The sequence below is a fragment of the Taudactylus pleione genome, unplaced genomic scaffold (assembly GCF_031769625.1).
Source record: "Taudactylus pleione unplaced genomic scaffold, aTauple2 ptg000064l, whole genome shotgun sequence".
In the NCBI taxonomy this organism is placed as follows: Eukaryota; Metazoa; Chordata; class Amphibia; order Anura; family Myobatrachidae; genus Taudactylus; species Taudactylus pleione.
In genome coordinates this window covers 18,516,019-18,588,107 of record NW_028284466.1, presented here as the reverse complement: position 1 = coordinate 18,588,107, position 72,089 = coordinate 18,516,019, and positions in this window count along the sequence as shown.

Here is a 72,089-nt window from a genome sequence, read left to right as displayed (position 1 = left end):
TACTCACCTTTTGTCCCACGATGTTCTCCGCAGTTCTCCGCACACAGTTCTCCGCATCTGATCAGCATAAACACAGTAATGTCACCAATGACTACTGTAAATTGTTGGCCAAATTATTTTTCTGGTGTCTAGATCTTTGCAGACAAAAGTGCCAAGAATATCTCAAAATGCTTTGTGTCAGGATAATTCTGCAATAATTCAGACGCATTAAAACCACTTCAATTATCTGCTATAAAGCAACAGTTCCAACAAGTCATATACTGTATGCATCAGATGATTTATCCAACTTTATCAGTCTGTATGGTTTGTCATAACATTGGTATTCAGTGTCTGATTCTGAGTCTGATGGATTTCTGTGCAAGAATGCCAACAATGAGTTTTGCATACAGCGAATGCACAGGTGCGAATGTATGCATTTGTGTGTATGTCTGTCCTATTCTAAGTCATATGGATCTTGGCCAGATCTGTCTTTGTGCGAAATAGGGCATTTTGAGAGGCAACAATGCAATCGCATGGAACTGCCTTGCCATGGGAGTTACATGGAAGTGTTGTGGACATGCACCAAAAGTTCAGTGCAATTCAGAGTCATGCATACAGGGGACAGAAGCCTGATTTGATTGGATGGATCTGGCTGATACTAATGATGATGGTTGCAGCAGTTGCATAAAATCATTTGGCGGCAAGGCTTTTCGCTTGCAGATGCATGAACCCCCCACTTTAGCTGTACAGATTCGCACATTACCATAATGTACTACAGTACATCAGGCTTCTGCAGCTACCAGCAACTACAACAATTTTGTGTGCAACTCAGAATCAGAACCTAAGAGTGTTCTACTGTGGAGGAGGAGTTTGGAGGAGGTTTCTGTCTAGGAAGCAGACATGTGTAATGGCAAAAAATACATCGAGATAGTACAGCAATGAAGTGTACTGGAACATTCTTGTCAAACTCATAACACTGTAGGTACTGTATAAAATCCATAGGAACCTGAAAGAATACTATAGTGAATGTCTGAGTTTTCACACTATACTGAACGGAGGATCCTAGGGAATAAATGCAATAATATTGAACATATGTTAGCTTTATTAATGACTGAACTTTTGGTAACCTAAGTTCTGATTCTGTATAGCAAAGCAATACACTTTACAAGTAACTGTACACCTTGGCAAAACCATGTTGCACGTCTCCAAACTCAAATCTAAATTGCGGTGTAAACATAAATCTGTCCAGTATTTATGGGCTGCATATACATGTAGCCAGTATTTACTCTGCATGCAAAAAATTGTATTTGCATGCACCCTTTACATCACAACATGGTTTGTTCCATAAACAAGATTACTAGCTCTTTTTGCTTTGCTCTCAAACTCACAATCAACCCCCTATTTTGTGTTTTAAATGTCCTAGAGGATTCTTCTCTCATACATCAATGAAGTTTTGAAAGATAACCTCTGTAAATTTCAAAAGGTTATTTATTTCCAAAAGTCCTCTAAGACTATGTAAGAAATGTATACCCTTGGACAATATAATATTGTCAGGGAAGGGAATTTATGATTGACTGTACAGGTGACCCTAGAATGAAAGAGCTCACTGATAAGATTTCAGCATTACTCCTAATTTAAGGAATTGTTGTATATAGTTTTGGTCCATGCACTCACCATTATAACATATTTATGTACACAGAGTTGGGAGTATGCCATCACAACAATTACAAACCTCAGCCAAACCTAGAGCTACAATATTGATATTTCATAAGTTAATATGAAGAAAATGATGGCCACTTATGTAAAGGTAAAATGCATTCCAGAGGGGTTTGCCTGAAAAGTTATGTAGTTGACAGGGGTTTGGTATGAAATACTGATGGCATTAAAAGCCGCCGGTTCTAATCTCGACACTCTAAGCCCAACAGCATAAAATCTCAATGTCGGCTGGTAAGTATAGTTAGCCCTCCCCTCTCCCCCCCTAACCCATCTCTTTGGGGTGCCTAAACCTAAGACTCCAGGGGGTGGTACCTAACTCTAAGTCCCCCCCATGGTGCCTAACCCTAACACCCCCTCCCCTGCATCCTAAACCCAACCCTCCCGGGGGGGTACATAACCCTAACCCCCCTTCCCCTAGCCTAACTCTAACCCTCCCGGGCGGGTGCCTAACCCTAAGTCCACCTGGGGATGCCTGAACCTAACCCTCCCCCCCATGACTAACAGCTCTCGACGCCTGGCTTACCTACGTTTGGAATGCTGGGTGTCAGGATTTTGGTGTGGGGATAATGATAGGTGTCGGTATTTAGATGCCTATCTTTAGTCCCATGCCAGGCTTTCAGTGTCAGGATTCTGGCCGCCAGCGTCCTGACTACATCCCGGGTTGACAGTATAGTATCTAAAGAAGCAGCTGTTCCATCGAGGGTAAACAGCTTGTTACCCTCTCTAGTGATGTCAGAAGAAGGTAACAGAGGCTCTCAGTGGAAATAGAGTTTAAAAATAATTTATTCTAGAAGATGTCAGTTTTGGGAACTATCAGTATACTGGCTGTCCATCACCTTTCAATGCAGTTCCCAGGGACACTCTATGTAACTGGAGTGTAAGTTAATATTCTGTTTTTATACTCTTTTATTTTATTCAAAACATTGCCATCTGTTACTGAGTCTATTTTTGTTATATGTTTTTATCTGAAGCTTTTTGTCTTAGGGGCCTATGTTTAAAGCTGTTTGATACATAAAATTATGCAAAAACTGTAGTTTCTGCATAATTTTATGTATTGGTCCTATGTACTAAAAGAAATCTCTGGCAAAGTGCTAATTAGCGCTGCAGAGTGCAGTCCCCATTATTATCAATGGGGACTATGATCTGACCCCTATGTACTAAACTTCAAAAAGCAAAGCTTTACGGAGTTTAACTCCAGTAGTTTACACCATCTGCAGATGGTGTAAACTGCTTTGAGCCTATGGGTGCTCCAGGGGCAGGAGAGAGATCTTTCGATTCTTCTCTTGCAGCCCATGGCCAGATCAGAAAGCTGACACTGTGCGCATTGTGCTTCCACAATTTCTGGGGATATAACTCATGGGGACAGCAGTTACTGCAACCTCTTTCCCTGCAAGTTCCCCTTTGTACATAGCGGGGATATTTTCATAATAAATTAAAATATCCCCTGCAAGTTGGACCGATAATAATCTTGGAAGTACAGTGATTATTGATACATAGAACCCTTATTTATAGTAAGTCCTATTAAACACAACACCATTTATTAAATTATGTTGTGTTTTAAACATATTAATTCACTAGGTAATGCTTGGTTATTTTGGTAGTGCTACATGTTAAGGTAGATATTGTTAGGATAATCCTAGATCTGATTAAAGTAAATTGAGACAAGTGTGGGTGAAATGAAGATTGTCTAGCCAGACTTCAGCTTTGGGAAATCATGTCTTAGTGGTGGCAGCATATTGTCTGTAAAAATGAGTATGAGGTATCAAAAGGGCCATTATAGACAGGCCAGGTATTTTGGTTTTGCATAACACATTCACACTGACATGTCATGCAGACTCATGTGAGTTCTGGTTGTGACACTGTCCATGTTCAAATCTATTATTAGAGATACTAAGGGTGAACAATGTTACCATTGGGCATTGTCATTTTATTGGGGGCACAAACTCAGTGAATTAAAATTGAACTGAGAAGTCAGACTGACTCCCATTTAAGAGTGGTCTACTCATGTTATTATATATTATAGGACAAAGGGAATTATTGAGCAATTAATATATGGAACCATAGTTGTCTCTAGCACTCCTCTTAGATCTGTCTCTCCTATCCACTTAATTTGCTGCCCAGAAGTATAAATACGAGATTAAGAACATGTTAATCATAGGGCTCGATTCAGTTGAACGTGAATCAAATAGCACCAGGAGGGAGCTCCCGGAGCTATTCAATTCAGTGCGCTGTTAAAGATTTCTTCTTGCATCCCTTCAGGGGTGTGAGCAGAAATCTATGAAAAGTACAGGCACAATGCTTTTTCTGCTCTTAGCGCGGTGGAAACAGTATCGCGCCAAGCAATTTAGTCGGAGAATGCCCATTCTCCCACCCCTGCTTAAGGCGCGAGGGGTGGGAGAATGGGCATTCTCCGACCTAACAGCGTTTTGAATTGAATTGCTCTGGGAGCTCCCTCCCAGCGTTATTTAATTTGCATTCAATTGATTTGAGCCTATAGTGTCTCTTCAGAACGGATATGCTGTCCCCTTCTCTCTACTTTATATGATATTATGGGGAGGTACTGTAGGTGTAAATTACTAATTACTAATCTTCTACCTACATATGATTGCTGATAACCTACATCTAGTAGGGAGTCTTCCTACTGATAGAAATGTATTTACCGCATTGACCTGTGGTATTCTGTCGTACCAAAATGTATGGTGGAAGTGAGCTCATCATAAAGTTAGAAGGAAACTGTATTTCTTTAGATGATAGTAATAGATCACCACACTCTCTAATGATGTTATTTCTACCAGATGAAAATAATGGGCTCCTCATCCACAATGTTCAATTGGCCCTCTTCAATGTTATTTCATAAGCATTTCTCATCTATATGTATAGATAGAAAATAGCATATTTAGTGCAACTCCATATGATGAAAGATGATTACAAATACACTCACAATATAAAAACTTGCAGTGCAGCATCTAACACAGTCTAATGACTCGATATTGTGCCTACCAGATATAAATAAAAAGAGGACATTTCAAGGTATGGAAAGAACGTTGTTCATTAAAAGGACTTCATTCATCGAGGAGATTGCCATATAAGGATTATACCTTAAATTTATTTTACTATTGTCAGAGAAGTATGGTGAAAATGTCCTTACTTTCCTTTGGCTTGCCTTTTTACCCTGATTTATTTTGCATATGTACATTATTATCTATTTAATTTAGAAATGTATTTACAAAATACACACAGCTAATATAATACATGAATATATATTTATTATAAATAAGCTTTTTCCGATTTCTGCAGTATGCTGTTGTGTATGGGTTCTGTCATATTGTATATGATTAACATAATATAAATCAATTATTTAAATCACTAAGCTGTACATAAGAGTGCTTTAAAGCTTTATTATTTCCACTTTATTCACACATCACAACCCCACTCACTCTATTTTTAATGTGTGTTCATTTGAGAGATTTGGAATTTAGAATGATAAAGTTCCCTGAAAAAGTCGTACAAATTTTTGTTTCTGATATTGGATTGGTGTTATTCCCTGCACAGTATTGGGAAGAAAGTAAATTGTTCTCAAACCTTCAGATTGGTACAAGTATGTCCTGGATGACAAAAATGTATAGTTAAAAATATGTCATAATTAGCTTAATACAGTATAGATGTGTACACGACTGGTATCCTGTAACAGTTGTGCTGTGAATTATCCATGGCAGAGTGAACATTGTGACTTAAAAATCTAATTCTGTAATAAATATTATTATAAATCAGATAACAAATACAGTGTTTTAGTAAATTACTGAATTTACGTAGTAAGCCAAGTTATTATCAGTTTAGAAGCACCTGCATTCCATACAGTTTTGTCTTTCTATGTCAATATCTGCTCGCTGTCTCTTGTGATTGTTGTGATGTATGTCATGCCAACAGATGTTGCAATGTTGGCCTGAATATCTGCAAAAGAAGAACAAGTAATACATTTAGGAAAAGACATACCCTTTAAACTCACCTATTACATTTTAATGCTCTTATGACTACTTCTAGATGCCTTCAGGCTTACAAAAGGGAATGTATTGCAAAAAATTTAATAACTAACCATATAATCTATACAGACCCATATATTGATGCAAAATGTGGGCCTGATTCAGACCCGGTCGCAAGCTCTGATCGCTCGCAACTGGGTCAATGTTTGCCCACTGGGCATTCGCATTACGGAGCCGGCTCTGTCGTGCGCATGCATGAGACCCGGTTAGCGATGGGTGCTTCGTCGCTCCGGGTCTCGCACCAAATGGGGCGAGCTGTCGATGGTGAGTGACAGCTCACCACGTTTGGTAGGCATGGCTGGTGGGGTGGCTTCACAAATGGAGGCGTTCCCAAGCAAACGCCTGCCATTTGTGGGCGGCCCCACTGACATCACCAGCTTCCGGCTCACAAGGGTCTCATCACAAGACCATCGCGACCATCAACCTGGCCGCTCACTATAGCTGTGGGTGGTCACCCATAGCTATGCGAGTGGCCAGGAGGCCTCTCCAAAAAAAAATGCCCTGATTCCGAGCGAGCGCTCTTTCAGAGCGTCTGTCTCTGAATCAGGCCCTGTGTAAGCCCCTTTCCCGTATCAATGGTTTTCATAAATTCCCTAACAGACATATCCTTTTCTAATACTTTGTATTTATTTGATGATCTTTTATGCCAATTATTTTTAAGGTGTATACAAATAATTCAAAAGAACAGATTGCTGGAAAATGCCATTTAGGGTCCTCATAGTATTATATAGGCTTGTGGTCACATAAAATTTACATCCAGTATTTGCCTATTGTTTGTAGGGAGTAGTTTAGAGAGCATCTTTCTGCAATCTATGGGGTAAATTTACTAAGAGTCGATTTGTGCTCGATTTTAAAACTGTCCAAAACCATCTATTATCAACATTGGTTTTATGGATTCCTTGTTAACCTCTATACCCTAAAGTCGCTGTTTAGCATTGTGTACGCATATGAAATAAATGCTTTCCAGACTTTGAGTGTGGTTCCAAAGCACAAAAGTAATTATTCATATAAAAAGCATATAGTTACATGCCTTGATCTATAATACAATTAGCGCAAAGGTTATACAAAGTACAAGGTACAGTCAATACATACGCATGCGTTCTGGATCCAGATTTCCCGGCATCAACTATGGAACCTCAGCCAGCAGAAAGAAAGATGACTGACTAGCAGATCTAGAGTGCTTGCATATAAACCCTTGCAGAGATAGGCAATACAATAGAACAAGTTGGCATAATCCCATTGGTTCTTCCTCCTGGTTCTTCTGTTATGATGCAGTTCATAGGTCAGTTTATATTGTAATAGTTCAACCTCCAACAGCTCTTTGTTACCATTTTCCCACCAAAGAACAAGTCTAAACTGGCTAATAAACATTACATTACAGAGTACATTTCAATACCTATCTCTCTATGATCCATAATTTGCAGACGCATGTTGCAATCTCCTTGCCAATGGAATGGAGATCTGTAAATAAATAGTGGTTTAGAATGGCACCAAACATGGTCTGCTTATCATGTACTAAACCCTAGATATCAAATATATGTATTTCATAATAGACTTGATAACATATAAAACCTTTAATATTAACTGTAATGCTTAGGGAACCTTTTTGTGTAAGTATGCAATGTGTCAGTGTGGGGATATTGTGTATAGTCGCTAATATGCATGGTGCATTTTATGTGCAGAGTGTTTTAATAAACAGCGCAACTATGCGCTGTGCGTCTTGTATATTATATGTATGATTTAATGTGCATATGATATATGGTAGGACTTTCAACAATATGCAGTAGCAATGTAATTGCACGATGCTAATAATCGCATATTAGCATCGCACACAATGGTTTCAGGCTGACGACGCAAGATGGCGTTATCAGAGGCAACATAAACTGTTGATCGACAGCTCACCCCATTTTGTAGGCGTGGTGGGGGGGTGGCTTCACAAATGGAGGTGTTCCCTTGTGAACACCTGCCATTTGTGAAGCCACCCCCCCACCACGCCTACAAAATGGGGTGAGCTGTCGATCAACAGTTTATGTTGCCTCTGATGACGCCATCTTGCGTCGTCAGCCTGAAACCATTGTGTGCGATGCTAATATGCGATTATTAGAGCCAGAAGCTCTCTGGGGCTTGCGGCCACGAGACCCTATCACAAGGGTCTCGTCGAATGCCTGATAGTCTCAATGGTCTTGACGACCATCATCCTGGCCGCTCGCAATAGCTATGGGTGGTAACCCATAGCTATGCGAACGGCCAGGAGGCCGCTCCAAAAAAAAAATCGCCCGGAATCAGAGCGAGCGCTCTTTCAGAGCATCCATCTCTGAATCAGGCCCTCTGGTCTTAAATTTATTTTTAGTCTTACACTATGACTTATTATTTAATGTTATATTATGGGATGGCACAAGATGGTTCTTAAACCATCAATAATGTATCTCTGGGAGGGACATAAAACTACCCTTATACGCAACCGCAGATCTTGGAAGATCATGGGAAAGATGTGGGGATGCACCTAACCTATAAAGGAAGTCTTGGAGGGGATAGGGACTTACATTATTTAAGATGTTTAAACTAACATTTCATAATATATTTCATGCATGGCTAAATCTATACATCATCTGATGGTACATTCTAGTTCAGGGTTGTGATGCAGTTCTACATCTACCATGGTATTCATACTATCATTGCTTACCACCATCATGATTTCATTCTCACGGTTTACTTTAGCATTACATTTTCCACATTTCAACACAGCAGGAACACACCTGACACATAAGCCAATTACTAAGATGACAACCAATATAAGGACCAGGAATTTACCTATACTAGCAACCATTTCCTGGACCCACTCTCCTAGACCAGAGAACCATTTCACTGTGTTTAACCAAGAAACCCATTCTTCTACCTTCTCTCCTACTTCAGCCACTGAAACATTATGGTTCTTTTCCGAAATTCCCATTTCATCTGCAGAATTTCGTCCATCTTCTGGTCTATCACCTCCTTGGGGTCACTAGTATTATTTGTAATATACGTGCAGCACTTGACACCAAATTTGGTGGCCAAAGTTACACAATACCCTCCAGTGACAGCTGTTAAATAATTTAACACTAGCCTATGTTGCACAAGTTATTTCTTATAAGCTTGTAACTCCTTACCTGTATACCTAAACGTGTCATCATACATCTCGGTGATATTATCTATTAATTTAGCAAGATCTTGAATTTATCTAAAATTTAGAGTACACCGAGTGATCCTGGTGGGATCCAATGCTACTAAAACTTGAAAGCCAGTTGTTTCACTAATCAATTGTGTGGCTTTATGTACATCACCAGGTATCATGTTTCTCTTGTCACGGTGTTCATAATGCATATGAAGTTATGGGGATGGTGTGTTTTTATGTATACCAAGCATTTCACCATGTGTAAGGGTCATAACTTCTGGAACTACTCTTCCTAGATAGCATAAACCTTCTTAACTCAGAGAGAGCCAGTTATACACTTTCCTTCCACATATAAAATACACATCATCAGGGAGTACATAAGGGATAGTGAACATCATTATTGTCACACACATTTCCCTAGCAAGTGATCCTATTTCAGGTTCTCCCATTTGACTCATACAAGTTTCTGGTTGTAATACCTTGGCACAATACCCTTCTGGTACCCTACCAACCATTTCTGTGGTGGAACTCAGTGTATCTTTATACCGGAAGTGTCTTCCACCTAGTCTAACTGTGCATAAAAGTTCAAGATTTATAGGTTCATTATCAGCTCTTAGGCCCTGATTCAGAGCCGGACGCTCTGACCAGAGCGCTCGCTCTGAATCAGGGCCCTACTCCATTAAAATGGAGCGTCTTCCTGGACGCTCGCATAGCTGTGGGTCACCACAGACAGCATATACGAGCGTGCAAAAAGATGGTCGCGATGGTCTTGACCATCGCGACTATCGGACTTGCGAGGAAAACCCTGCGGTCGGGTTTCCCAGCCGCAAGCCCAGGAGTGATTTTGGCTCTATCAGAGCCAAAATCACTCCCACTGACATCACTACTGATGTCAGTGGGGCCGGCTTCAGACGGTAGGCGTTCCCATGGGAACGCCTCTGTCTGGCAGGCACGCCCCGGCACGCCCACCAAAGGGGGCGTGCTGTCAATCAACATCGACAGCACGCCCCCTTTGGTGTGAGACCCCGAGCGATGGAAAGCCCATCGCTCGCCGGGTCTCGCGCATGCACACGACGGAGCTCCCTCCGTCGTGCGCATGCGCAGTGGGGAACATCGACCCACTTGCGAGCGTACTGCTGCTCGCAAGTGGGTCTGAATGACCCCCTTAGTGAGAAGGTCATCACCTGGTTATTCCTCGTCACCTCCCAACTTTCTGGTTTATTGAAGTTGGTGATCTTCAAACATAAAAGTGATCTATCTACTTGGTACTGGTGGAGTTTAAAATGAGGTGGTTTGGACTTTTCCATCCAGTGCATCCCCTCTTTGCAATTCTAAAACCTCAGAGACATTCAATGGGAATGGCACTAACCCTACATTATGTTGTCCTTGAGGCACGTGAGAGCATACCCAACAGTCAGTTTGGTTTAAAACTTTGCCCACCATGGTATGATAATCCTCTAAAGGATACCCACCCCAATACATGTTATACTTAGGCTGGCACCGTTGGATGCATCTCTCATCGACTAGGGACCCACAAAACTCACACAAACAATAATCCTCAGATGATAGACCTTCACACTGTCTCCGAGTTTCCAAAATAACAGATCTCTTAACAATTACTGTACTGGGTTTGGTCAGATACTAACCCAATTGGTTTAGCACTCCTTCTCCCAACTCCACTCCATCAATATCACCATCAGCTCTCCTCTCCGTCATCTGTCCTCCATCAAAGAAACCAGAAATCCTGAAACAAACTAGAATGATGAAAACTCTGGAAGAAGGCACAAACGTAACCCCAGCATACCACTCTATTGCTGGATCAGTGATCTACAAATTTCTTTAGCTCAAGTGTCTCACTGCAACTTTTAACCCTCCTGGAACAGACTCACAATTGACAGGTCTACGTTATCTGTCTTGACTCTGCCTTGTCTCTCCACTGGTTGGTTGACCTTATTACAGTGAGTGGAATAGACCCAGGTATCTCTCTCTGCCACTTTCAAGGAAGTTGTACTCGTCAGCAACACTTGATACAGATCTTCCCACCGATCTGTCAAACAACCTGAATGCAACAAATTTCTGATCATAACAAATTCTCCAAGTTCAACATCATGACAGTTTGTTTCTGGCATTTCATGTGACAACAGTTTAAGTTTCAGCTGTTGCTGCTGCAACTGTTTACTCATTGTTATAAGATACCTTGCAGTTACCTCGTTGTTACTTTTCAAATCTTCCTGTGGACTTATAATTAAATGAGGTTGTCTACCAAACAGTATTTCAAAGAGGGACAGATTAAGAGGAGTCTGGGAGTTGTCCTGATGCTATGGCGGACTAGTGGTAAGGCTTCTGGCCATCCCAGTCCAGTTTCTGCCATGATCTATTTTTAATAGTACCATTCATCCTCTTCACCTTGGCACTGGCTTGCGGTCGGTAAGGGGTGTGAAGTCTTCTATTAATACCCATCAACTTACACATGTTCTGGAAGACATCACCTGTGAAATGAGTACCCCTATCACTTTCAATAATTCTAGGGACACCGTATCTGCATACAAGCTCCTGAACAATATTTTTTGCAGTGAATGCAGCAGTATTAGTTGCAGCTGGGTATGCCTCTACACAGTTAGAAAATACATCTGTACAAACTAATACATACTTGAGATTCTGGCAGGGTGGTAATTGGATGAAATCAATTTGTATTACCTGAAAAGGTCCGTCTGTCAGAGGAACGTGGGATGGCTTGGTTGGTATTGTTTTTCCAATGTTCTTCCTCAAGCATGTCAAACAGGATATTGCCCTCTTTTCAGCTTGGGAAGAGAAACCAGGTGCACACCAATACGCCCTGACCAACTTGCATATACCCTGCTTACCTAGGTGAATCAGACCGTGCGCTGCCTCAGCCAAGCTTGGGTAATATGCCTTGGGTGCCACCAGCTTACCTTGTCCATCTCTCCAGAGTCCAAAGGACTCTTGTCCACATCCCTTGGATCTCCAGACTGCCTTTTCCTGAATGGAACACAAATTTTGCATCTCAATTAGTTTCTGCATATCAATCATTTGGAAAACCATCATCATTTGATTAATTGACATGTTTACTCTTAAAGCTGCTGCCCATTTGGCAGCTTCGTCTGCCCTATTATTGCCCAGTGACACCAGATTGTCTTCAAATGTATGGGCTTTACACTTAATGATGGCTACTGCCTTAGGCATTTGGATAGCTGTCAATAATACTTTTATATGTTTTGAGTGTGCGACTGGTGTGCCTGCTGCTGTCATAAAATTTCTTAGATGCCATAGAGCACCAAATTCATGTTCTACCCCGAAGGCGTACCTAGAGTCAGTGTAGATATTAGCAGATTTGCCTTTTGCTAATTCACATGCTCTCCTTAGTGCCACCAGCTCCGTCACTTGGGCCGAGTGAGGTGGACCAAGTGGTTCGGCTTCTATGATGTCTTCATCAGTTACAACAGCATAATCTGTATACTCTCCAGTGTCAGTTTGTCTATGACAACTCCCATCCATGTAAAATGTCACATCTACATTTTCTAAAGGTGTATCACGTATGTGGTCTTGCAGTAAAGGTCTGATTTAAATATTCCATACAATCATGTGCATCAGTATACCTGCAGAACTCACCTTTTGCCAGCGACTCACCTCTCTCCACCCTTTGTGCATCCTGAGGCACATATGGTAAATACGTTGCTGGGTTTAACATACTGCACCGTTTAATGGTGATGTTTGCAGATTCTATTAGAGCTAGTTCCCATTTTGTGAACCTAGCTGAGGAAACATGTCTGGTTTGGGCAGAATTCAGCAAAGCAGATACAGCATGGGGTGTATAAACAATCATATCATGGCCTAATACTACATCCTCACTCTTACTGACCAATAGAGCAGTTGCTACTACACTTCTTAAACACATTGGGAGTGATCTTGCCACAGTGTCCAATTGTGCACTGTAGTATGCTACGGGTCTATTGTTATCACCATGTTTTTGTGTGAGCACACCTGAGCACATGTCAGCTTCCATACAATACAAATTAAAAGGTTTTTCATAATCTGGTATTCCCAATGCAGGTGCTCTTGTCAGACTATCCTTAAGATTAAGGAAAGCCTGCTCTGTTTCTTCTGTGTGTATGACACGATCGGGCTTTGAGGAAGAGACTAAGGGGGTCATTCAGACCTGGTCGATAGCGCCGATGCGCTCAGACCGGGTCGATGGCCCCCCGCAGAGCATGCGCACGACGGTGCTGGCGCCGTCGTGCGCATGCGTGAGACCCGCTATGACCGACAGCACCGGTCATAGCGGGTCTCGATCGAAAGGGGGCGAGCTGTCGATGTTGATTGACAGCTCGCCCCATTTGGAAGGCGGGCCGGGGGGGTGGCAGCCCAAATGGGGGCATTCCCGTGGGAATGCCTACCATTTGGGGGCTGCCCCACTGACATCATTAATGATGTCAGTGGAGAGCTTCCGGCTCAGACAGAGCCGAAAGCTCTCCGGGGCTTACGACAAGGGAGACCCTACCCTAGGGTCTCGTCATAAGCCACGATGGTCACGATGGTCTTGACCATCGCGACCATCACCTTAGGCGGTCATAAGGCTGTGGGTGTTAACCCACAGCCTTACCACTGCAAAGGAGGACGTCTTGAAAATTCAAGACGTCCTCCCCTCATTCAGACCGACTGCACACTCTGTGCGACCGGCTCTGAATGAGGTCCTAAATCCTCTAATGGTAAAACCAAAATAGAAAAACCTGGGACCCACATTCTGCAGTATCCACACATTCCCAAGAAGGTACGGATTTGCTGTTGGTTCTGCGGCATTGTCATGGTCTGTATGGCCTGGATTATGTCAGTAGTCAGATGTCGTAATCCCTGCATTAGACAGTGTCCTAAGTATTTAACCCTTGACTGGCATTGCTGTACTTTGTCCTTAGCAACCTTGTGTCCTGTTTGCGAGAGATGAAGCAATAAAAGTTTAGTATCATTTAAACATGACATAAACAAATCAGAACACAACAACAAATTGTCCACATATTGTATTAGAACAGATCTATTGGCAAGTTGAAAAGATTGTAAACAAACATGTAAGGCCTGGGAGAAAATACTGGGGCCATCTATGAAGCCCTGGGGCAATCGTGTCCATGTGTATTGTACCCCCCTTTATGTAAATGCAAATAGGTACTGACAGTCAGGATGAAGAGGGACAGAGAAGAAGGCAGAGCAGAGGTCAATTACAGTAAAATGGGTTGCATTTGGTGGGATCTTCATTAGAATGACAGCTGGATTTGGCACTATGGGGAATTGGCTCTCTACTACCTTATTAACCCCTCTAAGGTCCTGTACCAGCCTATAACCCCTCCCACTACTCTTCGTCACAGGAAATATGGGATTGTCTCCATCCAATACACAGGCCGTGATAATCTTTTTCATGTCGTATTGTGTGGAAGACATGCCCGTAATACTACTCACCAATCTTTATTGGTTGGCTTCATGAGCATTACCCAAATCCTTTACAAATCTCTGTCACTTTGCTAGTTCTTTCCTAGGGTCAGGGAAATCTGTCATTATGGAAAATAGTGAATGATTTTCAGTGAGCTACGTTCACTCCCTCCCTCCCATTGTACACAGCAGACCCGCCTGGCATTAGTCAGCTTGTATAACGAGGAGCAGAATAACCACCTATTGCAAATTATTATACTTGCGACGATATTAACTCAAGCTTCCGTCGCTCACTTCCTACTTTGAGTTTACTCTCACTTGTAGCATCTAGAAGTTCCAATAACTCCTAACCTTGCCAGCAATTTCACTCCCACAACAACCCACTTCACAATCACGGTTTATATAACCATGCAGTTTGTTCGCATTGCCCAAATAACCTAACTGATCAATGGACTTTGTGATTAATGGTGCTGGACCAAGAAACTTAGTTTTTCCATAACCACAATGTACCTGCTTTGCACACTGGCCCAGTAGTTTGTACTGCCCTGTCAGGCACATACCGAGTTTATACTGAGGTTTAACAGACAGTAACCTCCACTATTTAGGCTTAACAAACAGTAACCTTTAAAATCACACGTTTCAATTTACATACACCTTTTCTGCCCAGAAAATAGAACCTTTTCCCTTATTATGGCAGTACAATACAGAGGTTTAACAAGCAATCACACTATGCATACAATGACCGTTTGAACACGTGGCAACAATACAGGAAATATGCGTACACTATTGTGCGACTTCCCCTTTTAACACAAAACTTTATCAACGAAGGAAAACAAACTTTTTCCTTCCTTGTCCCTGGATTCTAATCAGCGCTCCTTGAATTCACACAATAACGGAAAGTGGTCCCTCAGCATAAAGTGGTAGCAGGTTTTGGAAGGCAATGCATTATTTCCTACGTATGGCGCCTCCACCGTTTGATGAGAGATTGTTAACCATGTGTTACCATGTAAATTGGCAGCGTGATCTCACTCTACGAGCCCCCCAACTATGGATTCCTTGTTAACCTCTATACCCTAATGCGTTGCGTATGTATTTGAAATAATCGCTTTCCAGAATTTGAGTGTGGTTCCAAAGCACAAAAATAATTATTCACATAAAAAGCATATAGTTACATGCCTTGATCTATAATACAATTAGCGCAAAGGTTATACAAAGTACAAGGTACACTCGATACATACGTATGCGCTCTGGATCCAGATTTCCCAGCATCAACTATGAAACCTCCACCAACAGAAAGAAAGATGACTGACTACCAGATCTAGAGTGCTTGCATATAAACCCTTGCAGAGATAGGCAATACAATAGAACAAGTTGGCATAATCCCACTGGTTCTTCCTCCTGGTTCTTCTGTTACGATGCAGCTCATAGGTCAGTTTGTATTGTAATAGTTCAGCCTCCAACAGCTCTTTGTTTCTGTTTTCCCACCGAAGAACAAGTCTAAACTGGCTACTAAGCGTTACATTACAGAGTACATTTCAATCCCTATCTCTCTATGATCCATAATTTGGAGATGCATGTTGCGATCTCCTTGCCGATGGAACCGGAGATCTGTAAATAAACAGTGGTTTAGAATGGCACCAAACATGGTCTGCTTATCATGTACTAAACCCTAGATATCAAATATATGTATTTCATAATAGACTTGATAACATATAAAACCTTTAATATTAACCTTAATGCTTAGGGAACCTTTTGTGTAAGTATGCAATGTGTCAGTGTGGGGATATTGCGTATAGTTGCTAATATGCGTGGTGCATTTTATGTGCAGAGTGTTTTAATAAACAGTGCAACTGTGCGCTGTGCATCTTGTATATTATATGTATGATTTAATGTGCATATGGGATATGGGCCCTCATTCAGAGCCGTACACTCTGAGCAGAGTGCACGCTCTGAATGAGGGCCGGGCTCCATGAAAATGGAGCGTCCTCCTGGATGCTCGTATAGCTGTGGGTCACCACCCACAGGCTATACGAGCATGCATTTTGATGGCCGCGATGGTCGTGACCATCGCGACCATCGAAATTGCGAGCCGGAGCCTGCGGTTGAGGTTTTCAACCGCAAGCTCCGGAGTGATTTTGGCTCTATCAGAGCCAAAATCACTCCCACTGACATCACTAGTGATGTCAGTGGGCCGGCTTTTGACGGGAGGCGTTCCCGTGGGAACCCCCCCGTCAGGGAGGCACGCCCCCGGAACGCCTACCAAAGGGGGCGTGCTGTCAATCAACATTGACAGCACGCCCCCTTTGATCGGACACAACGAGCGAAGGACTTTCCTTCGCTCGTCGCATCTGGCGCATGCGCACGACGGAGCTCCCTCCGTCGTGCGCATGCTCAGTCCATAACATTGACCCACTTGCGAGCGGACAGCCGCTCGCGAGTGGGTCTGAATCAGGCCCATGGTCAGGACTTTGCAATTTATTTATTTGCAGGACATTTTGCAATTTAAATACCAACCTGTCTGCACTTTCATTCAATTCCAATTTAGAATCACCTATCTACACATTAATATTTCCCCAGAGCGCACCACTAATTTTCTATTATCTATTACTTAAAGAGGGTGGGATACCTCTACTAGTGGAGCAGCTAGGGACAATTCACAGAAAAGACTAAGGCCCTGATTCAGAGCCGGACACTCTGACAGAGCGCTCGCTCTGAATCAGGGCCGTCCTTCTTAATTTTTAGAGCAGCCTCCTGGCCGCTCGTATAGCTGTGGGTGACCACCCACAGCTATAGCGACTGGCCAGGAAGATGGTCGCGATGGTCAAGACCATTGCGACCATCGGGCTTGCGACGAGAGACCCTTGTGGTAGGGTCTCATTGGCGCAAGCCCTGGAGTGCTTTCGGCTCTATCAGAGCCAAAGGCACTCCCACTGACATCACTTGTGATGTCAGTGGGGCCGGCCCCAGATGGTAGGCGTTCCCATGGGAACGCCTCCATCTGGGCAGCAACGCCACTGGCACGCCCACCAAATGGGTCGTGCTGTCACTCACCATCGACAGCACGCCCCCTTTGGTACAAGACCCATAGCGACGGCTTGCCCGTCGCTATCCGGGTCTCGCGCATGTGCACTGGGCCAACATCGACCTGCTTGCGAGCGCTCAGCACTCGCAAGCGGGTCTGAATCAGGCCCTAAGAGTGCTGTAAATCCCTTCTTGAATATACATCAGTTTACAGTTGGACAAATGTGTCCTTATTGTAGCTGGGCTATATTAGGCCTTGTCCATGTCCCGAATAAAGTCTTATTCTGCCTATCTAGGCACAAGTCAGTGTAATCATGCAACTATCAAGGTGCATAATGATGTTTACAAAAGACGTACAATGTCCCAAAAGAAAGTAATGGAAAAATATTAAATCCGACATATAACACAGATATATGTTAGTAACAAGCATTGCCAGCCACAAAAAGGAATGTTTGTGTAGTTAATTAGAAAATGAAAGGAGAAGGATACAGATCAAAGGAAGATTTTTGGCAAGTTTATTCATGAACAATATAATGTTCCTCCAGAGCTTCTTTTAGCAGTCATTGTAGCCCAGTAAATAGCAGCTGATAGTGTGAAATTGTGTTGCAGCAATTAGCTAGAAGCAATACACAATGAAAAAGTTGATACAATTAGTGGACCAGCAGTTAATGGCTCAAATGAGGAAAAGATGAAAATCTGAATCAATCAATGGTAGTATAATAGTCATCAAAGCTGTTGCTGACATTAAAGGGCTCATGCTGAGTTGGATCTTCCCTCTATGGTCTTTACAATGATGATATGTTTGTTATTTGGATGGGGAAGAAGAATCAAAGTATGTGGTTTTGTTTCTTTTTAAAAAAATAAAAACTAATGAATGCAATCTTAAATTCACACACAGCGATAAAACATTCTCCACTGACTTCCAAAATTTTTCCTTATCAATACAGGGCTCCACCATTGGCAATTAAATTTTTCAAAGACAATTTAACTACTAATTCCTCCTCACAATTCCACATTATAATATCTGAAAAATAAACTTCCTCAAGGGACAAGTGATACATATGAAACAAAACTGCTATTTTGTGCAATACTTTGAATTGCAAGCTAGAAGTACTGTAAGTACTGTATGATAGAAAGATATTAAAATGGGTATACCTAGTAGAAATATCGGTAGAATCTTATGCGATTCTTTTGAATAAACAATCAATTATAAGAATAGATAAGGAAACAGCAGGACATTGTTTTGTAAATGTAACATATAGGGCCAGATGTAATGGGATGCGATTTAAAAAAAAAATTTAGTTTAGCGCTAAACTCAAGTTTTTTACACACTCGCAAAAATAATAACATGCAAATGTATAAAAACTTGCATATTTCTGGCTTTACTATAACTCGCAAAAAACAATCTCGCATTCAGATGTTTTCCCATTCACAAGATACAACTGGGGCAATGTAATGGGTTGCGAGTTTGAAACTCACAATCGCAACCTTACCAAATATCGTAAAAACAATAGACCAGGCTCAGGTAGTCGAGTCTAGCCTGAGCAGGTGGGAAAAACACAGAAACATGCACATATCCATGAGATACTTGCACGTTTCTGTGTGTTAAAAAAATTGTTTATTAAAAAAAAAAATTATGTGCACCCCACCCCCAGAAGCATAACATCCCCAGGCTCTGTAGAGCCTGTCCTGGTTCTTATAATACAGGGGAAAAATGCATAGGGTACACCCTGTATTTTAAGAACCAGCACAAGGCTCTACTGAGCCAGACCTGGTTGTGGAAATCCAGGGAACAAAATGAGTAGGGGTCTCCTGTATTTTCCATAACCAGCACCAGACTCCTTCTAGAGGCGGTGTAATGCCACATCCAGGGGAACCTCTTCACTGTGTCCCCCGGCTAAAGTATTGCACCTGATCGCTAGTCAGCCCAGGCTGGGGTTCACTGGGGATGCAGGGACCTGGGCTGATAGCCCGGGACTATGCCAGGCACTCCTGGCCGGTGGGTGCTGGTTTGATTGTGTAAAAGTGTAGTGTAAAAAATAGATTAACTAATATTGTCATTTGCTGGAGAACTACAGGTCCCAGCAAGCCTCCCCTGCATGGTGGTACTTGGAGAACCACAAGTACCAGCATACTGGGCATTATGGGCCCACTAGTACCTGCAGTTCACCTGTGAAAGAAAAGGTAAAATAAAGACAAGACTATGAGGAAAAGTGTGACAGGCTGACTACGCACAGCAAAATCAGCGGGCAGCTCCTACGGAGGGGATTGCTGATTGGCTGGTGGCTCCTGTAATGACAGAAGTCATGCGGGTCCCTGTCATTCGCATGAAGGAAGAGTTTGTTTAAACACGTACACTTCCTCCTGTCAATGCTGGATTTGGGTATTCGTTTCTTGGTTTTTAACCCTGTGGATACCTACATGGACTGAAGAGGAAATGATCTATGCTAGAAATAGGTGAGTATGAATTATTTTTTACAGGTGTCATGGATTTCTACTGGACAAGGGGACATGTTTGGCTACAGGGAATCTAGGTGAGGATGTGTAAGTGTGAGTGTGAATATGAGTGTGCATATATGCTCTAATAACATTCTACTGTCATAGTGTGTGAGTCTTGTCTTTATTTTAATATTTCTTTTGCAGGTGAACTACAAGTACCAGCAGGCCCTTAATGCCCCGCATGCTGGTGCTTGTGGTTCTCCAAGTACCAGCTTGCAGAGGAGGCTTGCTGGGACCTGTAGTTATCCAGAAAAAGACAATAATATTAAATCTATCTTTTACACTACACTTTTACACAATAAACCCGGCACCTACTAACCAGGGCAGCTGGTGTGCCCTTATTTGGAGGGTCCCCACCTCCCCAGGGATCTGTGGCCTGGGCTGACTAGCGGTCAGGTGTAATGATTTGGCTGGGGGACCCGGTGAAAGGGTCCCCTGGCTGTGGCATTACACCCCCACTAGCAAGAGTCCAGTGCTGGTTTTGGAAAATACAGTGGACCCTTACTCATCTTTTCCCCTGAATTTCCACAACCAGGACTGGCTTAGAAGAGCCCTGTGCTGGTTCTTAAAATACAGGGGACCCCTACGCATTTTTTCCCTGTATTTTAAGAACCAGAACTGGCTCTATAGAGCCCAGTGCTGGTTCTTAAAATACAGGGAACCCCTACATATTTTGTCCCTTGTATTTTAAGAACCAGGACAGGCTCTACAGAGCCCAGGGATGGTTATACTTCTGGGGGAATGAGCACATAATTTTTTTTTTACACATAGAAGCCTTCACAGATTTCACTGATCTATGAAGGCTTCTGTATAACTCAGACCTTTTAATGCTAGTCGCATTAATAGGTCTGAGTTTACATAGAGAAATACTCTACACAGAAATCTCCAGCAAAATGCTAATTAGCACTGCAGATTGCAGTCCCCATTATTATCAATGGGGATATTGATCTCAGCCCTATGTACTAAACTATAAAAGCTTTTAGGAGTTTAGCACCAGTAGTTTACACCATCTTCAGATGCATGTGCAGTGTCAGCTTCCCCCGGGGACGTCTTTCACTTCTATTTTAATATATTCTTAATATATCACCAGAAAGATGGTGCAGCTGAAGAAGTATAGGGAGGGGGGTGCCATCTGGGCAGCCAAAGTGGTTGTTCTTGGGTGTACCCATAATAGATACACCACTGATCAAAGTATTGTCCCATTTGTACTATATCTCATTAGTAATATAATTATACCCCAGTGGTCATCTAGTTCTACTATTAACCAGTTGTCATGTACCCCTACTACTGCAATAAACCCCAGCTGTCATCAGTTCCTGCTATTACTACCATCCTCAGCTTTTATGTGTCCTTACCACTAATACTTAGCTCCCATCTGACATCATGTCCCCACCCAGCTGTCATGTGTCCCAACTACTACCCCCACCCATCTGTCTTTTGTGTCCCTACATTTACTTCTACCATCCCCAGTTGTCATGTGGCTCTGCAGCTAATACTATTCCTTATTTATAATACTGTATCCTTATTACTACTACTAGCCCCAGATGATCCCTACTAATAATACTTCCTACTGTGAATTATCCTATTTCCCTATTACTGCTACCTCACACACCTGTTATGTGTCCCTACTACTACTAGCCCCAAACACCTGTCATATGTCATTGCTACTATTTCTGTTACATCCCACACTGGTGATAACAGATGACAATCATTCAATAAATGTATTGTTTGAAAAAAGTATATTTGTACTCTTTTTAAATATTTATTACATTTTTTATGGACCTAAAAACCAAATGTTTATTTGATTAATTGTGGTGGAAAGGGATTTTTTATTGCTGCGATAAGTGGCAATACAAATATTTTTTTGATATATTGTGGTGGAAAGGGACCTCTTATTACTGTGATAAGTGGCAATAAAGAGAAATGACTAGGGAAAGCTCTGTTACTTTAAACTACCTTTTAAAGATGTCCTAGTGTTATTGGTTTGTCCACAAGCTAAAATATAGCAGCCATACCCTGGTGTGTGTAATAGGGTATCTATTTATAGTGGAGCGGGCAGATAATACTTCACTTTTTAGCAGAGTTGTAATGTTGAGTTAACTGTGAACAAAGTATTTTGATGGTTAATATGTGAATATAGTATTTTGGTGTTTAAAATGAATATCAAGCAAACAATAGAATATGAACCCAGTCATGTGACATTTTCTTCAATACTGTATATGAACCTATTAATACAATTATTAAGGCAACCACTTGAGGTTAAATCAGTATAATGATTTATTGAAAATACTGAGGTACAGTATCTGCAAACATACAAAAGGTGGAATTTTTTAGCAGGGTTTGGTTGTTGGAATAAAAAACTTCTAAAGGAAAACGTGGTGTGAGTGTCAGGTGTATGATAATTATTATATAGACTATGATATAGACTAAAAAACTGAGAAGATAGAAAACCTAGAGAATGCAACAAATTTGCTGAAAGATGACCAGAGAAGCCAAATGTCCACATCCAAAAGGTGCCCTACATTTTCCATATGGCCATTGCCACAGACCTAAGAAAGTAAATACTATTCAAATGTATTTTGTTTTTAAAATACACCAACTATTAGGCACACATATTAGTTATCTGCTTCTGTTGAAAGGTTCTTATGGTTTCTACTAGTTATTTGTCATACTGAGACACTGCACAACAAATTCTATACTTTATGGGCAAACATTATATTGACAATAGTCATTGTCATGGTTAATCTCTTGAAACACTTATAGATATTAATGACAAATACTCTTAGGCAATATTTATATAACATTCAACAAGCTTTAGTACACTTAGGCGCCTATTTATCAGGCCTTTTTCTACAAAAATACATGTTTTTACACCCTTTTAATAATTATTTTAGTTTTCACTGAAATGTATTACAAAATCTCCTCCATGCCCTTAAAATTTATAGATAGATAGATAGATGTAACATTTACTGCCACAATGCTTCTGTGCTGTCCTGACCGGCACACTGATTACGTTACAGAGGCTGGCTTTGGACTGCCCAGTGTTAAGAGACTCCAGACACTGACCTAATGTAACTTTATTTGCAATGGATGAATGCAGAAAGGAATGGGTGAGTAAACCATATCCACTGGGACGGACAAAGCTTTCTCAAAAGCTTTGTCCCGGCACCAAAATATTAATACATTACTGCAATATTTTGCAATATCGCAATTCATGTGTCGGCTAATTTTTCTCATCGCAACCACATCTGAACTGTGAATTTTGATCAATAAGCACCTTATGGAGAAAAGAACAGTGTGTTGTTTGCTAATGTGAAAATTTTCAAGATTTATGTTTTGTTCTTTTTGTGGAATTTTAGAAGGAGAATTTTTGGTGATATGCATACCGCAATATATTACACTGACAAATGGAAACATTATGGGCTACTTGTTTTGTAGCAGCTTCCACATGAATGATGGATAACAAAGTGTAATGCTTTGTCAGCCACCTCCAAAATTATGACCAGATATGTGATGTGTAATACTGCATGGTCAATAACTTTGGCTGTACCATACCTTCATGAGTTAAAAGAAGCTTACTTAAAGAAAAGTAGATTACTAAAAATATTGAGCTGGCTTTTGCAGATTTTTTTAGAACAACATTTTGCATTGAATTAACAAAGCCAACCTTACCCTGTAATACACTTATGTGAATTTGAAACTGTTGTACTTTGGCTCCAATCACTCTTGAACTTTTCCCAGACCCAGCTAATAAGTTGGAGTACTATAAAAATTCATAAAGCTTTACATTTCCTATGTTTGAACAGTGTTTGATACCCCAACCGTCTTGCACCATGACTGGAGCTTCACACCACTATTTTATGTTGTTCTGATATTTAACTATAGCTGTTTCTGCCACAATTGCAGTTGTCCAGACCCAGATTATCAATAAGGTGGTACAGGTGGGCATCTAGGACCAGATGGCACAAGTGCACCACTCCACAGTGGGTGCAGTGTGGTGGCCACTACTGGGACCCACACCCTCTGCGCTGCATTCCTGTAGACTGGTCTGACCAGTGATAAGGTTTTTTAGGTGGCCCAGGCATGACCGTACAAATGATAACATGGCAGATCATGTATTCACGTACTGTCTATGCCCACACACAGTGATACAGTAACTCAGTGAGTGAGTCACTGATGCAGGACAGGCTCTGGATTCAGACTGCATTTCTGGACTTGTGATGTGTTGGACTCAGGTTGCAATGATGTCTGTGATGCTGATCAGATACTGAGGAATTGTGGTGCACTGCTGAGTGGCTAAACACGTACTGAGGGGTTGTAGTTGCCTGTTGAGTGGATGAGTGGGTGAGGGAGTAAATGGGACCAGGTTCAAATGACTGGTCTGTTCTGGACCCTCTGGAGGGATACACTCACTGATAATGAAAATTAATCAATGTGTATGTTTTTTATTTTTTGCTGTGGGGAAAATATTTTTTTTTCAAATAAACATGTATGAAACATACATACAAATAGATGTTGTATGTTTTTTATACATGTTTGTCTTCACTTGTGTTCACTTCTATTTCACACAGTTTTATGGTTGAAATTATTTTGTATACATATTTTATATATGTGTCATAGGGCAGGATGTTTTAATGTTCGGGGGGGGTTTGCATTATTTTTGCCACGTGAATGTAACAATTACTGTTTTTTCTTGCTCCCTCATCTCTAGGATGTATTAAACTTTTCTATGTTGTGGTCACAGCATGTGAACGGGATGTAAAATGGCTCGCCCTGCTGTTGTTTTTGAGCATGTGCTGTCTAATTTTCTTGCCTGACATTGCACTTGGAGAACAGACATAACTTTGTAGGGCACTTTCACATTGTTCTAAATCGCTCCTTGAATACAGTCCATTTTTTGGATCCACTTATCAACTGGATTTCAACTCCCATTTTTGTGTGATCGTGCAATCAACCAAAAATTCCATTGTTATCAATGATCTATGAATGATTTTCAGTACATTAATCACAACATTGCATTATAGTTCTTGATTTCTTATCCCTGAAGAAGTCCATTTAGGGATGAAACGCATAGAATTTCTGGTGCCGTGTCCATACACTAAACAGGATGATCCTGCCAATCGAGTTCACAGGATTATATCATCACCTCAACTGTGTTGTGATTGTGGATATTTTGTCACCTTCTTTATACTGTAAGCCATATTTTATAAATTAAGAATTGTTTTTATCAAAAATAAAAAAAAATTGGCAATTATTTACTGATCGGCCACTGTGCCTTTTTCTTGTCAGGTGATCTTTGGTGAGAGGATATTTTTAGGAACATCCCGGATATATCAGCCTCCACAATTCTACACCTTGGGGTATCCTAGTGGAAAGGACTTGTAGGCACAGTAAAGATGACCTACTGATCTTATCATATGATTTCATCACTCTTATAGATAAATATTTCTTCTATATAGCACCCTCTGGTTTTTGCATCTGTGTATAATTGTCTGATCCTTACTAACGGGATTTATGGAGAGGTGCAGCTTTTTTACAACTGTCTGTTTTAGTGCAAGATAAAGACATTGTTTCTTCATATATATATACACACAATACTATATATATATATATATATATATATACACACAATACTGTGCAAAAGTTGTAGGCAGGTGTGGAAAAAATGCTGCAAAGTAAGAATGCTTTAAAAAGAGAAGTATTAATAGTTTATTTTTATCAATTAACAAAATGTGAAGTGAATGAACAGGAAATAGATCTAAATCAATACATATATCGTGTGACCACCCATTGTCTTCAAAACAGCATCAGTTCTTCTAGGTACACTTGCACAAAGTTAGAGATTTTGTAGGATTATAGATGGGTGTATGATTAACCAATCATACCAACCAGGTGGTAATGATCATCAGGCTCCCCCTGGATTGCGTTGGTTAATCTGTCTCAGGGCACCGCATTATAACACATTTTCCTTTATAACACATTTTAACCCTTCACTGTGTGTTTTTAATATATATGTACTTCACTTTTTTATTTTCATTCTTTATATGCAGCTGCAGCTGCTCCTAACTATCTCTTTACACTGCACTTTTCTTACTATGGTGGTGCCCTGGGGTGGCTTGGCTGGGCCAGTTTTGGGTGGTCCTGCACTCTGGATTTGAACCCTAGGGACCTACCCGAAAGAGGTTACCTGGATATGGTGGGTAGGCCCATTACCTTGGCCATGATTATGCTAAAAACCTCTATTGATTGCAAAATTATATTGCATTTATATACGTTATGACACTACCCCTACATATTGTTTTGTTCTCACAACATAGAATTAAACAGGCCAGTGACTCCCACAAGTTCAATACACTCACTAAAATTCTTTGTGGTGTTGTGAACATTCAAATAATCTGATTGACTATTGTTGAACATTCTTATTATTTTAGTGTTATTTTTGTAAGCATTAAAGTTTTATTGTATTAAAATACTGTATCCACTTCTTTCAGAATAAATAATGTACAATATGTTTGCAATAGTCAAAAATACCCTTAAGAAACCTAAAAATTTATGCTGGCACTATATAAATAACTTAACACATAAATATAAAATAACAATAAAGACAAAGGCCCTCATTCAGAGCCACTCGCTAGCGGCAGTACGCTCGTTCCGAGCGATGTTCGCACATCTGCGCATGCGTACGGTTTTTAGTGCGCATGCGCGAACCAGTCAGTGCGGCCGAAAATCGTTGGTACGCAATATAGCGAGGGCCTGCTATTTTGAGTGACAGAATGAGGCATATGTGGGTGGTAACAGGGGAAGGTGCTTGAAAACGGGGAGTGGAGATCCGAACGCAGGCGTGCTTAAAGGTCAAAACGGGTGTTTTAAGGGAGTGCATAATTAATACAGCAGCGTCATTGACCACGTCACTTGGTTTTTTTTAACTCAGAACTGCTCGCAAAATAGCGGTTGAAAACACCAACCACAAGAATAGCGAGCAGTTCATACGCTGTACGATGTACTCGATTAATCTAATAAATAGCGGACATGACGTATGGTGCGTGCGGCCAGGGGGCGTTTTTATCAAAAAAACGAGCGTATGTTTTGCTCGCTCGTTCAGACTTAGAGGTGGGAACAGACTGCAATTTGCGAACGGATCATTTGAATAGCCACCCCTTGTTTTTGAACGAACGACCACAAATAGCGAACGGCTCTGAATCAGGCCCAAAGTTAGCAAAACAAGTTGATAATAAGTATAGATGACTTAATTTATTGAATTGATTTGGACTTTAGAAAAATTTATTCTCTGAAGAAAAAGAAAACTACTGTGGGTCCTTAATGCACATTCTGTGCTAGAGGCAGTAATCTGAGGTTTAGCTCTACACTAATCAATAGGCACTCCCAAATGATCTCCCAGCTTCTGAAAACTATCTAGAAAACCAACTGACAACCTTTTGCACTCATAGTATAGTGGATACAAGTGGTATTCTAATTGTAATGGCTGTAGGTGCACCGTTACTTATTACCACCCTCTCAGAATAACAAAACAAAATACTGGTTGTTAATATCAGCTTAGTGGTTTTTCACAGATGCTTGTAAAGGGAGTGGTTTACTCTGGACTATAGACAACAAGTTTTAAAGTTTCCCTCCAGCACACTGCAAAAAAAACAACAAAAAAAGGCTTGAATACTAGATGATAATAGAAATCCAGAGGTCTTTGTTGCATATATTTGCAAATTTGCAGTTTGTTTAAGTGCCAGGCCATGTCAAGGCTCTTCTACACTGTTGTCCCTAATGCTACATAATAATAGCACCCACTCTGTGTCATAATTTCATACTGTTGTTCCACATGATAACAGCACATACAAAAATATATTTAAGTTGAGAGCCAACTCACCTAGGAGGTACCCAGGAAACCTCCAAATAGCACTACAAGAACACACTCTCAATGCTGGTCTCATCCATGTTTCTCAGAAAGGCAATACAAAATAGTGGTTGCTCATATCAGCATAATGGTGTCACGCCCCAGCCCTTAAAAACCACTGTCTTACCTCTCTGGTGTCTGTCTAGGCTAGGGCTGAGGTCCACTCACACTGCGCATCACTCCTGGACAGCACAGAGGTCCACTCACACTGCACATCACTCCCAGCTGGTGTTGAGGTCTGTCTGTGCTGCTCCTGCCCTCCTGAAACTTCTTCTTATAGCCACCATAGGTTCCAGCCAATATCTCCAACCATTGGTCTCATCCGATGCTTCCAACATCGGACTCTTATAATTTAAGTTTTTCAATTTATCGGCATCAGTCCTAACCAATCAAGTTTATTAATTCATCAACATCAGATTCAAATCCATAAATTTTTTCAATTCATCAACATCGGTTTCAAACTGATCCAGCTCTCAATACAGCATCTTTGGTTCTTCATTCAATTCTTCTAATTTATTCAGTATCCAACCTGCTGTTCAATAAATACATTAAGTTCCTGACCTTGTCTTCGGGCCCATCATCCACTGCCGTATCTTTACCTCCTCACATCAATACATGAGGAAGTCCTGGCTCAAGCCAACTAAATTTGTTCACTCCTCTTAAATATCCACTTTAGTCTTCCATGCCTGTTCCAACCCAAACCAACTCTCAGGCGTGACAAATGGTTTTTCATGGGCGCTTGTAAAAGGAGGGGTTTTCTCTGGACTACAAAAAAAAAAGAAAAAAGATTTCCCTCCAGCACACTGCAAAAAAATCAGCAAAAAGGCTTGCACCCTTTTACATTTACCCCCATGTATCTGTCAACAAATTTTGGGTGTTGTATTTTAATGATCCTACGCCTCCATTTCCCTCCACTGCACACTGCAACAAAATCAGCAAAGAGGCTCCACACCCTGTTACATTTACCCCCATATATCTCACAACAAATTTTGTGTGTTGTATTTTAATAATCCTACACCTCGTAGTAAACTCAATTTTATAAAAGAATTTACAATGATAAATACATTATGCAATGTATAGGGTTGGTCACTGGGGTCATACAAGTCTATGTCTGGACTTGTGTATATATATATATATATATATATATACACATATACACAGTCCAAATTGCCTGGCTCTCCAGTAAACAAGTGATACTTGCCCTGGTGCCCGCACAATACAAATGTATAAAGTAGTCCAGCGATCATGGATATAAATATTTATTGCAGACAAAAGAGTAAAGCAACATTTCAGTTCCTGATGATGGTGTCTGTTGAGCACTGAAATGTTGCTTTACTATTTTGTCTGCATAAAATTATTTATATTCATGACCCGAGTGCCGCATCACTGGACTAATTTATATATATATATATATATATATATATATAAAGGTAATAAACGAAGTGCCTACTAGTGTCTAGAAAAAATAAATCACAAGTGAGATCAAAGAGGGTGATTTATAAACAACTTATCTGGTGAGGGTTCTTCGGTCGTATGACCATGGAAAATGATATGTGGAAAAAAACAAAAAGAAAACCAACATAGTGTGTACTGTACCACACTGTATATTATTCTATAGAGCAAGCTCTAATGGAACTTTTTTTCCTATAGGGAACATTCCTTTCCCCAAATATTGACAGAGGTCATAATAGATTTTTTCAAAACATACTTTTTTAATGATAACACAGTGACATCAAATGGTAATATTATCAGCTTATCTGTCCATTCAAGGGGGGTCCTGTTACAACAAGTCCAAGGTACAACAAATCCGACGCGTTTCGTCTCTAGGACTTCATCAAGGGGATGTAAACCATATGATAAAGTGCTGTATTTATACCTTAGTGAGATTTACAAGTGAAAATCACATGTGTTCAACAATTGTGACATCACTTCCTGTGACTGAGTCTCAATAGGACTGATTAGAGTTAGATATCAGATTGTTATATGTATTTATATATTTTTATAAACCCATCTATGATGGCTACTGTATCCAGAAATTTTATATAAATACATATAAAAATCTGATATCTAATTCTAATCAGTCCTATTGAAACAATTGTTGTACACATGTGATTTTCACTTGTAAATCTCACTAAGGTATAAATACAGCACTTTATCATAGGTTTACATCCCCTTGATGAAGTCCTAGAGACCAAACGCATCAGGTTTGCTGTACCTTGGGCTTGTTGTACCTGGACCCCCCCTTGAATGGACAGATAAGCTGATAATATTTATGTTTTTTGTATGTGTGTCTTTTTACCATTTGATGTCACTGTGTTATCATTAAAAAAGTCTGTTTTGAAAAAATCTATTATGACCTCTGCCAATATTTGGGGAAAGGAATGTTCCCTATAGGAAAAAAAGGTCTATTAGAGCTTGCTCTATAGAATAATATACAGTGCGGTACAGTACACACTATGTTGGTTTTCTTTTTGTTTTTTTCCACATATCGTTTTCCATGGTCATACGACCGAAGAACCCCTCACCAGATAAGTTGTTTTTAAATCATCCTCTTTGGTCTCACTTGTGATTTAATTTTTTTAGACACTAGTAGGCACTTTGTTTATTACCTTTCTATATTCAATATTGGGCACCAATCCCTATCACTTTTTTGGAGCAGCCATTATAATTATTATTTAAGGAGTGTCACATTTTAAATCGGAAGAAATATTCCCTCATCACATATTGTTTTTCATGATTAGTATTGTTATATCACAATCAGTGTGCCACTACATCTCTTACACAATATATATATATATATATATATATATATAACAGTCCAAAGATCCGGCACTCAAGTCATAAAGATGTATACTTGCCGGGTGCCCTCCTCAGTCTTACCGCAAATAAATGAAGGAAGCTGTATATATCGTTCGAATGGCGGCACTCCGTAAAAAACAGCACACAAGTCAGTGCATAGTATAAACAACGTTTCAGCGCTTTATTTCGCGCTTTTGTCAAGCCAACATAACATACAGAGACACATTACACTTACCACTATAAATACAAGACAAACCCATCAGCGACGACGACTCGCGGTCCCGAAACCGGAAGTGACGGAGACCGGAAGTGACGTCACATACCCCCGTTGTTATAGAAACCCACAATAGAGACAAAACAACATTACAAATAACACGTGACAACGATAACACAATAACATAGTCGCAATGTGACTGCATGGAATTATCAGGAACTGTATCACTGTTTAACAAACAATCGATAGTTAAATAGATACCATCGATACCTTTAAAGGGGCACAAATAAATTAACATGATCAAACTACATGGTAAAGACTGCCGATAACAATCAAAACCAAATGTAGATATATGTGAAATATAAACATTGTCAATCAGTGCAACAAACTGTGCCTTGCATGATAACCGATCTAATGAATAAGAGGTATACTGCTAACATACTAGTATAATGGATATAACATAACCCAATTGTCAGTTAAATGCATAGAAAATCACTAAATAAAACAATGTAAACCCAGAGTCTCATTCAAACCACGTGGGGAAAGAGAGTCCAATCGCATAATCCACTGAGATTCACATTGCAGTAATCTACGTGCTCTGTCACCCCCCCTCACTAGGGGAGGTACGTGATCAATGATACGATAGCGCAAAGTTGAAAGATTATGATGTTCTGCAGCAAAATGCCTGGCCACAGGCTGCTCGCTAGTGCCCGTAACAAGTGCTGCACGAATGGCAGAACGATGCTGCGCCATCCTTTCTCTGAGGGTACATTCTGTCTTACCTACATAAACTTTGGAGCACGGGCATGTGATAACATAAACTATAAACTTAGTTGTGCATGTCACACATTTCTGTGTGTTAAAAAAATTGTTTATTAAAAAAAAAAATTATGTGCACCCCACCCCCAGAAGCATAACATCCCCAGGCTCTGTAGAGCCTGTCCTGGTTCTTATAATACAGGGGGAAAATGCATAGGGTACACCCTGTATTTTAAGAACCAGCACAAGGCTCTACTGAGCCAGACCTGGTTGTGGAAATCCAGGGAACAAAATGAGTAGGGGTCTCCTGTATTTTCCATAACCAGCACCAGACTCCTTCTAGAGGCGGTGTAATGCCACATCCAGGGGAACCTCTTCACTGTGTCCCCCGGCTAAAGTATTGCACCTGATCGCTAGTCAGCCCAGGCTGGGGTTCACTGGGGATGCAGGGAACTGGCTGGCGGCTCCTGTAATGACAGAAGTCATGCGGGTCCCTGTCATTCGCATGAAGGAAGAGTTTGTTTAAACACGTACACTTCCTCCTGTCAATGCTGGATTTGGGTATTCGTTTCTTGGTTTTTAACCCTGTGGATACCTACATGGACTGAAGAGGAAATGATCTATGCTAGAAATAGGTGAGTATGAATTATTTTTTACAGGTGTCATGGATTTCTACTGGACAAGGGGACATGTTTGGCTACAGGGAATCTAGGTGAGGATGTGTAAGTGTGAGTGTGAATATGAGTGTGCATATATGCTCTAATAACATTCTACTGTCATAGTGTGTGAGTCTTGTCTTTATTTTAATATTTCTTTTGCAGGTGAACTACAAGTACCAGCAGGCCCTTAATGCCCCGCATGCTGGTGCTTGTGGTTCTCCAAGTACCAGCTTGCAGAGGAGGCTTGCTGGGACCTGTAGTTATCCAGAAAAAGACAATAATATTAAATCTATCTTTTACACTACACTTTTACACAATAAACCCGGCACCTACTAGCCAGGGCAGCTGGTGTGCCCTTATTTGGAGGGTCCCCACCTCCCCAGGGATCTGTGGCCTGGGCTGACTAGCGGTCAGGTGTAATGATTTGGCTGGGGGACCCGGTGAAAGGGTCCCCTGGCTGTGGCATTACACCCCCACTAGCAAGAGTCCAGTGCTGGTTTTGGAAAATACAGTGGACCCTTACTCATCTTTTCCCCTGAATTTCCACAACCAGGACTGGCTTAGAAGAGCCCTGTGCTGGTTCTTAAAATACAGGGGACCCCTACGCATTTTTTCCCTGTATTTTAAGAACCAGAACTGGCTCTATAGAGCCCAGTGCTGGTTCTTAAAATACAGGGAACCCCTACATATTTTGTCCCTTGTATTTTAAGAACCAGGACAGGCTCTACAGAGCCCAGGGATGGTTATACTTCTGGGGGAATGAGCACATAATTTTTTTTTTACACATAGAAGCCTTCACAGATTTCACTGATCTATGAAGGCTTCTGTATAACTCAGACCTTTTAATGCTAGTCGCATTAATAGGTCTGAGTTTACATAGAGAAATACTCTACACAGAAATCTCCAGCAAAATGCTAATTAGCACTGCAGATTGCAGTCCCCATTATTATCAATGGGGATATTGATCTCAGCCCTATGTACTAAACTATAAAAGCTTTTAGGAGTTTAGCACCAGTAGTTTACACCATCTTCAGATGCATGTGCAGTGTCAGCTTCCCCCGGGGACGTCTTTCACTTCTATTTTAATATATTCTTAATATATCACCAGAAAGATGGTGCAGCTGAAGAAGTATAGGGAGGGGGGTGCCATCTGGGCAGCCAAAGTGGTTGTTCTTGGGTGTACCCATAATAGATACACCACTGATCAAAGTATTGTCCCATTTGTACTATATCTCATTAGTAATATAATTATACCCCAGTGGTCATCTAGTTCTACTATTAACCAGTTGTCATGTACCCCTACTACTGCAATAAACCCCAGCTGTCATCAGTTCCTGCTATTACTACCATCCTCAGCTTTCATGTGTCCTTACCACTAATACTTAGCTCCCATCTGACATCATGTCCCCACCCAGCTGTCATGTGTCCCAACTACTACCCCCACCCATCTGTCTTTTGTGTCCCTACATTTACTTCTACCATCCCCAGTTGTCATGTGGCTCTGCAGCTAATACTATTCCTTATTTATAATACTGTATCCTTATTACTACTACTAGCCCCAGATGATCCCTACTAATAATACTTCCTACTGTGAATTATCCTATTTCCCTATTACTGCTACCTCACACACCTGTTATGTGTCCCTACTACTACTAGCCCCAAACACCTGTCATATGTCATTGCTACTATTTCTGTTACATCCCACACTGGTGATAACAGATGACAATCATTCAATAAATGTATTATTTAAAAAAAGTATATTTGTACTCTTTTTAAATATTTATTACATTTTTTATGGACCTAAAAACCAAATGTTTATTTGATTAATTGTGGTGGAAAGGGATTTTTTATTGCTGCGATAAGTGGCAATACAAATATTTTTTTGATATATTGTGGTGGAAAGGGACCTCTTATTACTGTGATAAGTGGCAATAAAGAGAAATGACTAGGGAAAGCTCTGTTACTTTAAACTACCTTTTAAAGATGTCCTAGTGTTATTGGTTTGTCCACAAGCTAAAATATAGCAGCCATACCCTGGTGTGTGTAATAGGGTATCTATTTATAGTGGAGCGGGCAGATAATACTTCACTTTTTAGCAGAGTTGTAATGTTGAGTTAACTGTGAACAAAGTATTTTGATGGTTAATATGTGAATATAGTATTTTGGTGTTTAAAATGAATATCAAGCAAACAATAGAATATGAACCCAGTCATGTGACATTTTCTTCAATACTGTATATGAACCTATTAATACAATTATTAAGGCAACCACTTGAGGTTAAATCAGTATAATGATTTATTGAAAATACTGAGGTACAGTATCTGCAAACATACAAAAGGTGGAATTTTTTAGCAGGGTTTGGTTGTTGGAATAAAAAACTTCTAAAGGAAAACGTGGTGTGAGTGTCAGGTGTATGATAATTATTATATAGACTATGATATAGACTAAAAAACTGAGAAGATAGAAAACCTAGAGAATGCAACAAATTTGCTGAAAGATGACCAGAGAAGCCAAATGTCCACATCCAAAAGGTGCCCTACATTTTCCATATGGCCATTGCCACAGACCTAAGAAAGTAAATACTATTCAAATGTATTTTGTTTTTAAAATACACCAACTATTAGGCACACATATTAGTTATCTGCTTCTGTTGAAAGGTTCTTATGGTTTCTACTAGTTATTTGTCATACTGAGACACTGCACAACAAATTCTATACTTTATGGGCAAACATTATATTGACAATAGTCATTGTCATGGTTAATCTCTTGAAACACTTATAGATATTAATGACAAATACTCTTAGGCAATATTTATATAACATTCAACAAGCTTTAGTACACTTAGGCGCCTATTTATCAGGCCTTTTTCTACAAAAATACATGTTTTTACACCCTTTTAATAATTATTTTAGTTTTCACTGAAATGTATTACAAAATCTCCTCCATGCCCTTAAAATTTATAGATAGATAGATAGATAGATAGATAGATAGATAGATAGATAGATGTAACATTTACTGCCACAATGCTTCTGTGCTGTCCTGACCGGCACACTGATTACGTTACAGAGGCTGGCTTTGGACTGCCCAGTGTTAAGAGACTCCAGACACTGACCTAATGTAACTTTATTTGCAATGGATGAATGCAGAAAGGAATGGGTGAGTAAACCATATCCACTGGGACGGACAAAGCTTTCTCAAAAGCTTTGTCCCGGCACCAAAATATTAATACATTACTGCAATATTTTGCAATATCGCAATTCATGTGTCGGCTAATTTTTCTCATCGCAACCACATCTGAACTGTGAATTTTGATCAATAAGCACCTTATGGAGAAAAGAACAGTGTGTTGTTTGCTAATGTGAAAATTTTCAAGATTTATGTTTTGTTCTTTTTGTGGAATTTTAGAAGGAGAATTTTTGGTGATATGCATACCGCAATATATTACACTGACAAATGGAAACATTATGGGCTACTTGTTTTGTAGCAGCTTCCACATGAATGATGGATAACAAAGTGTAATGCTTTGTCAGCCACCTCCAAAATTATGACCAGATATGTGATGTGTAATACTGCATGGTCAATAACTTTGGCTGTACCATACCTTCATGAGTTAAAAGAAGCTTACTTAAAGAAAAGTAGATTACTAAAAATATTGAGCTGGCTTTTGCAGATTTTTTTAGAACAACATTTTGCATTGAATTAACAAAGCCAACCTTACCCTGTAATACACTTATGTGAATTTGAAACTGTTGTACTTTGGCTCCAATCACTCTTGAACTTTTCCCAGACCCAGCTAATAAGTTGGAGTACTATAAAAATTCATAAAGCTTTACATTTCCTATGTTTGAACAGTGTTTGATACCCCAACCGTCTTGCACCATGACTGGAGCTTCACACCACTATTTTATGTTGTTCTGATATTTAACTATAGCTGTTTCTGCCACAATTGCAGTTGTCCAGACCCAGATTATCAATAAGGTGGTACAGGTGGGCATCTAGGACCAGATGGCACAAGTGCACCACTCCACAGTGGGTGCAGTGTGGTGGCCACTACTGGGACCCACACCCTCTGCGCTGCATTCCTGTAGACTGGTCTGACCAGTGATAAGGTTTTTGAGGTGGCCCAGGCATGACCGTACAAATGATAACATGGCAGATCATGTATTCACATACTGTCTATGCCCACACACAGTGATACAGTAACTCAGTGAGTGAGTCACTGATGCAGGACAGGCTCTGGATTCAGACTGCATTTCTGGACTTGTGATGTGTTGGACTCAGGTTGCAATGATGTCTGTGATGCTGATCAGATACTGAGGAATTGTGGTGCACTGCTGAGTGGCTAAACACGTACTGAGGGGTTGTAGTTGCCTGTTGAGTGGATGAGTGGGTGAGGGAGTAAATGGGACCAGGTTCAAATGACTGGTCTGTTCTGGACCCTCTGGAGGGATACACTCACTGATAATGAAAATTAATCAATGTGTATGTTTTTTATTTTTTGCTGTGGGGAAAATATTTTTTTTTCAAATAAACATGTATGAAACATACATACAAATAGATGTTGTATGTTTTTTATACATATTTGTCTTCACTTGTGTTCACTTCTATTTCACACAGTTTTATGGTTGAAATTATTTTGTATACATATTTTATATATGTGTCATAGGGCAGGATGTTTTAATGTTCGGGGGGGTTTGCATTATTTTTGCCACGTGAATGTAACAATTACTGTTTTTTCTTGCTCCCTCATCTCTAGGATGTATTAAACTTTTCTATGTTGTGGTCACAGCATGTGAACGGGATGTAAAATGGCTCGCCCTGCTGTTGTTTTTGAGCATGTGCTGTCTAATTTTCTTGCCTGACATTGCACTTGGAGAACAGACATAACTTTGTAGGGCACTTTCACATTGTTCTAAATCGCTCCTTGAATACAGTCCATTTTTTGGATCCACTTATCAACTGGATTTCAACTCCCATTTTTGTGTGATCGTGCAATCAACCAAAAATTCCATTGTTATCAATGATCTATGAATGATTTTCAGTACATTAATCACAACATTGCATTATAGTTCTTGATTTCTTATCCCTGAAGAAGTCCATTTAGGGATGAAACGCATAGAATTTCTGGTGCCGTGTCCATACACTAAACAGGATGATCCTGCCAATCGAGTTCACAGGATTATATCATCACCTCAACTGTGTTGTGATTGTGGATATTTTGTCACCTTCTTTATACTGTAAGCCATATTTTATAAATTAAGCATTGTTTTTATCAAAAATAAAAAAAAATTGGCAATTATTTACTGATCGGCCACTGTGCCTTTTTCTTGTCAGGTGATCTTTGGTGAGAGGATATTTTTAGGAACATCCCGGATATATCAGCCTCCACAATTCTACACCTTGGGGTATCCTAGTGGAAAGGACTTGTAGGCACAGTAAAGATGACCTACTGATCTTATCATATGATTTCATCACTCTTATAGATAAATATTTCTTCTATATAGCACCCTCTGGTTTTTGCATCTGTGTATAATTGTCTGATCCTTACTAACGGGATTTATGGAGAGGTGCAGCTTTTTTACAACTGTCTGTTTTAGTGCAAGATAAAGACATTGTTTCTTCATATATATATACACACAATACTATATATATATATATATATACACACAATACTGTGCAAAAGTTGTAGGCAGGTGTGGAAAAAATGCTGCAAAGTAAGAATGCTTTAAAAAGAGAAGTATTAATAGTTTATTTTTATCAATTAACAAAATGTGAAATGAATGAACAGGAAATAGATCTAAATCAATACATATATCGTGTGACCACCCATTGTCTTCAAAACAGCATCAGTTCTTCTAGGTACACTTGCACAAAGTTAGAGATTTTGTAGGATTATAGATGGGTGTATGATTAACCAATCATACCAACCAGGTGGTAATGATCATCAGACTCCCCCTGGATTGCGTTGGTTAATCTGTCTCAGGGCACCGCATTATAACACATTTTCCTTTATAACACATTTTAACCCTTCACTGTGTGTTTTTAATATATATGTACTTCACTTTTTTATTTTCATTCTTTATATGCAGCTGCAGCTGCTCCTAACTATCTCTTTACACTGCACTTTTCTTACTATGGTGGTGCCCTGGGGTGGCTTGGCTGGGCCAGTTTTGGGTGGTCCTGCACTCTGGATTTGAACCCTAGGGACCTACCCGAAAGAGGTTACCTGGATATGGTGGGTAGGCCCATTACCTTGGCCATGATTATGCTAAAAACCTCTATTGATTGCAAAATTATATTGCATTTATATACGTTATGACACTACCCCTACATATTGTTTTGTTCTCACAACATAGAATTAAACAGGCCAGTGACTCCCACAAGTTCAATACACTCACTAAAATTCTTTGTGGTGTTGTGAACATTCAAATAATCTGATTGACTATTGTTGAACATTCTTATTATTTTAGTGTTATTTTTGTAAGCATTAAAGTTTTATTGTATTAAAATACTGTATCCACTTCTTTCAGAATAAATAATGTACAATATGTTTGCAGTAGTCAAAAATACCCTTAAGAAACCTAAAAATTTATGCTGGCACTATATAAATAACTTAACACATAAATATAAAATAACAATAAAGACAAAGGCCCTCATTCAGAGCCACTCGCTAGCGGCAGTACGCTCGTTCCGAGCGATGTTCGCACATCTGCGCATGCGTACGTTTTTTAGTGCGCATGCGCGAACCAGTCAGTGAGGCCGAAAATCGTTGGTACGCAATATAGCGAGGGCCTGCTATTTTGAGTGACAGAATGAGGCATATGTGGGTGGTAACAGGGGAAGGTGCTTGAAAACGGGGAGTGGAGATCCGAACGCAGGCGTGCTTAAAGGTCAAAACGGGTGTTTTAAGGGAGTGCATAATTAATACAGCAGCGTCATTGACCACGTCACTTGGTTTTTTTTAACTCAGAACTGCTCGCAAAATAGCGGTTGAAAACACCAACCACAAGAATAGCGAGCAGTTCATACGCTGTACGATGTACTCGATTAATCTAATAAATAGCGGACATGACGTATGGTGCGTGCGGCCAGGGGGTGTTTTTATCAAAAAAACGAGCGTATGTTTTGCTCGCTCGTTCAGACTTAGAGGTGGGAACAGACTGCAATTTGCGAACGGATCATTTGAATAGCCACCCCTTGTTTTTGAACGAACGACCACAAATAGCGAACGGCTCTGAATCAGGCCCAAAGTTAGCAAAACAAGTTGATAATAAGTATAGATGACTTAATTTATTGAATTGATTTGGACTTTAGAAAAATTTATTCTCTGAAGAAAAAGAAAACTACTGTGGGTCCTTTATGCACATTCTGTGCTAGAGGCAGTAATCTGAGGTTTAGCTCTACACTAATCAATAGGCACTCCCAAATGATCTCCCAGCTTCTGAAAACTATCTAGAAAACCAACTGACAACCTTTTGCACTCATAGTATAGTGGATACAAGTGGTATTCTAATTGTAATGGCTGTAGGTGCACCGTTACTTATTACCACCCTCTCAGAATAACAAAACAAAATACTGGTTGTTAATATCAGCTTAGTGGTTTTTCACAGATGCTTGTAAAGGGAGTGGTTTACTCTGGACTATAGACAACAAGTTTTAAAGTTTCCCTCCAGCACACTGCAAAAAAAACAACAAAAAAAGGCTTGAATACTAGATGATAATAGAAATCCAGAGGTCTTTGTTGCATATATTTGCAAATTTGCAGTTTGTTTAAGTGCCAGGCCATGTCAAGGCTCTTCTACACTGTTGTCCCTAATGCTACATAATAATAGCACCCACTCTGTGTCATAATTTCATACTGTTGTTCCACATGATAACAGCACATACAAAAATATATTTAAGTTGAGAGCCAACTCACCTAGGAGGTACCCAGGAAACCTCCAAATAGCACTACAAGAACACACTCTCAATGCTGGTCTCATCCATGTTTCTCAGAAAGGCAATACAAAATAGTGGTTGCTCATATCAGCATAATGGTGTCACGCCCCAGCCCTTAAAAACCACTGTCTTACCTCTCTGGTGTCTGTCTAGGCTAGGGCTGAGGTCCACTCACACTGCGCATCACTCCTGGACAGCACAGAGGTCCACTCACACTGCACATCACTCCCAGCTGGTGTTGAGGTCTGTCTGTGCTGCTCCTGCCCTCCTGAAACTTCTTCTTATAGCCACCATAGGTTCCAGCCAATATCTCCAACCATTGGTCTCATCCGATGCTTCCAACATCGGACTCTTATAATTTAAGTTTTTCAATTTATCGGCATCAGTCCTAACCAATCAAGTTTATTAATTCATCAACATCAGATTCAAATCCATAAATTTTTTCAATTCATCAACATCGGTTTCAAACTGATCCAGCTCTCAATACAGCATCTTTGGTTCTTCATTCAATTCTTCTAATTTATTCAGTATCCAACCTGCTGTTCAATAAATACATTAAGTTCCTGACCTTGTCTTCGGGCCCATCATCCACTGCCGTATCTTTACCTCCTCACATCAATACATGAGGAAGTCCTGGCTCAAGCCAACTAAATTTGTTCACTCCTCTTAAATATCCACTTTAGTCTTCCATGCCTGTTCCAACCCAAACCAACTCTCAGGCGTGACAAATGGTTTTTCATGGGCGCTTGTAAAAGGAGGGGTTTTCTCTGGACTACAAAAAAAAAAGAAAAAAGATTTCCCTCCAGCACACTGCAAAAAAATCAGCAAAAAGGCTTGCACCCTTTTACATTTACCCCCATGTATCTGTCAACAAATTTTGGGTGTTGTATTTTAATGATCCTACGCCTCCATTTCCCTCCACTGCACACTGCAACAAAATCAGCAAAGAGGCTCCACACCCTGTTACATTTACCCCCATATATCTCACAACAAATTTTGTGTGTTGTATTTTAATAATCCTACACCTCGTAGTAAACTCAATTTTATAAAAGAATTTACAATGATAAATACATTATGCAATGTATAGGGTTGGTCACTGGGGTCATACAAGTCTATGTCTGGACTTGTGTATATATATATATATATATATATATATATATATACACATATACACAGTCCAAATTGCCTGGCTCTCCAGTAAACAAGTGATACTTGCCCTGGTGCCCGCACAATACAAATGTATAAAGTAGTCCAGCGATCATGGATATAAATATTTATTGCAGACAAAAGAGTAAAGCAACATTTCAGTTCCTGATGATGGTGTCTGTTGAGCACTGAAATGTTGCTTTACTATTTTGTCTGCATAAAATTATTTATATTCATGACCCGAGTGCCGCATCACTGGACTAATTTATATATATATATATATATATATATATAAAGGTAATAAACGAAGTGCCTACTAGTGTCTAGAAAAAATAAATCACAAGTGAGATCAAAGAGGGTGATTTATAAACAACTTATCTGGTGAGGGTTCTTCGGTCGTATGACCATGGAAAATGATATGTGGAAAAAAACAAAAAGAAAACCAACATAGTGTGTACTGTACCACACTGTATATTATTCTATAGAGCAAGCTCTAATGGAACTTTTTTTCCTATAGGGAACATTCCTTTCCCCAAATATTGACAGAGGTCATAATAGATTTTTTCAAAACATACTTAACGTAAAACGTAAACGTAAAAACTGAGAAAAAGGAAGAGCATTCTTAAGAGGGATGGGATGCGCACTCTGAGCCAACAGTATGTTATTTCTATCTGTGGATTTTACAAACAGTGAAGGATCAAAATTGCCTCCACTATTCGTGATGGTGACATCCAAAAAATTCACAGACTTTGTGTCAGTCGTGTATGTAAACTTGACAGGGTTATTTAACCTATTATGGTTCTCAATTAAATTTACAAAAGTTATTATTTCAACTGACAACGATTTAAAACCATTGCATAATACTAAGATTATGACCTGTTACCGTAGAGGTAAGAATCTGAGGGACTTTCTGGTACATAACGATGTAACATCTTTGGGTAAAACTAACATCAAAGGCAGTACATTTTTGGGCACTCCAAAATTGGGGTGTTTTAAGTGTCTTAATTGTACCACCTGTCGTTCTTTACAGACAGGCTCATTATTTTTTCATCCTTATACTGGTAAGAAGTACAATATTCGCTATTTTTTGACATGCACAACTAAGTTTATAGTTTATGTTATCACATGCCCGTGCTCCAAAGTTTATGTAGGTAAGACAGAATGTACCCTCAGAGAAAGGATGGCGCAGCATCGTTCTGCCATTCGTGCAGCACTGGTTACGGGCACTAGCGAGCAGCCTGTGGCCAGGCATTTTGCTGCAGAACATCATAATCTTTCAACTTTGCGCTATCGTATCATTGATCACGTACCTCCCCTAGTGAGGGGGGGTGACAGAGCACGTAGATTACTGCAATGTGAATCTCAGTGGATTATGCGATTGGACTCTCTTTCCCCACGTGGTTTGAATGAGACTCTGGGTTTACATTGTTTTATTTAGTGATTTTCTATGCATTTAACTGACAATTGGGTTATGTTATATCCATTATACTAGTATGTTAGCAGTATACCTCTTATTCATTAGATCGGTTATCATGCAAGGCACAGTTTGTTGCACTGATTGACAATGTTTATATTTCACATATATCTACATTTGGTTTTGATTGTTATCGGCAGTCTTTACCATGTAGTTTGATCATGTTAATTTATTTGTGCCCCTTTAAAGGTATCGATGGTATCTATTTAACTATCGATTGTTTGTTAAACAGTGATACAGTTCCTGATAATTCCATGCAGTCACATTGCGACTATGTTATTGTGTTATCGTTGTCACGTGTTATTTGTAATGTTGTTTTGTCTCTATTGTGGGTTTCTATAACAACGGGGGTATGTGACGTCACTTCCGGTCTCCGTCACTTCCGGTTTCGGGACCGCGAGTCGTCGTCGCTGATGGGTTTGTCTTGTATTTATAGTGGTAAGTGTAATGTGTCTCTGTATGTTATGTTGGCTTGACAAAAGCGCGAAATAAAGCGCTGAAACGTTGTTTATACTATGCACTGACTTGTGTGCTGTTTTTTACAGAGTGCCGCCATTCGAACGATATATATATATATATATATCCACCAAAAATTAGACGGCACTCAGAGGTTTGTAAAACCAAGAATATTGTATTCCATATAAGCCTTCAGGCCAGGCAACATTTCGAGGTATAACCCTCTTTCTCAAGCCTATAGCATAATGACAAAGACAGGCAAACACTAACATCACTTACCCCCTTAAATGCCTGCTGCTGTGTCTCTTACACTGCGTGCAATTCCTGTGAGTTCTGGTACCCGGAAGTGCTGTCTGACATCCTTCCGGCTCCTGCATTCCACCATTGCATGGCAACCAGAGATCACCACCCAGGAACACTTCCTGGTTAAGTACACCTCTGTCACAACAGGGACGGGGATATCACTCGCCATCGGTCATGTCAGTGCACAATACCAGAGACCACCCTCTTCAGGGAATGCATCTGCGGATTAGAGACAGAGTAACAATCAATGAAATTAACCCACCAAAAACCAATGAAAAAATAAAAATACATATATAAAACATTAAGACAAAAAACCTTTGTCATTAAATAATGATCAATCTCTGTCTCTAAGGGACCAGGCAATAAGACAAACGACAACCTGACCATAACCAACTACAACTCCACATTTAGAATGACATACTTATTATCTATAAAGTTTGCTATATTAATTGACAGAAACAATTACAGAATGTTCCAATTAATCTTGTCATTCAGACCATTGGGTCGTATAGTATCCAGTCTAAGGATCCATTGGGCTTCTCTATTTAATAAGACCCTTGAGCGATCACCACCTCTAGGTGATTCCTTCACATTCCTCCACATGGTCAATAATCAGGTATTGGAGAGCTGACAGAGGATGACCAAAATCTTTAAAGTGGTACGCCACAGGTTGGTCGGAATCCCTGCCCGCCAGAGCTAATTTGATAGAAGAACGGTGCAATGCCATGCTTGCAATGTTCTTCTATCAAATTTGCGCTGGCGGTGTGAGAGACTCAGTGACAGGCATTTAAGGGGGTAAGTGAAGTTTGTGTTTGTCTGTCTTTGTCATTGTGTAATAGGCTTGAGAAAGAGGGTTATACCTCGAAATGTTGCCTGGCTTGAAGGCTTATATGGAATACAATATTGTTGATTTTGCAAACCTCTGAGTGCCGTCTATTTTTTGGTGGACTTTGATTATAGGACTGGCACCTGAGTTGATTGTACAATACTAATGAGTGCTGGCATAACGTGGAATATATATATATATATATATATATATATATAATATCACCTTACTAGATGCACCCACATTTCCCTATCCCTTCCCTAATGTGCTGACTTTAGACTTCTATTAAATATTTTCCATGACAGTGATAAATGAAAGCTTATGCAGCTGCGATATAGTCAGGACCTGAACTAATGTATAACTGAATTCATTCATTTTGTAAGTATTGTTTCATCATGTTATAGAGCTCTACATATTCTTACCTCTCTATGGTACTAGCATCTATATTTATTTGAGCATTGTAATCATTATGAGAATGTACTGGGCTTTCCACAGAGATGTAACCTTATTCCAAATTAAATCAAATCGATGGTAAACTCAAAGACCAGAAGTGACGAGAGAGAAAATCCACCATTCTGTAATGAGCATTGAAGACCTTAAGAAGTCGTGACCTTTTTGAAATAAATGATGACTAGTACAAAAAAGCTCTGTAAGCACTTTGTGAACAAACAGGGGAGATTCGGTTCACATTAAAATTGTCGACTGCTGTTAGAAGTACAACAGCCTTCTATTATATGTCTATTTACATAATATGCACTGCAGGCGAGCCTGCTCAAACTTCTATATTGTACACATTTTTATTTATATTTGTAATATCTGTTTGCATTGTTTGTGTCTGCACGATTTGTAGCACACTTCCAGCTTCAATGCTGGTATCTTTTCCATAAACGATGTACGTTTTAGTTGTTCGAGTATTTATAGATTATTTGTTGCACCATTAATCTAATTAATATATATATATATATTTATATATATATATATATGTGTGTGTGTGTGTGTGTGTGTGTAACAAATAAAATGAGCTGGCATTCAATGCAATGTAAATGCCATCCAGAGTGGATGCCTCCAAAAAATCACAAACAGTCAACTCCAATGTGGTGGCATTCTCAGGACTTGTAATCCATCATAATGGTGGTGTAACTAGGTATCAGTCTTGTGTTAGGTGTTATCGCACAACCATTTTGATGATTACAAGTCCTGAGAGTGCCACTACATTGGAGTTGATATATATATATATATATATATATATATATACACTTCATCTTTATTATATTTAAAATTTATATATTGGTAAACAAACATTTTTGGTGTAAAATACACAATTCTTTGCTACACATGCACACCAAATATGGATATGAAAATGTCCATATTTAGATTTTTGTGTATAAATGACTTATGTTTCCCCTTATGCTCAGAATGTCAGACATTGGGCAGGCAGGAAGAGATTTCCTTATGGTGAGTAAAATAAGGGAATGTTTACAAAATTGTAAGTTGCATCACAATTAGACATGCCACCCCCCCACCCCAAAAGATATTCCTTTTAGGAGGTGATTTTTGTCTAAATTATTGAGTAATCCTATGTGCAACAATATGCAATGGTGGTGCTTAGTATCAGCAATACTATTTAGTCACTTATGATGAACTGATTGTATAGGGAATGCTCCACATACTTAGGGCCTCATTCAGAGATGTACATTTGTCTGATGATGAACGTACATCTTTGATGTCTTCAGGTCATGCAAATTATGATTACCCTCGCAGATCCCCCAAGCCGCAGCATGACTGACATTCTGCGGCATCTGGGGGGTGGAGCGGGAGCGTGGATGGTCACCATTAAGTTAATACCTAACTACTTTACTGACATTTTCATACTACTGGAATTAATGTTTCCATTTGATGTTTATAATTAATTGATAATTATGTATTAGCCCCAATAATTTTGTTTTTAAAAATATTTACATGTACTCCAAAAATAGTTTCAGAACAATATTCTAATTGTGACTATCCAAATGAAATTAATATTTATTGTTTCCATATTTGCATGTATAGCAAACAAAATTATGTTTTATATACAATAATGAAAATCCTCATTTTTATTTGGGAGTTTATTATTAAAGCATCTTAGGAACAATTTATTATTGTACACTTTACTGCCCACTTTTATCATATTAAGACAACATGTGGGCAATATATTGGCTGTGCTATGCTATTGTGTTTTAATGTATTCTATTCAATTTAACAATTAGTAATTTTAGATTGTTATTGGTAATATTTTAGAAATTCCTGGGGGAGCCACTTGTTAGGAAAGCATCTGGGGTAATCCAAAGTCCAGATCAGTGCCAAGACCTGAATCATCACATTACAGAACTGTTTTCCATGTTATATCCATTGTTACACCACCAGATGGCACATTTAGGCAGAATCTGTAAATTTAATTTTTCAGATTGACTGGTTTTATCGAACAATATACATTATAACATTTATTGTCAATGTGTGCATTTGTTAACATAATTTTTAGTAGTTAGTCAAGTAAAATGTCTGCAATGCAGAAATATTAGCAAAACAATATTATGGCCGTAAGCATCAGAAATGGCAATAATATATGAATGTCAATCTGAATAAATTCATACTATATTGTGTAATGGGCCAACTGATTTATAAAGATTAGCTCCTTATTTGCTAGAATAATCTATCACGACAGTGTGATTTACTGTATTGGAAGATATGTAAAGGCACCTGACCAATTTGAATGCATCTTTTGAATAGGAATATTTTACACGCATGAAAAATGCCGGCATTGAACAGTTTGTATCTTATTTATTTTATTTATTATTTTTACCAGCTATTTATATAGCGCACACATATTCTGCAGCGCTTTACAGAATATCTGGCCATTCACATCAGTCCCTGTGTCAATGGAGCATACAATCCATATTCCCTACCACATGCTCACACACAGGCACACTAGAGTTAATTTTTGTTAGGGGCCAATTGACCTACCAGTATATTTTTGGAGTGTGGGAAACCCATGCAAGCACAGGGAAAATATACAAACACCACAGTTGGGGCCGTAGTGGGAATTTAACCCATGACCTCAGTGCTGTGAGGTGGTAATGCTAACCATTACACCGTCTGTGCTGCCCTATCTTAACCCTTTCATGCTTAAATTATGATAACTAATGCAAAATTGTTTAAAATGTTTTTTTAAATTATTCTCCAGGACTCAAAAAACAAAAAAGTTATTGCTTTTTTTAAACTGTAAAATGACAGTAAAGAATGGTATACATTTGCCCTTTTATGCCTGTTTATGCATATATTAGTCCAGTAACAAAAATGTCCTCAGTAATAATAACACAAATAATGTAATTTACTTCTGAGTTTGCCAAGTTCATACATTGAAAGTTACCCTTTTACATGAACTGAATTTTACTTATTTTAAAGCTTGGTGTGAAATTTGTAGAAGCTTTCTAGACACAAAAGCTCAAGATACTGCATGCAGATGTACTTAGTTTTATGTATACAAGCTGCATTGTGGCACCTGTTAGTACAGTATGTTTTGCATCGGTAAACTTTGGCCAGTGAATTCCCACACTCAGCCTTGGATACTGCCCTGTGCTTTAACAGAAGTGGTGTCTCACTTGGTCTTCCTCTTCAATGTTGCTCCATAGAGCCAGGGTTGATCAATGCTTGAGCAATGGATGCTTTGAAATCCATCTGATTCTTGTCATTCAATGCAGATATTCGATACAGCAGCTATGCATTTACACAAGTCACACACAAAAAAAGGAAAAAATACCCAAATGTGCCATCTCCTCATGTTGCCTCTGTGTAGTTACATCGCCACACACTGATCCATGAAATCCACTCCCCCTATAAATTTAAGTTGTCTGATGCCCCTTTAAAATAGTTTCTAATGTTATATTATTATATAGAGGATAAGGTTCAAGGACCTGGAGGCCAAAAACAAAAATGTCCTCAGTAATAATAACACAAATAATGTAATTTACTTCTGAGTTTGCCAAGTTCATACATTGAAAGTTACCCTTTTACATGAACTGAATTTTACTTATTTTAAAGCTTGGTGTGAAATTTGTAGAAGCTTTCTAGACACAAAAGCTCAAGATACTGCATGCAGATGTACTTAGTTTTATGTATACAAGCTGCATTGTGGCACCTGTTAGTACAGTATGTTTTGCATCGGTAAACTTTGGCCAGTGAATTCCCACACTCAGCCTTGGATACTGCCCTGTGCTTTAACAGAAGTGGTGTCTCACTTGGTCTTCCTCTTCAATGTTGCTCCATAGAGCCAGGGTTGATCAATGCTTGAGCAATGGATGCTTTGAAATCCATCTGATTCTTGTCATTCAATGCAGATATTCGATACAGCAGCTATGCATTTACACAAGTCACACACAAAAAAAGGAAAAAATACCCAAATGTGCCATCTCCTCATGTTGCCTCTGTGTAGTTACATCGCCACACACTGATCCATGAAATCCTCTCCCCCTATAAATTTAAGTTGTCTGATGCCCCTTTAAAATAGTTTCTAATGTTATATTATTATATAGAGGATAAGGTTCAAGGACCTGGAGGCCAACTGTAGTGACAATTCTGTGTAAAATGTAGAGATGTGTGATTACATTTTCCTGAAAATTGAACACACCCACATTTTGGGGTTCCGAGTCGAATCAAGTCCCAGCTTAGATTATTTTATGGGTTCCGTGTAGGACCGAGTCCTGGCTCAGATCTGCTTTAAATTCAGAACTCAGATTTAAAAAATGAATCTCAGGTTTTAGATTGCATGTAATCAGGTCCAAATTTCATGATTTTAACTGTTGTTATCAATTTTAAAGAAATCCAAATCCAAAACTTAATCTGAACCAAAACACTTGGAGGTGGTTTTGCCAAAACCAAGATCAAAACCATAACATTTAAGGGTGGTTTTGCCAAAACCAAATCCAAAACACAGGTGTCTGCGCTTATCTTATCATTCTATGTAGAATTTTATGAAAATCAATTTCAGGCTTTAATATACTGAACCAATGCCTGTAGAATTTTTTTTCCATGTCATGAATTTAAAGATAAATCTAAACAAACAAATCTGAGATATCTGTTTGTTTAGAGTGGCATATTAGTGCAAATCTGTTGATATTGCTTATGGAGATTTCAATAAAACATTTGACAGTATTCTTCATAGGGAGTTAATCTTTGAATTACAAGGATGAATACCAGATTTCAAAGTAGTTCTATGGATATGCCATGAGCTGAAAGATAGGTGTCAGACTGTGGCAGTTAATGGAGTACATTCAGAGAAACAGCAGGTTACTAGAGAAGAGCCTCAGGGTGCTGTACTGAGAATACATTTTTTATTAAATGCTTTATGAGTGATATCACTGATGGCTTGGAAGAAAAAAATGTGACGTTAATAAACTAGACAATTTATAGAATGACTTAAAATAATGCATGGCCTTAAGAGGAAAGGCAAGACCTCACTCTGTATAGAAGTTATGCAGAATTCATTGGTAATGTGACTGAACATTTTAAATACATTAATGCAGGGGTCTTCAACCTTGGTCCTCCAGCAGCTGTGGAACTACACATCCCAGCATGCACTGCCATAGTTTTAGCATGCTGTTATATAAAAAAGGTGGCAGTGCATGCTGGGATGTATGGTTCCACAGAAGCTGGAGGGCCAAGGTTGAAGACCCCTGCATTAAGGCATTAAAGATAGTACATGAAAGAAATGCAAGTCAGACTTGTACATGCAGCAATGCAGTGTAGTGTACAAAGTTGCTGGTGAGACCAGCTATAATTTAAGATAGCTCCAGCTGATACTTCTTGCTATTTCTTAGAGTAGTGGAGAATTGTGGTACAGTACAAAGGACTGGTATAGTTCCAAAAGTACACTGTTGTGTATGTCAGTATGCTATGAGGGTTTTGCTGATGTCATGCAGTTTTTAAAAATACTTATTGCTCCACTTCTACATAAGCATATTGTTTAATGCCACCTGATACCACTGTTAGACTTGAACTGATAATGTTGGGATCCAGAAGCTTAGCCTCTGTACAACCAGATGTATCCTTTAAATTGTGCAAAAATGCATGAGGGAACTACCTAGTGATATCCTGCTAATAGTTAGTTGCTGGAACCTGAATCAAGTTCCATGTCTATATAAACAGCTTCTCAAGAACCAACTATCTTCTTTGAATCAAAGCTCAACAAATCACTCTGCAAATCATTAATAGTGAGAAATAAAATTGAGAATGAGAGTGTTTGGGGGATTCTTGTTTTTAATAACGAATTTGTTTTATTGTTTTTGTTTATTTTAAACATTTTTATTGCATCTGCACAGGTCCCAGCCAGGGGTATATCTATAATGGGCCCCTGAATAAAAGGGTGCCCACACTATTCACCCTGCACCCATTGATTACACTTGCCTTGTAGCCGAATCAGAAGAAGTCCGCTGAAAAAAGGAAAGCATCCTATTTATCTGCTGAAAGACATGGGAGTGGAATGAGAGTGAATTTTTTCCATCACTTACCTGCTGACACTAAGGGGTATATTTACTAAAGTGAGAGTTTTTAGATGTGGAGATGTTGCCCATAGCAACCATTCAGATTCTACTTAACATTTAACTAGCACCTTCTAGAAGATAATAGCTAGAATCTGATTGGTTGCTATGGGCAACATCTCCATTTCTAATAACGCTCATGTAAGTAAATTTATCAATAACAGTGAAGTTGCATATGCCAAGCAGGTTAGGATCGTGCACAGGTCACATTCACACAACCAGCTGGGCGGGGCTATTGCTTCACTAAGGCAGCTTTTTCTACTGCACTGAAGGATGCAGTTTCAGGGGTATATTTACTAAGGTGAGAGTTTTTAGAAATGGAGATGTCGCCCATAGCAACCAATCAGATTCTACTTAATATTTAACTAGCACCTTCTAGAACAGGGGTGGGGAACCTTTTTTCTGCCGTGGGCCGTTTTGATATATATAACATTATTTGTGGGCCGGTGCAGGCCACACCCCTCCGTGTGACGTCATACAGGAGCGGGGCCACAAACTCCGGTGATTACAGAATTGCCCAGAGTGTCCTGAGGATGCTCCAGGGAGCTTAAACGGCAGTGGTGTGACCATCTTAAGTGTCCTAAGGATGCTTTAGGTGGCATTGCTGCATAGATACTGGCTGCAGGGTGCCATTCTAGGCACCCTGCTAGCCATGAGGCTAGCAGAAAAAAGCTCAGAGGGTCAGACCAAATGATTCCACGGGCCTTATATGGCCCCCGGGTCTGAGGTTCCCCATCCCTGTTCTAGAAGATAATAGCTAGAATCTGATTGGTTGCTATGGGCAACATCTCCACTTCTGAAAATGCTCACTTTAGTAAATTTACCCCTCAGTCTTTCTTAATTACACATTGTTTTCCCTCATATAATTGTTAAAATAGACATAAGACCGTAGTAAAGACTATATCAGTGTGCACTATCTCTCTCTCATACAGTATAATAAACAAATGCTTCAGAGGGAATGAGAAATCCTTCCACTAGAATTCTTGAGTTGCAATTTAGCTCAGATGCTGAGGTAAAACTTTGGCCTTATCATTCATTTTATTTCTTCCATATTATGGTAATTACAGTGTATTCATATTCAAAACATAATAATAGTACGGGTTGATTCTCCCATATCCAAATATTCCGAAATATGGAATATTCTGAAATACAGAATATTTTTAGCATGACTGAGATAGTGAAACTTTTGATTTTTGACGGTTCAATGTACACAAACTTATTAAGGCACACAATTATTAAAAATAAAGTATAAAATGACCTGTAGGCTGTGTGTATAAGGTGTATATGAAACATAAATTAATTTCATGTATATACACAAACTTTGTTTGAGCCACAAAATTATTGAAAATATTGTATAAAATTACATTCAGGCTGTGTGTATAAGGTGTATATGATTCATAAATGCATTATGTGTTTAGATTTGGGCCCTATTCCTAAAACATTTCAATATTGTATGCAATTATTCCAAAATACGGAATAATCTGATATCCAAAATACCCCTGGTCCCAAGCATTTTGGATATGGGAGACTCAACCTGTAATATGGATTTCTCACATGGATACTTAATAAGCCAAATCTATTTTATCAATCCCTGGAATTGCCCATGATGAGGGGTGGGTTATTCTCCTTCCTGTGCTTGTTCTGTTTTGCTTGTACCTGCTGGCAACTGTCTGTTTATACCTCATATTTCTGAAGCAAATATTCTATTATTTATCATATAACATCAGGTTATAAGTAATATATATATATATATATATATATATATATATATATATATATTCCAGGATCACATCAGTATGGTGCGATCCCAAGAGAAAAAGATTAAGTATTTTGAATGTTTAAAACTATGGCAGCATGAAGGGGATGCGTGGCTTAAAAATGTGCAAACGACGCAAACTAGCGTTGCGAACGCATTGCCAGAAAATACATCCACGACGCTGAGGTGCAATACGGGCGAGCCGCAAATTGGCGCGCACGTGCGCAAGGTAGCGTCATGGAGAGTAGTGCCAGCAGTTCACGCTCACCTCCCCCACCTTATGTGGATGGAGGTGCAAGTACAGTTACCAAAAATACCCATAAAAATGTAACAAGCAATTTGTACCCCCTCTTAAGTAACCATAAAGAAAATGTTTATGATGTAGATTATGAGCCTATTGTAATGTCTGCCATTTCCCATGCTGTGCAAATGATAGATGCTGCATCACCACAATCACAGGTGGTGCCGCCATCTCCATCGGTAACAGCAAGGGAAGTGTTAACACACTCTGCACCCATTGAGGAAATTGTTAATACCATACATAGAAGCAGCAGATTAAACCCCCAGCCAGGTAACCAGGTCAGAGGTAGCAACGCTGCCGGTCTGCACCCCATTCGGACAATAACTGTTCCGAATGGAAATGCAGATGCAAACGGTGTAGTGCCCATGAGGGAAGTAGTAATGCATTGTCCATGGACAAGAGCAGAACTATATTCCATCATAAATGATTTCCCTGATCCAAAAAAGGAATTAGCCAAATGTCAAAGATTTTTGAGAAATTTGGGTAGTTCTCATGAGCCCACTAATAAAGATTGGCATGTGGTGTTAAGGGCCTATCTACCACGCAATACCAATGTGACAAAATTTATCACGGATTGTGTATTGGATGGCGACGTTCCCTTAACAGACCAAGTAAACCAAGGTAACATTTCCTGCATTGTGAATCAATTGCGTGTATATTTTCCAGTGGTAGTTAACTGGAACAAAATCTTCACAATCAAACAAAATGAGAGTGAAACTGCAGAAGACTATTCCGACTGGGCTCTGCAGGCTATCACCCAGTACACTGGGATAGAAGATATTAAAGATAGCATTCACCACAAGGGAATGATAGTCACGATATTGATGGATTGTTTAAAGGAGAATTTAAGAACTCGTGGTTCAGACCTCACAGCCTGGCAGGAGGGGACTTACAATAGATAACCTCATAGAGTCTGCCATAGAACATGACAAAAACATCTCAAAAAAGAGGGAGATCCAGAGCGAAAAATGAATGGCCGTCAGTATACAAGCTCTGGAGGGAATGACGGTAACATCACAGCCAACAGACACGCTTGCACTTGCACACACACTCATGTCAGAACGAGTGTGTGCTCTCACTAACCCCACTCAACAACAAACACAACTCTATCCCACTAACCCAATGCAACCACAAGTCCCAGGCTATCCACCTACTTCTTATCCCCCACAATACCATTACCCTCCCTCTCCTTACCCATACCCACCACCTTTACCCTCTGCTCAAACTTCACAACAACACATGCTTTCACCTGAATCACGGACATGTTTTAATTGTAAACAAACAGGACACTTAAGTAGAAACTGTACAGTAAAAAGAGTATGGACCCCATATCAAGGGAAACCTGGATACCCCCATAAGGGATATGCACAGAGACCAGCAAATGTTCAGCAAGCACCAGCTTCAATTGTAGCCGTAAATGCTTTATTGGAGAATGGTAGCCAACGCTAGGGGTCAGGTCATACCTGTGGTCTACAGATAGTCAGGTTAACGGGAAGTACTAGGGAAGAACTGGTCTCGATGGTTGATGTAGCTGGTACTGAATATCCTTTTCTTGTAGACACAGGGGCGACCAAGTCAGTGATGAAATCTCCCGTTAATTTACAAGTGACCAACGAGACAATACCAACAATGGGTGTGACAGGTAAAGTGGAACGTTATCCTTTAACAAAGTCCGCAGAGGTTAGTATTGGGCTGTTGCATACCAGACATTCTTTTCTACTGGCTGCCGCGGCTTGTTATGTAAAATGGGATGTGTTATATATTGCACCCCTGATGGTGTATATTTAGATATCCCAGAGAGAATGGTATACGAGGTGCGGGATATGTTAGACACTCCTCAAAGGATAATGTATCACTCTACCGTTTTAAAAGAAAATCCATCACAAGTAGATGAAATGTTGTCCCAAATTCCAGATTCCCATTGGACAAAAGATGGACAAGACACTGGATTAATGGCAAACGTAAGCCCAGTAATGGTAAACTTAAAAGGCGGTAGGCAAGCTCCTAAAATCCCCCAGTACCCACTAAAACAGGAAGTAGAACTAGGAGTGTTTCCAATAATTGAGCGATTATTGCAACAGGGAATTTTAGTTCTTACAGCTAGTGTAGCCAACAGTCCCATCTTTCCAGTAAAGAAGAGTGATGGGAGGGGTTATAGGCTCGTGCAAGACCTTAGAGGTGTTAATAAGGTAGCAGAGAGCCAATTCCCTGTTGTGCCAAATCCAGCTGTCATCCTGATGCAGATCCCACCAAATGCAACCCATTTCACTGTCATTGACCTCTGTTCTGCTTTCTTCTCTGTGCCTCTCCACCCTGACTGTCAGTACCTATTCGCATTCACATACAGAGGTGTGCAATATACATGGACACGATTGCCCCAAGGTTTCATAGACAGCCCCAGTATTTTCTCCCAGGCATTGCATGACTGTTTACAAGCTTTTCAACCTGCCAATGGATCAGTTATAATTCAATATGTGGACAATTTATTGCTATGTTCTGACTCGTTTATGTCATGTTTGAATGATACTAAACTTTTGTTACTTCATCTCTCGCATACAGGACACAAAGTGGCTAAGGACAAGCTACAACCGTGCCAATCCAGAGTAAAATATTTGGGACACTGCCTAACCCAGGGGTTACGACATCTCACAAATGAAAGAATCCAGGCCATACAAAACATGACACTGCCGCAGAATCAACAGCAAATTTGTACCTTCTTTGCAATGTGTGGATACTGCCGAATGTGGATCCCAGGTTTTTCTATTTTGGCCTTGCCTTTACAGGAACTAGTCTCTTCCTCAAAGCCCGATAGCGTCATACACACTGAGGAATCAGAACAGGCTTTTCTTAATCTTAAGGATAGTCTGACAAAAGCTCCTGCATTGGGAATACCCGATTATGAAAAACCTTTTAATTTATATTGTACGGAAGCCGATGGTTGTGCTACAGGTGTCCTTACACAAAAATATGGTGATGCCACTAGGCCCGTCGCATACTACAGTGCCCAATTGAACACGGTAGCAAGATCACTCCCCACCTTTTTGAGTAGTGTAGCAGCTACCACTTTATTGGTGAGTAAAAGTGAGGACGTAGTATTGGGCCATGATATGATTGTCTACACTCCCCATGCTGTATCTGCTCTGTTGAACTCAGCTCAAACCAGACCTCCTCGGCTAGGTTCACCAAATGGGAACTAGCTCTAATCGCTCCTGCAAATACTACTGTCAAACGTTGCAGTACACTGAATCCAGCAACATACCTACCATATGTACAACATGATGTACAAAGGGTGGAAGGAGAGGAGTTGCTGGCGGGAGGTGAGTTCGGCAGACATGATGATACTCACGATTGTATGACATATCTGAAACAGACCTTTACTGCTAGACCTGACATACATGACACACCTTTAGAGAATGTGGATGTAACTTTCTATATGGATGGGAGTTGTCATAGACAATCAGACAAGGGGAATTATGTACAGGTTATGCTGTTGTAAATGACACAGATATCATGGAAGCTAAACCTCTCAGTCCTCCTCACTCAGCCCAGGTGGCAGAGTTAGTAGCACTGACTAGAGCATGTGAACTGGAAGCAGGCAAATCTGCTAACATTTACAATGAATCGAGGTACGTGTTCGGGGTGGTGCACGATTTTGGGGCTCTATGGCGTCTGAGAAATTTTATGACAGCAGCAGGCACACCAGTTGCACATTCCCGACATATAAAACATCTTTTAGGAGCAATCCAACAGCCCAAAGCAGTGGCAGTAATTAAATGCAAAGCCCACACATGTGAGGATGACCCGGTGTCACTGGGCAACAACAGAGCTGATGAAGCTGCAAAATGGGCAGCAGGGTTAAAAATGTCTTCCCCAATAGAGACAATTATGTCATTCCAAACCATTGATATGTTGAAATTAATTGAGATGCAAAGTTTGTGTTCAATTCAGGAAAAATCCATTTGGAAGTCCAAGGGATGTGGGCCAGAGTCCTCTGGGCTCTGGAGGGATGGACATGGTAAGCCAGTAGCTCCCAAGGCATGTTACCCCAGCCTGACTGAGGCAGCACACAGTCTAACTCACCTAGGTAAATGGGGTATGTGAAGGTTGGTGAGGGCATACTGGTGCACACCAGGTTTTTCTTCACAAGCAGAGAAGATGGCAATGTCCTGTCTGACCTGCTTGAGACAGAATATAGGGAAAGCGATCCCTACAGAACCGTCCCACATTCCACCTACTGATGGACCTTTCCAGGTGATACAAATTGATTTCATCCAATTACCACCCTGCAGGAACCTTAAGTATGTACTAGTGTGCACAGACGTATTTTCCAACTGGGTTGAGGCCTACCCAGCGGCCACTAATACTGCTGCGTTTACTGCCAAGAAAATATTCCAGGAATTTGTATGCAGGTACGGTATCCCTAAGATCATCGAGAGTGACAGGGGTACTCATTTCACAGGTGATGTGTTCCAAAATATGTGTAAGCTGATGGGTATTAATAGCCGACTTCATACCCCCTACCGACCGCAAGCCAGTGCCAAGGTGGAGAGAATGAACGGGACTATTAAAAATAAATTAAGTAAAATTATGGCAGAAACTGGACTAGGATGGCCAGAAGCGTTACCTTTGGTCCTACATAGCATAAGGACCACTTCTAGACTTCCTCTGAATCTGTCCCCATTTGAAATACTATTTGGCAGACAACCTCATTTGATTATAAGTCCCCAGGAAGACTTGAAGGGTAACAACGAGGTAACTGTAAAGTATCTTATATCAATGAGTAGGCAGTTAAAGCAACAGCAGCAGAAACTGAAATTGTTGTCTAATGATATGCCTGAAACTAACTGTCATGATGTTGAACCAGGAGAATATGTAATGATCAGAAATTTCTTGCATTCAGGTTGTTTGACTGATCGGTGGGAAGGTCCATACCAGGTGCTGCTGACGAGTACTACATCTTTGAAGGTGGCCGAGAGAGAAACCTGGGTCCATTCCACTCACTGCAAAAAGGTCAATCAACCGGTGGAGAAACAAGGCGGAGACAAGGCTGATAGTGTGGACCTGTCGCTCGCGAGCTTGTTCTGGGCGGATTGAAAAGGTCGTAGTGAGATACCTGAACCGAGAGAAATTTTGCAGGACTTGTTGTTAAAATGGACAGGCCTGCTGTGTTCATTCTCATATTCTCTTTTAGAGTGTTCACCATCCTGGTCAGTTCGGGTATATCCAGTGTCTGTGATGGGGGACCGATTGAGGAAATGGGAGCTGATGGCAGTGCTGATGGAGTGGAATCAGGAGGAGTGCAATGCCAATCAGGGGAGTGTCTGACCAATCTTAGTACTATTATTGTTAAGAGAGCTGTCATTCCGTATACTCGGGGAAGGTGTGGAGGTTTATCATCTGAAGATTCCTGTATTTGTGAGTTTTGTGGGTCCCTAGTTGATGAGAACTGTATCCAACGGTGCCAACCTAAATATAACCGGTACTGGGGAGGGTATCCTTTAGAGGATTAACACAGCATAGTAGGCAAAGTGTTAATTCAAACTGATTGCTGGGTGTGTTCACATGTACCACAGGGACAGCATATTGTAGGGTTGGTGCCATTTCCGCTGAATGTCACGGAAATTTTAGAATTGCAAAAAGGGAAAACATTGGATGGAAAATTCCTCTCATCCAAACCACCTCATTTCAAACTCTATCAATTCCAAGTAGATAGATCACTTTTGTGTTTAAACATAACCAACCCCAATAAACCCGGAGGTTGGGAAGTGACGGGGAATAATCAGACGATGACCTTTTCACAAAGAGCTGATAATGAGTCCATAAACTATGATCTGTTATGCTCAATTTAATCAAGTGGGAAACATTTTAGGTACCGGTATACATTGGTGATATGCATAAAGCCGCTCAGTTAACCAGTGAGACAACTGGCTTCCAAGTTTTAGTCATCCTAGATTCCACCAGGATTGCTAGGGGTACATTAAATTTTAGATATATCCAGGAACTTGCTAAATTAATAGATAATATCACCGAGATGTACGATGACACATTCAAATACACAGGGAGAGAATTGCAAACATACAAGAAAGAACTAGTGCAACACAGGCTAGTGTTGAATTATTTAACTGCTGTTACTGGAGGGTATTGCATAGTGTTAGCGTTGCACTTATGTCACCAATGATACCAGCGACCCTAAGGAGGTGATAGACCAGAAGATGGATGAGATTCTGCAACTAAAGTGGGAATTTCGTAAGAACCATAACGCATCAGTGGCTGAAGCAGGGGAAAAGATAGAAGGATGGGTGTCATGGCTGAGCCCAGTAAAATGGTTCTCAGGTCTAGGGGAATGGATCCAGGAAGTGATCTCCAACATAGGCAAATTCTTGATCCTTATACTGATTGTCATCATAGTAATTGGCATATGCGTCCGGTGTGTTCCTATTGTGTTGACGTGTGGAAAATGTAAAAACAGAGTAAAACAAAAGAATGCAACTATGGTGGTGGTCAGAAATGATAATATGTATACCGAGGTAGATACAGAACTGCATTACAAAACTGAGCTAGGAAGTACCTTCATTTAAATGTATAATATTTAGACATGCATAGAAGATATTATGGAAATGTTATTTATAGAACACCTCAGACAATGTAAAGTCTCAAATTCCCCTTCAAGACTGCTGTTATAAGACTGGTGCATTCCCACACCTGTCACATGATCTTCCAAGATCCGCGGTGTGCGTATAATAGTAGTTTTATGTCCCCACCCAGAGACACATTATTGATGGATTAAGAATCACCTTGTGCCATCCCATAATAACACTAAATAATATGTAAATGTAAGCCTAAAATACATTTAAATAGCAGATTGTGATAGCATGTTGTTTGCTATCAAAGGATGGACTGTCGAAGCTGAATAATTGGCTGAGACAAGTTCAGTTTAAAATTTAATCGCAGCGACGCCATCTTGCGAATGGCTGCAAGACTCCATTTTAGAAATGAGATTGCAAGACGCCATTCTGTGAATGGCCGCCTAAGCGCCATTTTGGGTAAACTCACAGTATAGTACATGTGGCGATATTTATGTTAGCACTATGCGATCGCTTCTTTCATCATTTCTCATACACACAATCATACCCACAAGAGCGCTATTAACTAGTCGCATATTAGCGAATGCATAAGACTTTGAATGAAACCGCTGTAAAAGTAGCTTTACGCGCACGCATCTGCCCCAAGTTAACTAGCGTCCTTATATCAAACCCTGAATACCCACACATTCCATATTCACACATAAGGTTCCATAAGCATCAAAATGTATGATTTAAGTCGGTTAAGTTAGTTTCAATGCAGAGAAATAAAGGTTTTTGATAACTAAGGTATTATACATGATAAGCAAGTTGTGTTTGGTCTTGTTCTGATGCGTACGCTTTTTTACAGAATTCCAGTATTATCGGTGGAGAGATCGCATCATGCAAACTCAAGTTATGGATCGCAGAACCTACAAGCAACAAAATATTTAACTGTTGGAATGTACAGAAGGCGTTACTAGAAAGATTCCCCTGCTGTTAGAGGCAGGGAGAGTCTATTTGAACCAGCCTGTTAAATGTACTGTAACATATGCTTCTCCTCTGGGAACCAATGAAATCAGCAAGAAACTTCTCCATTGTCCTGTTTTTAGTCTGAGGGGGATAAATATGTGTGCCCGAATACTGGTTTTTTAGTCCATGCTGAATGCTGTATGAACTGAGGGTCTCTATCTGAGGTCTATTTCTGGGTCCGGAGGCGCAGCATATGTATACTGTACTTGGGTCGGTATTATTTCCTTTTACGCCTAAATTGTGTATGTATCAATTGCGTGTAACTGACTGTACTTTTACCTGAATAATACTTGTGCGTTGGAACCACAGATTCCACTCCTGTCTTTATTTGTGGTCAGACTGCGTACGCAAATTAGCGTTATTCTTAGAGGTTTATAGGAAGTTTTTTCGAAGGTATTGGCAGGGCTATATAAAGGTTCTGATCCAGTTTCGTTATTATATATACATCCAAATGTGCTACATACCAAGTGCATAGACACAAGGTCACTCACCAGATTTCTTCATAAACACTGTTCAAAAATTTATTTCACATCAGTGCGAACAAATCATTCCAGGTTGCATTCAAATAACTCCAATGTTTCGGTCTAGACACAGACCTTTTTCAAGGCTAGCAATCCATGTTTAAATACATTAAACTCGCAAAAGATCAATTCAACCGTCCAATACAGCAACCGTCACCAACTGCATTAGGCCAGATTCCACACATAAATACCCAAATTACAATCACAAATATCAGTAAGGCAGAGAACCCGGTCAGTAATCTGCTTCTTAATACCAACACATCCTGCACTTACTTCAAGCTAAGGTGCTGCATGCCACTCCGGTTTCCATCTCTGTCACCCTCATTCCTAAAAGAGCATCAGCTGCTATAATCAACCCAGCGCTTGCAGCATCAGAGCCCAGCGCCGCATTCCTGAACCACCGGGCCCCGATTGCCACTCTAGCAACCGAGTCACACAATCCACAGACGCTGCGCAGCGCAATAGCCAGGCGCACCATTCCTGGCGTGCTGACCAGACGTCATGCCCGCTGCAGTCCGTGCAATGAGGGTGACAGAGATGGAAACCGGAATGGCATGCAGCACCTTAGCTTGAAGTAAGTGCAGGATGTATTGGTATTAAGAAGCAGATTACTGACCGGGTTTTCTGCCTTACTGATATTTGTGATTGTAATTTGGGTATTTATGTGTGGGACCTGGCCTAATCCAGTTGGTGACGGTTGCTGTTTTGGATGGTTGAATTGATCTTTTGCAAGTTTCATGTATTTAAACATGGATTGCTTGAAAAAGGTCTGTGTCTAGACCGAAACGTTGGAGTTATTTGAATGCAACCTGGAATGATTTGTTCGCACTGATGTGAAATAAATTTTTGAACAGTGTTTATGAAGAAATCTGGTGAGAGCCCTTGCGTCTATGCACTTTGGTATGTAGCACATATGGATGTATGAATATGTGGCATAAGTCCAAAGGAGGAGCACCCTAGTAATAAGGACTTTCTAAGGTGTGAGCACAGGACGTAAATGACTATATATATATATATATATATATATATATACTCACAAAGTGTTAACCAGAATTTATATACCTTTACATCATTTGGATAATTCTCTTTTTAATTAAAACGTTGCACACTAGATGTGATAAAGTAAAGTGTTTTTATATTAATCAAATCAATCCTCATATAGAAGTATTTAAACTTAACAATATTAGTCTAAATACAATATAAGATATAGAGATGATATCAGCGAGACAGAGAGAGAGAGAGATAATTCAAGATGGTTGCTAAGAAGCATGGCGGGAGATGGGTTTGTATATTCTGTGTGGGGGGATGGGATACTACATGTTCTCCCTTTGTTTACAGGCCTCATGGTCCCTAGACAAACTCCATTTGGAATGTAAGACAACTCACATAATGTTGTAACTCTGTAAATCATATATCCATTAATGATCTTAATTATAACTATAACAAACCTATTTGAACTATACAACACCAAAACTGTGTAGAATTATAACTATGATCACAAGACAAGTAATTCACAAATTCCATTCAACCAAGCACATGGTTTCAGGCCTTCTCACGAAGGGAACAGCACATGGTAGTCACCAGTTTCCTTTAACAAACTACAATCACCAGCTGACATCAAAGAGAATTATATATTCTGCAGATTGCAATATTTGAACAAGTTTCCATCTTAATTCTGACTACACCATGTTATAGCCAAGCCAAAAGAATACAACACATACCAAACCTATCTTTTCCAGGTCGAGCTATTGAACCAAGCACATGGCTCCAGGCCTTATCACAAAGGGAACAACACATAGAAACTAACCTATTGTTTAAATCCCATGGTGGATGTTATATTAACAAACTACAGCAGACAGCATGTATGTATATCCCAGCCAGTCATCCATATAATAGACAAGCTAGATCACACTATATCAGCCACTGTACGCTAACACTAATCATTACAAATACCATAGTTCTGTTTCACAGAATATTACAAAAACTCCATTAAAAATTTCTTTACTGCATGCTGCACCCTAAACTATACATAGACTATTGTACACTACAGCATAGTGTATGCTACATCACAGACTTATCCCAATAGCTTACTACTGTTACAAATCACTACATTATTAAATGTTAACACAGAGTTACACCTATTTAACCAAAGCTTAATTAACCTTAACCCTTAAAACACATGATTTCAACATCTTCCCTGTAAGCCATGTGTGGTTTGAGAGACAGAAACTTATCCACCAGGTAGGTAAGAGGCCAGCTTCTCCATTGAGGAGAGTTGAGAATTCATCCTTTTTGTCTGGTTGCAACAGCTTGAATGACCATGTCCTTGTGTTAGTATCATTGAGCTCTGGGCTCTCTTTTTGAACTCAACCCCTTCTTGCTCCCACCTGATAAGTGTGTTCAAAAGGGAATATTGTATAGGTCAAATGAAACCCTTTGCTCAGTTGAAACTAGTGGGCTAGCTATAGGTATTCAAATGCTAATTAGATTGCTGTGTGAGAACTGGCTATGTCTATTCATATGCTGGTGTGGACTGGTAGAACCGGCTCTGGGCTCTGAGACCTGACTTTGGTATAAGAGATTAATATTATTATATAGCTGTATTGATTTTAATACATACACTGTTAAAGCCCGTACCAGGTGAAAATATTCTATATGGAGCCAAAAGACAAGTATTGCCCATAGCTGGCATTAACACCTTAGCCTGGAGTTGGCATCAAGTGGAGACCCAAAATTTTATTAAAAGGTCCTCTCACAAATAAACCCATTGCTGAATAATACTGAATAATACACAAGTCCCACTTCTGTAGTAGATGGGGAGCCTACGTTAGTAATTAGGACAGCTGTGTCAAAGATTCAGATTGAGGACAGAAGATGGATATATACTGTAGTATAGTTTCATCTCTGACATCAGTAGACTTGAACATATGAAAAAAAGTCATGAAAGCTTGTGCCATCATCATCATCATCATCATTTTTATCTCAGACTCTGAGGTAGGTAAAATGTATTCTGATCATAATGAATAATTTTCTGAGTGGCACATGTTCAAGATAGATGTTTCCCACCAGGTAAAAGTGATTGAAAAAGACACAAAAACTCTCAGCACTATAATAATGAAACTGTAAAGCAGCATCTTAGATGTATATTTACTAAAGTGCAGGTTTTAGAAGTGGAGTTGTTGCCCATAGTAACTAATCAGATTTTACGTATCAATTGTCAAGCACCTTCTAAAAGATGATAGCTAGAATCATGATTGGTTACTATGGGTAACAACACCACTTCTATAAACCCGAATTTTAGTAAATACAGTATACCCTTTAGTATATGCTGCAAGTGACCAAGAGGCATTTGCAAAAAAAGAGAAATAAACTAGAAGATAAAAATAATAATCTCTGTGCTTGATACAGATAAAACTAATCAATCTGTCTGCTGCTTGGCAGAAGAAACAAGGAGGCTTAATTAGCTATGACAATGTATTAATAATAAATGAATATGAGAATAAAGTGTACTTAGCGACTGATTCTAAATTACACGCTGCTGTGACTGCTTTAGCTCCTTTGTCTTAGCTGCATCTGTGACTTTTATGCTAATGGTAGAATTAAATCTTCCCCCGGTATACAAGTGTGTGTCTGAATGTGCAAGGAAAAAGATGCCCACATTAATAGTCTTTACATGCTCGAATACTGCTTGGTTCATCTTTAGACATGTACACACTGTAGGACGCATCAGGGCCGTAACTAGGGTGGTGCAACCAGTGCCGTGGCACAGGTCACCGCAGGGCAGGGGGCACTGTATGGGCCTGTAAATGGTCCTGTTTATTATTATTCTCACTTGTAGCTTCCTCTTCTTTTATCCCCAGCATCTCCTGGCCTCCCCTATCTCTTTCCTGGCCCTTCCCCATGAGGCCATGGCCCTTTTTCAGGTGCACTAGCTTATGTCACTATTTAAAAAATGGGGGGGGTTGCCAACGATCTCACACAGAGCAACAAAAAGTCTAGTTATGGCTCTGGGACACATTAGCAGTAGTAAAACAATGTTCAGCTCTGTGAACATTGGCATTGCACGTGACTCTTAATACCTCTTGGTGTATCTTTAGATTACACCATCTGTAGGATCATCAAAACTTGCACCAACGCTATGGTTGCAAATGCAGAATTTCCATCTGAGTATGGCCTCCAATGTGAATGATTAAGCATTTGTGTATGTAACTACTTCAGTGATACACCTACAACACTTCCATATCATAAGGGTCCATCTACAGTATGTGCCTCTGAATAGTCACCTCCCTGTCACCTCCCTGTCACTGCCCAGTCCCCACTCAGGAATACATTTTTAATACATCTCTGCATGTGTGAATCTTCTGCAACGCTGTACAAACACAATCCAGTCTTATAAAACACTAAATTGTGTACAGAGTAAACAGTAAAAAACCACGTGATCTTAGATATTTTTCATGATAGAAGCAATGTTCAGAAATATCATAGTACTAGCATGAAAGTAAACTCTCATATGGAAAATCAGTGACACTTACTGTAAATGTCAGTGTCCACTTTGCACAGTTCCTGGATAAAAAAGATCGATGTTCCAGATGGATGAAAAATCCTGTGCGGATCTATTTGGGAATGGTGCATGGTTGTGCAAAGCTGGAACCAAGGAGGAGTACTGATGAGCCATAGCTGGTCTGACTTAGATGGAGATTTTGATATTTGGAAGTCCAATGGGCACCCCAATTCTGTTCAAGGTCCTGGAGAGTCTTTGGGTGTCACCGAAGGCAAACAGCCTTACGTGCTTCTCTGAACCACTCAGCTTCATCAGAGGCATGATCAATGAAAAAGATCTGAGATCACATCATATGGTTTTTTACTGTTTATTGTGTACACATTTTAGTATTTTATAAGATTGTATTGGTATACTATTTTATTTTTATTAAATAAACTATGTTTTTCTTTTACAATGTCTATGTAATTATTTGTCCAATATACACCCCCATTTATAGGTGTGTATAATTTTTCCAAAGATTGGAAAGTAAACAGTTTAAGAAAAAACAACAAAAAAATTGTTTTGTTTGATTTAAACCAAGGTGGTTTAAACCAGCCAACCCTGTTTTTTCCTTTGTAATACATTTCTTTTTTTTTAAATATATTTTGAACTCACATATTTGTGCAGTCCTATATTTCTGTTTCTTGATCCCTGTAATCCTATATCTTCTAGTTTCTTAACTCATGTAGTTGTGCATATTTTAAATTATCACAACGTTGAGTCCTGAGGACAGCCCAATACCATAGAATATATAACGTTCTAAGGGCAGGGTGTTCATGATATGATCGTTAGTTCCTCTAAGGATAATATTTTAAAAAAAATATTAATATTAATAATTTGTATAATATATTTTTATTAATATATGTACACAAAATTGCAGGTAAAAAAGTGTTAGAAGTTTATCTGGTAATTAGAGCAGTGCTTGTATACTTATTATTATGTGTGAAATTTAGATAATAATAGTTAATAGTTAAAGATTTTCTATACAAAGCTTATAAGTAAGATAATAAACATGATGGACCCACATGGGCCAAAGTTTCCCAGAATGAAAATGTCTGGTTCCAGTCAAGTTTCAACCATTTGACAAATGATTAAATATTTATTTAATTCTTCAAAGTTAGAAGTTTCCTGCAATAGCCACAAGCTGACACAGATGGCTGCATGCTACACACTATCTATTCCATGTGGACAAGGGAAACTAACCACTTTGAATCATTATTTGCGGGAACCTACCTTTTTAACTATGTTTTCAAGCTGATGACACTGGAAAACACATAAATTATTTGATTCTATGGAAATGATTGATTACCTTTTATGATCTGACATTGTACCATCATTGGAGAAAAAAATAAATATCATTGTTCAAATGTTTATAACTTATTTACTGTCAGGTTTGGTTGGTTTAAACCAAATGTGTTTTTTTAAACAAAAAAGAACCCTCTGATATTTATTATGCTGTGACTACAGGTATGGCACCGTGACTTATTAAAAAAAGCCTATTATAAGGGAACCCCCCAGTTATTATTCCACATTCCTGTTGCTTATGGTTTCCTTTGAGTGAGCTTATCCAATACAGTAAATTCACATACAAAAAAGAGAAATAGGGAGGGTGGGAGTGTGAACCAGATCAGAGAGCTACTAAGGGCCTGATTCAGAGCTGCTTGTAAGCAGCCGCTCGTTTGTTCCGAGCGATGTTTGCCCAACTGCGCATGCGTACGGATCGTAATACGCATGCGCAAACCAGTCAGTGCAGCCAAAAATCGTTTGTTCGCTAAATAGCGAATGCCTGCTATTTTGAGTGACAGGAGGAGGCGTATATGGGTGGTAACAGGGGAAGGTGCTTGAAAACGGGGAGTGGAGATCAGAACGCAGGCGTGCTTAAAGGTCAAAATGGGCGTTTTATGGGTGTGCATAATTAATACAGCAGCGTCATTGACCACGTCACTGGGTTATTTTATAGTCAGAACTGCCCGCAAGATTGCGGTAGGAAAAACCAACCACAAGAATAGCGAGCAGTTCATACGCTGGTCGATGTACTCGATTAATCTAATAAATAGCGCACATGACGTAGGATGCGAGCGGCCAGGGGGCTTCGTTTCCAAAAAAACGACCGCAAGTTTTGTTCGCTCGTTCAGACATAGAGGCGTGAACAGACCGCAAAGAGCGAACGGTTCATTTGAATAGCCACCCATTTTTTCAGAACGAACGACCGCAAATAGCGTCCGTCTCTCTGAATCAGGCCCTAAATCTGCATAGCATCAGCTAAGATTCCACAAACTCCTCCCCTATCAATCTTGTAGGACAGGAGAAAACCACAACTAACATTCTCAATCTTAAATGGTAAACCACTCCAGCACATTAAAGAGACACACCTCATGGTTTAATCTCATGTTTATTCTAGGGGTGTGCACGGGCCACTTTTCGTGTTATGTGTTTTGGTTTTGGATCTGGATCTTTCTTCGTGTTTTGGATCTGGATTGGTTTTGCCAAAACCACCCTTCCGTGTTTTGGGTTCTGGGATTTGTGTTTTGGATCTGTATTTTTTTGAAAAAAAAGCATAAAAACAGCTAAAATCACAGAATTTGTAGGTTTTTCTGCTCCTATGCTATTATTAACCTCAATAACCTTAATTTCCACTCATTTCCAGTCTATTCTGAACACCTCACACCTCACAATAGTGTTTTTATGTCCAAAAGGTTGCACCGAGGTAGCTGGATGACTATGCTAAGCGACACGAGTGGGCGGCACAAACATGTGACCCATCTAGGCGTGATACTGCAGTGGCAGACAGGATGGCAGTTTGAAAAACTAGGCCCCAAACTGTACATAATGCAAAGAAAAAAAAGAGGTGCAAGATGGAATTGTCCTTGGGCCCTCCCACCCACCCTTATGTTGTATAAACAGGACATGCACACTTTAACAAACCAATCATTTCAGTGCCAGGGTCTGCCACACAACTGTGTTTGAAATGATTGGTTCGTTTGGGCCCCCACAAAACAAGCTGGCAATTAATCTGTCCCTGCACAAACTGGCTCTACGGAGGCAAGATGTCATCCTCATCACCGATTCCTCACCCTCTTCAGTGTTGTGTACATCCTCATCCTCACAGAGTATTAACTCATTCCCACTGGAATCCAAAACCACAGGTCCCTCTGTACGTTCTGGAGGCTGGTCTCCCTGGAAGAGCTGATAATTCATTTTGATGAACATCATCTTCTCCACATTCTGTGGAAGCAACCTCCTACACCTTTCGCTGACAAGGTTCCCGGCTGCACTAAACACTCTTTCGGAGTACACACTGGAGGGGGGGCAACTCAGGTAAAATAGAGCCAGTTTGTACAGGGGCCTCCAAATTGCCTCTTTTTCCTGCCAGTACAGGTATGGACTGTCTGACATGCCTACTTGGATGCTGTCACCGATGTAATCCACCACCATTCTGTCAATGGTGACAGTATCATATGCAGTGACAGTAGACATGTCAGAAATTGTTGCCAGGTCCTTCAGTCCGGACCAGATGTCCAAACTTGGTCCAGCCTGCCCTGCATCACCGCCAGCGGGTTACTTAGTATAGCTAAGTCTTTTCCTGGCAGCCCCAGTTGCGGGAGAAAATGAAGAAGGAGCTGTTGACGTGTCACGTTCCGCTTCATCTGACAGTGTGTTCACCAGCAGGTCTTTGCACCTCTGCAGGCTTATGTCGGCCGGAAAGAGAGACACCACATATGCTTTAAACCTAGGATCGAGCACGGTGGCCAAAATGTAGTGCTCTGATTTCAACAGATTGACCACCCTGGAATCCTGGCAAAGCGAATGAAGGGCTTCATCCACAAGTCCCACATGCCGAGCGGAATCGCTCCATCTTAGCTCCTCCTTCACTTTCTCCAGCTGCTTCTGCAAAAGCCTGATGAGAGGAATGACCTGACTCAAGCTGGCAGTGTCTGAACTGACTTCACGTGTGGCAAGTTCGAAGGGCTGGAGAACCTTGCACAACACGGAAATCATTCTCCACTGCGCTTAAGTCAGGTGCATACCCCCTCCTTTGCCTATGTCATAGGTGGATGTATAGGCCTGTATGGCCTTTTGCTGCTCCTCCATCCTCTGAAGCATATAGAGGGTTGAGTTCCACCGCGTCACAACCTCTTGCTTCAGGTGATGGCGGGGCAGGTTCAAGAGTGTTTGCTGGCGCTCCAGTCTTCGGCACGCAGTCGCTGAATGGTGAAAGTGGCCAGAAATTTTTCGGGCCACCCAAAGCGTCTCCTGCATGCCCTTGTCGCTTTTCAGAAAATTCTGCACCACCAAGTTTATTGTGTGAGCAAAACATTGGACGTGCTGGAATTTGCCCAGATGTAATGCCCGCACAATATTGGTGGCGTTGTCAGATATCACAAATCCCCAGGAGAGTCTAAGTGGGGTATGCCACTGGGCAATGATTTCCCTCAGTTTCTCTAAGAGGTTGTCGGCGGTGTGCCTCTTACTGAAACCGGTGATACACAGCGTAGCCTGCCTTGGAACGAGCTGGCGTTTCTGAGATGCTGCTACTGGTGACGCTGTTGCTGTTGCTGCGTAAGGTGATACATCTACCCAGTGGGCTGTCACAGTCATATAGTCCTTAGTCAGCCCTGTTCCACTTGTCCACATGTCCGTGGTTAAGTGGACATTGGGTACAACGGCATTTTTCAGGACACTGAGGACACTTTTTCTGACGTTTCTGTACAGTCTCGGTATCGCCTGCCTAGTGAAGTGGAATCTAGACAGGATTTGGAACCGGGGACTCACTACCTCCATCAATTGTCTAAATCCCACTGCACTAATGGCGGATACCGGATGCACATCTAACACCAACATAGCAGTCAAGGCCTCAGTTATACGTTTTGCTTCAGGATGACTGCTGTAGTACTTCATCCTCCTCGCTAAGGACTGTTGGAGGGTCAATTGTTTAGTAAAAGTAGTGGTGTTCCTACTTCTTCTCTTGGATGATGAATGACTCCCAGCAGCAGCAGCGGCAGCAGGAGGCGTAGCAATGCAGGATCCTCCGGAGGAATCCCGGATAGGAGAGTCAGTCATGCCAGTGACATGGCCTGCAGGACTACTTCCGATCCTGACTAAGGAGGAAATTGACGAGGAGGGAGTTGACGGTGTGGTTTGCAGGCACTTGGATTCAACAGGACAACGGGATTTAGGTGTCCCTGGACTGCTTATGGTCTTAGCCAAAGTTTCTGAACTTGACAGTAACTTATTATGAACACGCTGCAGGTGCCGTATAAGGGAGGATGTTCCTAGGTGGTTAACGTCCCTACCCCTACTTATTCCACCTTTACATATGGTACATATGGCAAGACAGTTGTTGTCCGGATTTGGATAGAAATATTGCCAGAACAAAGAGGTGGAATGTTTGGTCTTCTGCCCAGGCATGACCGTGATGGGCTTTTTCATCCCACGGACAACAACTATCTCCCCTAGAGCCTGATTTTAACAAACCACATCACCATCAGAATCCTCCTCGCCAACTTCCTCCTGAGCGCCAGCTACACCAGTATCCTCATCCTGTTGTACTTCAACAGTGACATCTTCAATTTGCATATCAGCAAGTGGACTGTGGGTGCTCCTTTCAGCACTTGCAGAGGGTGTGCAAATGGTGGAAAGAGCCACCTCTTCCCGTCAAGTGCTGGGAAGGTCAGGCATCGCAACCACCACCACACTTGGACTCTCCTTGGGGATTTGTGATATCTTCTTAGAAAGCACAGTTCTTCGCTGTGCTTTTGCCAGCTTAACTCTTTTGATTTTTTTAGTGGGAGGAGGGCTTCCATCGTCATGTGAAGCTGAACCACTAGTCATGAACATAGGGATCGACCTTAGCCGTTCCTTGCCACTCCGTGTCGTAAATGGCATATTGGCAAGTTTACGTTTCTCTTCAGATGATTTAAATGTTTTTTTCAAGGTCATTTTCCTGAAATTTGTCATTTGGGATTGTATGGGCCCTCTACTATGACTTTGGGCATCGGCCTTGGCAGACGACGTTGATGGCATGTTATCGTCTATGTCATGACTAGTGGCAGCAGCTTCAGCACTTGGAGGAAGTGGTTCTTGATCTTTCGCTATTTTATTTTTATCGGAGAAAGTTTGGTCCTCTATTTATGTTATATCGATTTGATATAGACGTGCGGCTAAACACAGAAAATATTTTTTTATTTTTGCTGGAGAGTATTGCACTTTGTGGGTTACACCACCCTTTAAGAAATGAGCCAGCCGGCTCTTTACTTATGGGACACAGGCGCACGCTTGGCGCTGCTCCTTTGTTGATGCACGTGAGGCTACTGCGCACACAATTCACAAACGGAGAAAATATTTTGTTATTTGGTTTGGAGTGTACTTTGGGGGTTACAGCACCCTTTAATGGTCAAGACAGCCAGCCCTTTACTTATGACACAGGCGCACGCTTGGCACTACTTTGTTGATGCACGTGCGGCTACTGCGTACACAATTCACAA